This window comes from Eschrichtius robustus, chromosome 16 (genome assembly GCF_028021215.1).
Source record: "Eschrichtius robustus isolate mEscRob2 chromosome 16, mEscRob2.pri, whole genome shotgun sequence".
NCBI classification, from domain to species: domain Eukaryota; kingdom Metazoa; phylum Chordata; class Mammalia; order Artiodactyla; family Eschrichtiidae; genus Eschrichtius; species Eschrichtius robustus.
The window spans coordinates 1,406,713-1,474,701 of NC_090839.1; the positions used below are offsets into that span (position 1 = coordinate 1,406,713).

The window sequence follows — 67,989 nt, forward strand, 5'->3', positions numbered from 1 at the left end:
TCCCACAGCCTTCTCTTTCCTTTCTCTACCTGCTCGTGGATTTGGGAACGGCTGCCTCTGTGGGGTCTGAGGCTCCCCCCGGGGCCAGATTGGGCAGGAATGAAGGAATCCAACCTCACAGCATGATGGACACACAGGCCAAGCCAGGAGGTGGGACCAAACTATTTCCCCTGCGCTTTTGACACAGCCTGCTCGGTGCCAGGACTCAGGGTCCTGCCGTACCCGCCGGAGGAGTCAGTGTCATGAAATCGCCTGGAGCATTTTCCTGCAAAGCAAACCGTTTCTCCCAGGCTTGAGTAAGGAACAGACCCGAATATTCAGCCCATCTGAGCACAAACCTTCCGGTGACCCCTGGACTGAGCCTGTGTCACAGCTGGACCCTGGGGGTCACGAAGGTCCTTTCCAGGAAAGGCTCGCGGGGATGGCCACCCGAGCAGGTGAGCACCGGCGGCCCCGGCACCAGCAGCGGGACGAAGGGGCCGGCGAGAGCTGGGTCCCAGCTGGGGCCCTAACTGGGCAGGAGTGTGTGGCCGTGTCCTGCCCCTGCTGTCCCCTCGCTGCTCACTATGCTGTCCCAGGCCCGTCCTGCCCTCCAGCCATCAGTAGCACCATCCGGAGCGCCGCGGAGAGCAGGGCCTTTTTTTTTTTTGGGAGTATGGCGCTGTCCCCTCCTTGCAGACAGGGAGCCAGAGCCCCTGTCCCGCCTCCCTCACGGCCCCCGACTCAGATCCAGGATACCACCAGCTCAGGACGAAGCAGGTGACAGTCACACAGCACCCAGCATCAGGCGGCCCCTGCGGGGAGGGCCCCGGGGCGGCTGGGATGGTGGCCATGTGTCGACACAGCCTCTGCAGGGCCCACAGGAGAGGGTTAACTCAGGGCTCACGAGCAGGTTGACCTGCACAGCACGTGCACCAGACAGCGTGCAAGGATACTTACTGCAAAAGTTTCTTAACAGCAAAAGACCAAACAGAATGTAGGTTTGCACGCACAGGGAGCTGGTAAGTGTGCTGCAGCAAAGCGCGCAGGGGGACGCTATCAATTCTCTGATTCCCCAGCGACAGCCGCAATAAATGACCACAGTGTAGCAGCACCAGACAGCACAATTTACCGCTTGACATTCTGCAGGGCAGACAGCTGCAAGGCTCAGCTGGGCCCTCTGCTTGGTCCGCAGGCTGAAATCACAGTGTCACCCACTGAGCTCCAACCGGGAGGCTCCAGGACGGAGCCGCTGCCCATTTGTCCAGGCCGGGCTCACGCGGCCACAGTGGGCCCACCTGGGAACCCAGGAGGCTCTCCCCACACCTTAATCACATCTGCCAAGTCCCTCTGCCCGTGACGTGGCTCCAGGGGCGAGGCAGATCTGTATCTGAGCCGGACATGGAAGGATCCATAGCTGGTCAGAGGCGGAGGGCTGGGTGCTCAAGAAGGGCCACTCGGTCACCCACTTCCCTGCGGGGGTTGCCTCTGGGGAGGACCAGAGGGGCGGTGTGGGAGGGACGGGATGGTGATGTTTCTCGGCATCAGCTCTGCACCTCTTTTCGTGCTGCACGGTGTGTATATATCATCTATTTGAAAAATTGTATCTATATGTATGAAAAAGGTATATTTTAAAAACAAACAGTGGGGCTTCCTGGTGGTGCAGTGGTTAAGAATCTGCCTGCCAATGCAGGGGACACGGGTTCGAGCCCTGGTCCGGGAAGATCCCACATGCCGCGGAGCAACTAAGCCTGTGCACCACAACTACTGAAGCCTGCGCGCCTAGAGCCCGTGCTCCACAACAAGAGAAGCCACTGCAATGAGAAGCCCGCGCGCCGCAGCGAAGAGTAGCCCCTGCTCCCCATAACTAGAGAAAGCCCACACGTAGCAACAAAGACCCAACGCAGCCAAAAATAAATAAATAAAATAGATACAACATTAAAGAAATAAAAAATGTTTTAAAAAATAAAAATAAAATAAAAAACAATGAAAAGACGAGATGTAGAATCAGGTCTCGGTCAGGGCTCACCCTGAGGCTTGCACATTGGGGAGTTATTTTGGGCTCCCCGGCAGGTAATTGGTGGAAAGTCATTCAAAGTCACCGACAGGCGCTTGCCTTTACAGAACCCCGAGCTCAGCCTGGTGTTTTCGGGGGCCAGCAGCAAGGCTGTCCTTGAATTACGTGTGGGGTTGGCTTTCTGGATGGATGGGAAAGCGGTTACATGCCCGCTCAGCCGGCTGGCACCTCCCTCTGCCCGGGAGGCGGCAGGCAGGGCATCTGGGGAGCCGAGTTGAGTGCCTCCTGGGTGGGTGGGAGCCTGGCGGGTTTGCCTTTTCTTTTCAGGAGCGCCAGTATCTCTGTACCGCACATTCCACTCTCAGGGCACGTGGCTCCTTTTCAAGAAGCTGCATCTATGGGCATATGAAAGAGTCAAGCAGCTTCAAACGGAAAACCGCTAGGTAATGTGAGGGGGACATCACGCCAGGCACTTGGTGGCACTCCAAGTCACACGGGGTTGGGGTTCCGGGGAAATAGAACTAGGAGTGAAACCTGCCAATCGGGAAACCTCTCCCCAGAGGTAGAGGAGAAAGAAAAGAGTCTCGTTACCGAAAGAGCATAAAGCAGAATGTGACGTGCGTCACAGGTCACCTGCTGAGAGGTGCGATCACGCCTCTTCTAGAGCCAAGAAGACACACCCGCTGACCACACGTGTTCTAGGTGAACAGCTGCTGGTCCTCAAGTCGCAGGGCTTGACAGCACCATCGTCACATACAGTTCATCCTAAATCCACCTGGTAATGGGGGTGACCGTCTGTGTGAGCTAATAGGCTTTATCCAAAGGAAAAGTAAGCCTCTCACGTCTCTATGACAGGAGGTAGTTTGGGGTCAGGCTCCTGCTCCTGCTCCCGCAGGGGCTGGGAGAGGGGCGCCATCTCCTTCATGACTGCATGTCAGGGAGAGATGGCTGCCAGCCCCCTGAGAAACACAGGCCTGGGCTGGAAGCTGGCACGAGGCTTATTTAGCTTTTAAGGAGATGTATTTTTCTCTCAAAGGGAGGTGCTATCAAAAGCTCTCTAAAATAAACACTTGAAGAAAAAGGGGAGGGGACTTTTTGCACCAGGAAGAATTCTTTTCTTCTTTTTCAATGTCTGTTTACCCATACAGGGGCCAGCAGGGAGGTGTCCAGCCAGCCCTGCTGTTGCACCCACGGGCCTGCGCTGAGCACACGGGGGCGCTCGGGGCACACGGGGTCCTGGCTCCGGGCCCCAGCCTGCCACTTCTCCAGGCCGGGTGATCCCAGCCAGACTGTCTGATGCCCTGGAGGCTTGGTGCCCTGTGAAATGGCTGTGCTGACAGTTCCTTCATCTGGAGCCGCAGCAAGGACGAAATTGCAGGGCGCGCTGGAGATTCCAACCATTGGTCTCACTGCTGTGGTCGTGAGCAGGGCCTAGGACACACTTAAGGGCAAGTGGGGCACATGGGGGCTGCAGACAGGCTGCCACTCAGAGGGGGAGTGGATGGGGCGGGTGCCACGGCAGGTTTTGGAAACAGGGCATCCTAGGCCAGGCAGGGACAGGCCTCGGATGGGAAGGAGGTGGGCAGGGCCCGTCACATTCACCCTCCTGGCCACAGATGCCACCTCGCCATGTAGGAATCTGCCTCTCTGGCTTCTTGGGGCCCCGAGGGCTGAGGCCAGGGCTGCTCTGGCTGGGGTTGGGGTGGGGGAAGGGGGTTCAGGACCCCAGGGACCCCTGGGTGGAAGGTGGGCCTTAAAATTCCTTCCCTACTCATCTCCACTGAAGCTGGATTCCCACACCAGCAGTGGGCAGGGGCTGGGGGACATGCTGCTCAGGGACACAGGCCTTTCCCCAGGCCCTTCCCCCGTCAGTAAACTAGGGACAATGCAGGGGCATCTCCTGGCGCTTCTGGGAGGCTCAGAAGGGGCCAGTCCATCCTAGGCCGGACCCCATAACTTCTGGGTAAATGCAGCTTCCCAGGCTCCCTACTGGAGCCCCAGTACAGGGGGTCCAAGAACCAGACAGCCTGGTGCTGGAGGGGGGGGGGTGCTGCCCTGAGAGGGGCCTGAACTGAGGCCAAGGAGGCCTCCCACCCCGAACCCCCGACGAGCTGCCCCCTCCCGGCTGGGTGCATACAGTAGGTGTTCATTAAATGTGTCGAGTGATGGAAACAGGTGCAGACTGGTGGGCTGGGCTGTGGGGACCGGTGGGAACCCCAGGGGACCGTCGTCGGACGTGGGGGGACTGTGTGGGCAGCTCCAGGCCCCTTCAGCCCTGGGGTCACCTCAGGTAGGGGTCCGTGCCATCAGACAGGAGGCGGGGCTCTGCCTCCTGAGGTCCTTCTGGAAGCGTCCCTTTCTAATGCAGACGAATGATGAGGAGCCTGACTGCCGGAGAAGGAACTGAGTGATTAAGGGTAATCTGGGCCCAAGAGAAGTGACTAATGTGGACAGACAGCCTGCAGTGCTGGCTGCCCTGCTGGCCCGGCTCTCTGTGGACACCAGGGTCCCATCGCTGGGCTGGGCCAACTCCTGTAATATCTGTAATGCCACCCCCTACCCGCGTGTCCTCAAGGAGCTCAGAATAAAGCCAGCCCTGCCATCCAGCCCTGCCCACCTGTCCCCCTTCTACCCTTGGCTCTCCTGCTCTGGCCACACAGGTGTCACCATCCCAGCCCCCGAGGGAGCATGCCCCTCCCAGCCACTCTCTCTGTTTGCTCCCTGAGAACCCACCCCACGATTCTCACCTCCTTGTCTGTTTTCCTCATTCTCATCTGTGCCCCCGCTGCCCAGGCCCAGGGTCCTGCCCTGCTCACCACTGGGTCCCCGAACAGCCCGGGCCTGGCACTCAGGAGGGGCTCAGGTAAATCTGCCCACGGGAATCTCCAGCCACTCGGTGGGCTCTGGGGGAGTGTAGCCAGGGCTGCCCCCCTTGCAGCCTCCTCCAAGCAGCCTCGCTGGATTAGAGCTACCATGGGCCTGGGGGGGGGGGGCGGGGATGCCCCAAGTACCTGGGAGGGTGGGGGAGGGCAATTTGATGGTCTCTCGGGCACCCCCTCCCTGTTCCTGCTGAGGCACCAAGGGTGGCGCAGGTGGTTTTGAAATGAGGTTTCACGTGTCCATCAGGCTCCTCAGACGACGCTGGGTGGCAGAGGCTGTAACCTGTGTGCTCATTAGCTGTCCAGGAACAGCGCATTTGGAGGAATAGGGGACAGTGCGGTGACCCCTGGTGTGGGGCAGGTGGACTGATGAGGGCGGAGCTGCTGCCCGGGGGCTGTGGACCTGCGGCCAGAGGCGGGGTGGGGAGAGGCTGTCCCGGTGGAGGGAGGGCCCGGCCGGAGCTGGGAGACCTGAGTGCCCTCTGCCTTGCTGTGGACCCCAGGTGACATGGGCAGAGACCCTCTCTGAGCCTCAGTTTCCTCATCAGTTAAAGGAACCACCCCCCTCCCTGTGGAACAGACACGGAAACCAAGGCATGGAGGGGCCCAGCGACTCCTGCGAGGTCGCACAACCCGAGAGAGGGCAGCCGGGTGTTTCGTGTCCCTTCCCTGCCGTTCCCCACTTCCTGTCCCCCTTTCCTGTCCCTGCCCTCATTGCTGTCCCCTCAGCCTCCCCTGGGCTGCATCCAGTGACAGTCCGATAAGGAAAGGGGGGAGGGGTATAAAGCGCTCCCCGTCCCATCCCCCAAGACACCCCTGAAGGGCCATCCCCATCTCTGGGCTCCCATGGGGTCAGATGAGGCCTGTTGGGACATGGCATGTCCTCTGCTTGGACACTCGGGGACCTCTCACTTGCACAGGAAAATTTGCTTTTGGAAACATCTGAATGTCAGAAATTTATTTTAACTTTGTGTCTAAAAAATGGCTTTTTGGGTGCACACAAAGGAAGGGGGGAGCGCTGTGTGCACTGATATGGCTGCAGCCGTGTGTGTGTGTGTGCACGTGCATGTGTGTATGTATGTGCATGCATGCATGTGTGCGTGTGCACGCATGCGTGTGCACGTGTGCATGCATGTATTGTGCATGTGTGTGCATGCGTGTGGGTGCGTGTATGTGCATATGTGAGTGTGCATGTGTGCGTGTGCACGTGCATGTGTGTGCATGTATGTGTATGCGTGTGCGCATGTGTGTGCATGTGTGTATGTGAGTGCGTGTGTGTGTGTGTGTGCGCGCGCGCGCACGTGGCAGTGTGCGCTCCATTCAAGGACTGGCACTTTTGTCCGCAGCGGCTGGCAGTGCCCACAGCCCCGGGCGTTGTGCTCGCCCATCTGCCAGCCTGATTACCTCCAGGTGGCACTAAGCAGAGACTTCACTCTGTACTTTGTCCTCTTTCATGTTATTTCAGTTTTTCACAAGAGAATGAATTGCTTTTATCATAAAAGATAAAGGTTTTGCATCTTGAAAGTTAATGTGCGCACAGCAAGCTAGACAGGCGGGGGCTCCGGGTGGGGGGACTGGGTCCAGCCCAGCCCGCCCCTCGGGCCTCACTCCCGCTCTATCCGGGTCCAGTTCTCTCCCTGGAGGCTGAGCTCACATTCCTCGAGGAGTGAAGAGGTGGGTAGGGAGACATGTAGGCGAGCCGGGAGTTCTGGAGCTGTGGCGCCACTGGAGCCCGCGCAGGTGCCGGGAGCTGGCTGGACGCGCGCTCCCACTTCCTCCCGGGGCGTCCTTGGCTGTGGCAGGCGACTCCCTCGAAGTTCCCTTCTAGCTTCGCTGGGGGTCCCCGGGGGTTCCGAGAGCAAGAGGAGGGGAGGTGGGATGGGGGCCCAGATGGTCAGGAGGGCAGCGTCCAGGCATTAGCCACCCCCACCCCCAAGCTGCACCGCAGGCTGAGAACTGGCAACCTCAGAGCCGAGGAATGAGGCCTGGGGGTGGGAGGCCAGTGCACACTGGGCGTGTGTGCGAGCACGTGTGTGCATGGTGCGGGTGCACGCGTGTGTGCTGGGGGGACCCTCCCGGGTGGAGGGACAGCCCCTCAAGGCCCCTCGTTCTGCCTCTCCTCCTTCCCCAACTGGCTCCTGGCCTTCCCCTTGTCCCATTCTCTCCTTCATCAGTTCAGCCTGGGTGGGGTTTCCATGGTGTTCTGATAAAAATTGGAATTCAAATCATAATTGCGGGAAGCAGTGGGGGGCAAGTGGGAGGCAGGAGGGGGTGGGAGGGAGGGTGGAGGCGGGGGAGGAGTTGGATGGGGGGCAGCTATCCCCATACTCAGGCCCCTGCAGCCAGCCACTGGCTGTTTTTTTTCTTTCTTCAAATGTATTTAAAATGTATGGAATTCTCTCCCAAGCCCTCCTCCTGTTGCCTAGCGACAGCGATGGGGCCAGCGGTGCCTTCCTATAGGAGAGTGGATTCCTCTCTTGTCCCTGTGCTGGAACAGGGACCGGAGCTCAGCAAACCTGCAGGAGGTGGGGAGGGGCTCGTCCAGAGCTCTGGCCCCATGGGACAGTGGCATTGAGGTGCAGCTAGGGTTTGGGACTGCCTGCCATTGTCCCCAAAATGTCTCTCTCCATGGCTGGCCTGAAATTCACTGTTGGAGTTTCATTCCTTTGGCTATTCTTATAAAATGTCAGCGCACCTATTGGAGCTTGCCAGTGAATCCTTTACTCCTCAGAGTCAGTGGGAGTTCTGAGACTTCCCTGCTGATAGGGCGGGTGAGTCAAAAGCACAGAGGCCTTGAGCAGCCCTGTGCCAATCAGAATGGGGTGGCTTTGAGGAAGCCAGGCCTCGAGGGGCACCTGGCAGGTGAATGAATGAATGAAGGGGAGCGTGGGGAAGACTGCCGAGGAGACTCAAGGGGGAGGCCAGAGGGCCTGCAATCTGGAAAGATGCTTTCCGTCTCGTCCCCCAGGCTGCGGGCCTCCGGGGATCCTGCTGCGGGGAGATGAAGGCAGAGCAGGGGAAGAGGAAAGGGGAGGAGGGGGACACCCCGCTGCAGAAGGTCCCCCTGCTGCTGGGGGGCTCCAGACAGGGTGGCTGTGCCTGCAGGCAGGCTGAGCGCCCCCCCTGTCCTGGCTCCCCACCCGCCGGCCCCCAGGGAGGGGCTGCTTTGTCCCCTCGGTTCCCCGGGCTGGTCGGAAGGGCCGTGGAGACCAGGGGCAAACAGTCACAGGACCCCACGCCGCGCTTCGTCGGGCCTCACCTGTGCCCCGGCCACAGATCAGGACACTGAGGGGCAGGGCGTCGCCACACAGCCACCGTGGACCCAGGTCTCCCGACTCCGGGCTCTCAGAGACCAAGCGCACGTGTTTTCAGTAAAAGGGCCCCGTCGGGGGCCATCTGCCGCGTCAGTGACCTTCTCATGAATGAGCGAGCGAGCCAGCGGCTGCTTCCCGCCGGCCCTTCCGCGTGGGAGTGCGTCACGGGTCCACAGCCTCCTTTATTCCTTTATCGAGGGAGTCGGGGGATGTCCCTGTCACTGCAGGACGTGTGGGGTGGTGGGGGTCAGCGCACACCACAGGGTTTCACCATCACTGTGCCCAGCCACGCGGGCACTTGGCTCTGAGAGCAGACACACGCGGCACACAGAGCTGGCCTCTGGGGTCCCACGGTGACGGGCCGGGAGCTGGGGCGGTCAGGAGGGGTGTCTGGCAGGGCACGGACACGGGGCCCCACCAACGTGAAGTGGGCAGACAGTAAAGTGGACTCGGGCTCAGCGGCAGACCCTGCCCGTCTGCCCCCAGCAGGGTCTGGGCGGTGGGCATCTCATCCCGCGTCCACTCTGCCCCCACCTCAGGGGACCGTCCCTTCTGTCCACTCTGGGCTGGGTCCTCCAGGGCCATCACATCCAGCCCTGGCCGAGGGGGTGGGACGACCACGCCCACTTCTCAGATGGGGAACCCGGGGCTCGGGGGAATCGTGGCGTGTCTGGGGCCCAGGGAGGCCAGGGAGGGTCTGAGGACGTGTCACAAAGAGTCCAGGTCCTCGTCCTGAAGCCGACGCCTGAGCCCAGACTCAGTCTTTGCTGAACTCTGATGCCCACTCGCTAAGCAGGGCTGGGGGCTGCGCTGACCTCGGGCCCATCTGCTGGACTCCCGTGCCCCCTGCCCAGAGCAGATGCCCGTGTGGGAGCTCCGGGCTGGCCTCGTCCCCTGCACCGGTGGCCACTGGGTCACGGGAGGGCTGCCTGGCCTGGGGACTAGCTGTGGGCCTGCCCCCAGGCCTGTTCTTGGTGAACAGCTTGGGGGAGGATTTTGTGGGGCTCAAGTATATAATACCCCGATTCATAGCAGAGCCCAGATCTGAAGTGGCCGTGGATGTCGTAGTATCCGACTCGTCGTTTTTGAGGATGGGGAGACTGAGTCCCGGCTAACTCCAGACCAGGAGCAGGTCTCCTGATCCTGAGTCAGTGCCGCCCAGGCAGGCGGTCTGCCTGTCAGTCTGTCTGTCTGACTGTCTCTGTTCTGGGCAGATGTGCTCCCAGGCCCAGGGAGGACCTGCTTTAAAAGGCCTGTGCTTCACTTCTGGGCCCCTGGCCACTCGTGGTCCCGGCTGGTCCAGGGCAGCTCCCCTGGGACCCGCCTTCCCCTGGCTCAGGGCACCTTCCTGGGGCCGGGCCATCCTGTCTGGAGACCGGATCCCAGAGTCCAAGGAGGCGCTTGCCTTTCTGGGCGCCTGAGCTGGGGCCAGGCCTGCCTGCTGGCCGTGACAAACAAGTCTGGGCCTCCGCCTGGCTGCCAGCCAGTGGGCTGCCTGTACCCACGGCTCCTCCTCCTCACCTGTGGCCCAGACCCCAGCGCTGCCCTCTTTCGGAGACCTGGCCGACTCCCCTCTGCCTTGGGGCGTCCACCCTGAAGCAGCTTGGAGCTGGGCTGCAGGAGCTCAGCTGGACAGCGAGAGTGAGAGCGTGTGAAGACGTCCCTATCCTGGGACCCTGCTGACCTGGCCTTGTGTCCGCAGAGCCAGGATGGAGAACTGCGAGGCTGAGCTGCCCTGTGGTGTCCCTGCAGAGCTTTGCCACCTTGGCCTGGGGAGGACAGGCGGGGGGGGGGGGGGGCGGTGCCAGGGCTGAGGGATGCCAGGCTGATCCCTTCATTGACCTCTTGTGACATCAAAGTTTCCTGGGATTCACCCTTGGAAAGGTGGTGGGTCGGATGCCTGCTGCACAAGGGGCCGACCGGGTCCTGAGCTGCCCGGAGGCCCTCTCGGCGGTGCCAGGACAGCGGTGGTCCTGCCAGCTGGGCTCCTCCCAGCGCCAGCTCTCGGGGTCACCACCCTCCGGCCCCAACCTACTCCCTTCATGTCTTTCTCCCTCAACATCCATTAGTCTGAGAACAAAAAAGACCACCTTTCACCCAACACTAATTTCTCCTCATTAAAGGCCCTTTTTGGATCTGGGAGAGGATCAGTCTCTCTTTCTGGCTTTCAAAGAGGAGGGGGGCGGTGGGGAGGGTGAGAGAGGAGAAGCCGAAAAGAAATGGAGCCTCTGGGTGTGGGTGCTGGGTCCTGGGCCTCGGATGCCACGGAGCGGGCCCAGGGCCGACCCCCGTCCAGCTCCCAGGCGCTGGGTGCACAGGGGTGGAGGCCGAGTGGCAGCCCCTCCGTGACCCCTCCCGGCCCCCCGCCTGGCCCCGCCCGGGCCTAGTACAGCGTCTCCCGGGTGACATTGCTGGAGAAGGTGTGGCTGCCAGACACGCTGCTGGCCTTCCTCGAGAAGGCCGGCCTCCTCCTCCGGTGCCCCCACAGGGGACAGAGGCAGGCCAGCGTGGCCAGGAAGGTCTGGCGGAAGTTGGCAGAGACGAGGTTGTACAGGACGGGGTTGACGGTGGAGCTGACGTAGAAGAGGGCGTTGGTCAGCATGTAGAAGTAGTGGTAGAAGTCATACAGGAACCTGGGGTGGGAGAGGACGCTCAGGCTGGCGGGCCAGACACAGGCCGCACGGGGCAGCCCGTGGCTGACGCGGGGGCCTGGGACAGTCATTACAGACTACTTGGACATCTTTCGAAGTGGGGATATTTCATAATAAATTCCAGGGCTCTGGTTTCTCTTGAGAGGTTGGAAGTTCTGAGCACACTCCCGCCTGGCACCGGTCAGCTGAACTGCCGAGCTGAGCTGCGGCCGCCCTCCCGAGGCCAGCTGTGCAGTCCCCCTTGGCCGCAGTCTCCACCTCTCCCTGCAGCCCAGCTGGCCTGCCCTTCCCTGTGCAGAATCCCAGCCCCACCCAGGGCCGCAGGACGTGGCCGGGGCCTGGCCTCAATGGAACAGCCAGGCCAGGAACCCCCTCCGCACCTCCCAGACAGCTGTGCACCTCACCTCGACTTGCTTGCCTCCGTGCACAGGGATCTCACTCCCTCATCTGGCAGCTCATTCACCACCAGGCAGCCCTGAGTTTCAGAAACCCTTTACTTTGGGTTGTGTTCCACTCCCTGTACCTTCTCCTCATCCTTTCTAGATTTGCCCTCCCTAGTGGCTCCCCGTCACTTGGAAGAGCCCACGACCCTGGGACCTGGCAGCCCTGCTATGCAGAGGAGCTCACGCAGCGGGGCTGAGGCTACCGTCGCAGGGAGGTCTGCTGGCCAGGCCGGCGTCCATACGTCGCAGTGCGGGTGTGATGCTCTCGGAGTCCCAGGGGTCCTCCTGGCAACTCCTCCAGGCTGGGGGTGGTCTGGGGGCCCCGACGGTCGCCATCGCTCCTCCCACAGCCGGCAGCGCCAGCCCTTCCTGTCGCTCTCCAGACGCCCCCAAAACTGTCTTGTACTGACTGTCTTAGGACTTGCTTTCCTTTTATGAAGCGGCTTCCAGGGTGTCTGTCCCTCTATGGCCTCTGCCTTCCCTGCCCTATCACAGCCACACCTGAGGGCCTTTTGGGGGATGCTGACACCCCCCCCCCCGCCTGCCCTGAGCTGCCCCTCTCAGTGCCCCCAACCCCTACACCCAACTGTTTTGGGGAGCATGCCCCCAGCCCAAGCCTCACCCTCTCGGCCCCAGCCTCCCGTACTCACGGGGTCCACTGCTCGTCCGAAATGTAGCAGAACATGAGGCGTCGCACATGGTAGGGCAGCCAGCAGACCACGAAGGCGATGACCACGGCACCTGAGACACGGAGGGATAAGGGACTCAGGGGGGTGGAGGGAGATGTCCCGTGTTCGTGGACTGAAACAGCTAATAGTGTTAAGATGACAGAGCTGCCCAAAGTGATCTAGAGATTCAGTGGAATTTCTGTGGAAATCCTGATGACATTTTTTGCAGAAATAGAAGAATTCATTGGGAACCTCAAGGGATGCTGGACAGCCAAGACGACCTCGAGAAAGAAGAGCAAAGCTGGAGGACTCACCCTTCCTGACTTCAAAACCTACCACAAAGCTACAGTCATCCAAACAGAGTGGTATCGGCATGAGGACAGATGTATAGACCCATGGACTAGAACAGAGGACCCAGAAATAAGCCCTCCCATATATGGTCAAATGACTTTCTACAGGGCACCAAGATCAAAGGGAAAAGGGCTGTTTTTTCAACAAATGTTCTGGGAAAACTGGATCCCCACATGCAAAAGAATGAAGTTGTCCCCTTACCTCACAACATCTGCAAAAATTAACTCAAAATGGATCAAAGATCTAAACATAAAAGCTAAGGTATAAACTTCTTAGAAGAAAATATAGGACAAAAATTTCACAACATTGAATTTGAAAAGACAACAAAGGAAAAAATAAATAATTTGGACTATATAAAAATAAATAACTGTGTATTAAAGGTCACAATTGACAGAGTGAAAAGGCAACCTACAGAATGGGAGAACATATTTGCATCACACATCTGTTAAGGAATTAATATCCTGGGTATACAGAAAACTCAACAACAAAAATCAAACAACCCAATACAAAAGGATGCAGAGGACTTGAATAGACATTTCTCTGAAGAAGAGATGCAAATGGCCAATAAGTACATGAAAAGATGCTTAACATCACTGATCACTAGGGAAATGCAAATCAAAACTGCAATAGGATACCACCTCATACCCAATAGGATAGCTACCATAAAAGAAAAACACAGAAAAGAGTAATTTGGGGGAGGATATGGAGAAACTGGAACATTTGTACACTGTTGGTGGGAATGTAAAATGGTGCAGCCACTTTAGAGAACAGTTTGGCTGTTTAAAAATATTTTTTAATTCAATAAATTAAAATTCTACTCCTGGGTATATGCCCCCAAATAATTGGAAGCAGGAGCTCAAACAGATACCGGTAGCTCATAGCAGCACTACTATTCAGAGTAGCTGAAATCAATGGATGACAGATAAACAAAATGTGGTCCATCCATACAACAGAATATTATTCAGCCCTAGAAAGGAAGGACATTCTGACACAGGCTACAACATAGATGAACCTTGAAGACATTACACCATATGAATAAACCAATCACAAAAAACCCCAATACTGTATGATTCCACCTAAAGGAGGTCCCTGGAGGAGTCAAATTCACAGAGACAGAAAGTAGAAGGTGGTTGCCAGGGGCTGGGGGAGGGGGTGGGGACTTGGTGTTTAATGGGAAGAGTTTCAGTTTTACAAGGTGGGGGGGTTGGTGGTGATAGCCCCACAGCAACATGGGCATCTACACTGCTGCTCAACTGTGCACTTAGAAATGGTCAAGATGGTAAATTTTATGCTCTGTATATTCTACCACAACGAAAAAGAAAGCACCCAACCACTTGGGAAAACTTAGGGCCAAATGTGCTGTCCCGGGGCAGAGAGAAGGGTGGTCCCCGAGATGTGCGTCATCTTCTTGGGGACATGGGGGGATCCGTGGGAGGTCCTGGGTTTGGGGTCCCCGCTCCAGGGCTGCTGCCCTGACCCCATGGGCCCAGGAGACCCATCCTGGGGGGGCTTGTGGAGACCCTGGGCCGGGGAGGTCCCAACGAAGGCGCTGCCTGCTGGCAGCAGGGGTTGGTGGCACCGGGCTGTTCCAGAAAGCCTGCCCGCACACAGCAGAAGCAGATGCTGCGGCCCTGCCCACTGGACACTGCCTGTCGGTCACTTGACCTGCGTCTGTGGGGAGCCGAGCCGGCCCAAGTGCGGAGCACACCCGAGTCACTCTCCCGTCAATCACATGATGCGGACGGATGCAGACATGATACTATTTTGGAAATACTGGAGTAATAAATGATCCAAATGAATCTTACCTGTTTCTTTTGACTGTTCAAAAAAGTGGTTACTGGACCATTTAACACCCCATGTGGGGCCTGTATCACGTTCCTTTTGGACAGAGCTGCGGGGACCTTCTCCTTCCAAGACCAGTGGCTGCAGAAGGTGAGGGGCAGGCAGCCCGGGGCAGGGGGGAGATGGAGGGTGGATGCTGGGGTGGTGGGAAGCACAGGGTAGGTGCTCTGGGGGACCAGGGGGGGCCGGGGCTGCCTCAGGAGAGCAGGGAGGGGGCAGGTTGTTTTGAGGACCCCTCCTCATGATGCACCTGCAGGCCCAGGCCAGGCCCGGGGACACACAGAGGGAGGATGGACCCTCACAACCCACAGAAACGTAGGGTCCATCCCACACGATCCTTCAGGCCTTCAGGATCCCCTACTAGAATCTGTGCAGAGGGACTGCACCTCCGGCCTCTCCAGCTGGCACCCGACCGCCCGGCACGCACGGGGACCCCAACCCCGCGGCCCTGGCTTTGTGAGCAAACTGTCCGACTCAGAGCCGGTGCCAGGAGGCTTGCTGAATCAGTGGATGGATGGATGGATGAGTGAGGGAGTGAAGAGAAGCCCCGACCCCGGGGGGAGCCGGCACTCCGAGCCTCGGCCCGGACGCACTCCGTTCCCCGGGTCTCTAAACCTTCTGTTTGTGGTACCGAGCTCGCTGCTTTGCTGGCCCCTGGTGGCCGCCCGCCGCCCACCCCTCGCAGGGCCCAGCGGTTACGTACGTAAGACCCGGACGCCGTGGCGCAGGGCCTGGACCCGGCCGGGCTCGATGGACATGCTGAACGAGCTATGCTGGTCCCCAACTGTGCACACCTGGCCCTGCTCGGCCGCCTGGCGGACCATCACGGTCAGCTTGTTGGCAATGACGGTGTTCAGGACGGAGATGACCACCATGGGGAACACGAAAGACATGAAGGTGTTGATCTGCGAGAGATGGAGAGGGGCGGCCCGTGAGACCGGGGCAGGGGACGCGCCCTGGTGCCCGCCCCGCCCACTGGCCCAGGTTTAGGGGTTGGAGCGTGGGCGGTGCTCGGTCTGTCCGTTCCCAGACTGACTCTCCGCCCGCTCCCACACCCCTGGCTCGGGGGAGGTTTGCAGACTCTCCGTCAGCTTGGGGAGCCCCCAGCCTGTACACAGTGTGGAGTAAAACCCTGGGGCATCCCGGCTGCGGTGAGGGGCCGGGGCTCTGCGTTCCCAGGTCTGGACAAGGAAGCGGTCCCTCCTGACTCCTCTCCAGGAGGGCTCACCCAGCGTCCCTCGTCCTGCACACGGGCAGTTCACGTTAGGACACGAAGGGAAGACCCGCCCCCCGCCCCACTGCCTCTCAGCGCGTTGAAAAGCGCTTCTCGTTGGCACCTCCACCTTCCACGTTTCTCTGCCTCTGGGGAAGCCGAGTCTCCGGGTGCCGAGGGGCTTGCCAAAGTCACCAGCTCAGAAGTGGCTGGACCTGGACTTGAGCTGGAGCCCGGCCCCTCAGCGACACCAGGCTGAGACCCGCCTTCACGGGCACCTGCTCAGCCCGAGCAGCTGTGGCCTCCCTGAGCTGCCACTGCCGTTCCTGACAGGGACGCAAACCTGCCAGCGGACGCGTGTGGCCCTGACCAGCGACGGGGAACAGGCCTCCCACCGAGCTGGTCCTGAATCCGGCATCACCTCCCAGGGCCCTGGAATAACAGCCTCTGGGGTAAAAACGCGTTTGGCGCTGTCTTTTGAGCACGCGGGTCCTGACGTCATGTTCCAACGCCCGAGCCTCTAAGTGTGAACTCGCGAGCCCTGGTGAGGGGGCGGTGCCTCTTCTCCATCCCCCCCACCCAACCGCCGCGGCCCCCAATGCTCACATGGACTTCAGAGTCCAAGAGCAAACGGCTGCACCTGGAGAGACACCTGCACTGGCCCCACCTGGTTCCCGGGGTCTGCACGGGGGTGCCCCGGGCTCCGGGCTGCCCCCTCCGTCTCCTCACTCGGGTTTGCCCACAGCCCTGAGAGCAGAGCCGAGGGTACCGCGTGGAGGCCTCCTCGATGGTAGACAAGGACGGTCTCAGCAGGGGGAGGACCGTCCAGCTCTGTCCTGCGAATGCGGCCGCGGCCGGCAGGAAGCCAAGAGGTGCTGGAGGCTCTAGAACGTCGACGGGTTCGCCTCCTGGGCCTCCTGGATGCCAGGCGTCTGTCCCGAGCAGGGCAGCTCACACGCCCCTCTCTTCGGGGCATTGGCCGACGCCTCCGCAGGTCCTGCCCGCCCCACGGTGCTCCGGGTCCCGCTTGGGAGGACTCTAGGCATCCAGGAGATGGTGGCTGAGGTCACCTCTGGCTCCTTCTGAAAAAGACTCCCCTAAACTAGAGGACAAACACATCGGACAGGGGCCGCGTGGGCCCTCGGCAGGCGGCCTTTCCACACTTGCCAGCCTTTCCACACTTGCCAGCCCTGCGCCCGTCACTAGTCACCCACTGGGTGCTTGGGAGTGGCCTCCCCCGGGCACCCTTCTCTCCTGCGCCCACTGAGCTCAAGTGGGGGTCTGGAGGCCCTCCCGCAGGACGATGAGGGGCTGGTGCGGCCGAGGGGCAGCTCTGGGCCGGGGGCTGGGCTGGGGTGCACGGGGATGCTGGGCCTGGGCCCAGGAGACAAACCAATTCCCGTGAGTCACCACAGCCGGGCATAATTTAAACAAAACAAATGTATTCAACACAGATTTTAAATGTCAAAACATTTGAAATACCATACTTCGATGAGCACAGACAGCAAAAGCAGCCACCTCTGGGGGCCGCGAGCGGTGGACCAGGGCCCAGGTCCCCAGTGGATCCCCCAGCTGGGAGAAGTCCAGGCCCTGATCCTGAGGTTCTGGAGTGGGGAGAGGGGCCCCGGCACTGCAGGCGCCCCCAAGAGAGGCCTGGGGCCGAGGCTCGGGCCGGCGTGGGCTTCCGGAGGGGTGTGTCTTCTCTCGGCCTCCCCCGCCCCTCCAGCCTGGAGACTGAGACCGAACCCGGATTGTGGGGTACCAGGGCAACGCCTGACTCCCGGGGTCTGCCTTCTCTTGCCGAGGCTCACAGCACGGATGGGAGCTCAGCCTGTACCCCTTTCCTGCACTGCACCCCCAACTTCTGGGAACAGGGGAGCAGCCCACCCCCGGCAACAAGCAAAGAGAAGGGAGTCTGCTAAGCCCTGTGCAGGACGCCCAGGAAGCACTGCAAGTGTAGCCACAGGAAGGACAGAGGGGAAGGAGGGGCAAGCAGGGCCCTTCCAGACAGAGGCACGCGGACGCGGAGGGATGCGCCTCGTCTATGCATTTGTCCCAATAAAATGTCAGACCACTTGGGGATAGACAGCCTGACTCTAAAATTCAAATGGAAAAAAAGATAATCTAAGAGTAGCCAGGAAAGTTCTGGAAAGGAAGGTGACAGGTCAGTAGGGGACGGGAGGCCTCACCCACTATGGGAGGGCGCTAAAAAGAGATTGCATGAGAATAGTTTGGCGCGAATAAATCAGGGGAGCAGGAGAGAGGCCAGGGGCAGTTCCCGATGAGGCAAACGTGGCGTGTGGTAAAGGCAGCGCCTGAACCAGTGGGAGGAGGTGGGTGACGGGCTGCAGAGCTGGGGGCTGGACGCTCAGGGCCTGCTGCTTCCACTGCCCCTTCCCAGGACCTCCGTCCGCTCCCCTGGAAACACCCACCCCGCTCCATTCCTGGCCAGTGGGCACATTCCAAAAGGCCCGGCTGAGTCCTCACTGGACACGCACAGGCCGCGTGTTCACCTCTCCACCAATCACGTTTGTCCTATGAGAACCAGCCCCAGGCCTGCTGTTCAGAAGAGAGACCCCACCTTTGTGGGGGGCCTGCTGAGCAGAAAACTGCTTTTGCGGCCATTGGTTCTGTTCTCCCACCTTGTGTGGGAGACCTGCCTAAGAATGGGCCCTCACAGGTGAAAGGAGAGCATCCTGGAGGGCCTCGTCTCTACCCTCCAGCATTTGTAATTTTGTGAGGGACAGGGAGTGAAATGGTTAAGCAATAAGAAGAAAGTGGAACAGGACACAGGTCTGTCTGGGAGGAAGGGCTGCCCCCGGCCTGCCTGCAAACAGGTGCGGGGCGCCAATGGGAGGCACATAGCCTGGCCTGCAGTCAGGGGGTCCTCACGCCTCTCCCTCCTCCTTCAAGGCTGTCGTCCCGTCTACCCTTCCTCTGAGGGGCAACAGCTTGTCTTGTACCGGCCTGTTTCTCTCTGACTGATCCCACTGTGTTTAGGTAAAGAGACAGCCCCTGGACTACTGAGCTTCCCGGCTCAACACCAGCCTGCGGTGAGTGGGGAGGTGCAAAATACCGCTCAGGGGCTTCCCTGGTGGCGCAGTGGTTAAGAATCCGCCTGCCAATGCAGGGGACACAGGTTCGAGCCCTGGTCCGGGAAGATCCCACATGCCGCAGAGCAACAAAGCCCGTGCGCCACAAGTACTGAGCCTGCGCTCTAGAACCCACGAGCCACAACTACTGAACCCACGTGCCACAACTACTGAGCCCGTGTTCCGCAACAAGAGAAGCCACCGCACTGAGAAGCCCGCGCATCTCAACGAAGAGTAGACCACCCCCACTCGCCACAACTAGAGAAAGCCCGCACTCAGCAACAAAGACCCAACGCAGCCAAAAATAAATAAATAAAAAAATAAAATTATCGCTCAGGGTGTTTGCAAAACTCAGCAGCTTGTACAACAGCTTCTGAGGGGAGAGGTGGAGAGAAGGGGCTCCCTGTCAAACCCTCCAGTGTAGATGGCCTCGCTGGCCTGGCAGGGGCCACCCCCAGCAGATGACCAGTCCAGCCAGGCCCAGGCTTTAGGGACCACCTCCTCCTAACCTCCTCATCCAGCACATGCTGAGAGCCCCCTCCCTCTCGGCCACCACCAAGGGCAGAACAATGATGCGAGTCACTCCAGAGTCCCTGTTTGTCACTGTCACTCAGCGCAGCCTTGCTCGAAAAGCAAAACCCCAGAACAAGTTCAATGCCACTCGGGCTGGTTGATAAGTTACGGCGCATCCACACCACGGGGTGCTGTCGACGCTGAGAATGACCGACAGGGAGGGCCAAGGTCACGGTTTAGTGAAAAGAGCAAGCAGAGAGCAGCTGGTGCCTCCGTAACGTAAGGAGCCGCCTCTACGCCCAGGATGGCTCCCGGGAGAGAAGCCTAACGGAGGCTGACCCAGGCCGACTCAGGGAAACGGCAGGGAGCTGGGGGGCTCCGGGCACGCCCTCTTGACCTTAAGGCACCTGAGTGGAATGAACGTGTGTCCTGTGACAGGTGCCCGGGCCCCTGCGTCCCCAGTGACACGAGAACCACACACCCCACCGTGCCGCCCTGGGACGGGGGTGTTGGAGGTGGAGGGGACCAGATCTCAGGGCATCCACCCTCGCTTCATAGGCGGGACACCAGGGCCGGGAGGGCAGAAACTGCCCTTCAAGGTGACACAGCCCAGAATCTCCCGGGCTGATATTGTCCGAGTAACTCTGCCCTCCAACATCCCTCATCTCATGAGCACCCAGACCCTCCGGACGCTGCTGGGATCCCACCCAGAAGGGCACACGCGGTCCACGGCAGACAAGCATCTGGGAAAGAAGACAGACCAGCGTCGAGGGCCCGCTGCTCTGTGGGTCAGAGCACTGACCGCAGGCCTGAGTGTCTGAGGAGAAGCCCAGCGTGTGCCTGCAGGGGAGGGACCCCGAACCTCCCCAAGAACTGCCTGCACTGCTGAGGCACCAAGTGAGTCACCTTAGGGCCAGAAAGGCCACCTCGGGGAGGGGAGGGGGCTCCACGGACTGTGTGCAGCTCCGGGCTTAGCTTGGCCCCTCCGGCCACCAGTCCCAGCTCCTCACAATGCAGTTCCACCCACCATTAGGTGGCTCTAGTACCAGATTTTGGCTCAGTATGAAGGACTTCCACTTTCTGGTTGATACACACTCTTTAGCTAACTCTTTTTTTTTTTTTTAATAAATTTTTAAAATTTATTTATTTTTGTCTGCATTGGGTCTTTGTTGCTGAGCACGGGCTTTCTCTAGTTGCGGTGCACAGGCTTCTCATTGCAGCTTCTCTTGTTGAGGAGCACGGGCTCTAGGTGCGCAGGCTTCAGTAGTTGTGGCACACGGGCTCAGTAGTTGTGGCTGGCAGGCTCAGTAGTTGTGGCTCACTGGCTTAGCTGCTCCGCGGCATGTGGGATTTTCCCGGACCAGGGCTCGAACCCTGCAATGTGTCCCCTGCATTGGAAGGCAGATTCTTAACCACTGTGCCACCAGGGAAGCCCCCCCTTTAGCTAACTCTTAACAGAGTGCTTTCCATGAGCCAGACGCATGTTCAGTGACTTGCATGTGTCACCTTGTGGAATATGCACACAGAAGCTATTGGTGCTCTCACTTTATAGAAGAAAAAGCCCAGACACAAGTCTGACCCACAGCCCAGTGCTTGCTTCCGTGCCCTGGGGCCTGTGACACGCAGAGAGCAGACGAACGGAGAACCCCCTGGTCGGGGGCAAGTGTCGGGGGACCTCACTTCGGTGGATGCATGCCCCACCCCCAGCTTCCCAGAGGGGACACTTTGGGTAACTGCAAAAATTTGAGAACAACTTCTAGTCCAAAGGCCACGGCTCCACGGTGATCTCTCAGGACTGAACTTCTGTCCATTACTCTCCCCTTTCTTTGATCTCCCTTCTGTTCCACGCTGGTCCCCGTGCCCCTCTTCAGGTTTGGACTTTCTGGGAGAGGACTGACCAGAGTCACCAGCGACTTCGAGTGGAGAGAATGCTCGCGCCCCAGGGCGCCTCAGGGTTCAGGACCATGGACAGCGCCCATCGCTGTGGAGGGGCTGCCCCGGTGGGCAGGAGCACCGGGCTGGGAGGAACTGTGGTTGGGAAGCCTGGGTGGGGAGGGACTGGGGAGTGGGAGCCCCGAGCCAGCTGGGGGCGGGGATCAACAGGGACACCCCACCGTGTCCCCAGACCCTTCCCGTCCGCTGATGAAGGGCAGGCGAGCAGCCTGTAACCTCTGCAAGAGGCCCCCACCAAGTCCCCGCTGCCCGCGCAGCCAGCAGCCCTGTACGTGGGAGTCTTTACCCTCCTGGAGTGCTGGAGCCACAGAGGACCCCTCCACCCTGCAGCCGCATCCTGCCTGGTCCCGGCTGTGCTGCAGCGCTGGCACCAGCCAGGCTGCCGGGAGACCCTCAATCGGATTAGGGAAATGGCCTTCCCACACGCCTGTCCCTCCACCTGTACCAGGGTCGCCGTCCTCGAGGAGAGACAGGATGGGATCCTGCCCTCAGCAGCACACAGGGCAGGTGCTGGGGGCCTGGCCTTGGCTGTGCGTTGGTGGGGGGCTCGTTAATCACCCTGGGTGTGGAAGCTGGGGTGGTGAGTTGCGTTCCGGTCATGCCATCCCATCTCAAAACTGCATCGAGACCATCTGTAGACTGAAGTCCCGTTTGCCGTGTTTTCAGATATCTGTTGGCTAAAAAGCCCATGAGAACGTTCAAATCAGTGGGACATCTGCTAATTAGCAACCCACGGGGCTGTAAAAATCCTTGACAAGGACAGGCACAGGGCAGGGGGTGGAAGTCTGACCCCGGGCCCGGCCCCCCCTCTGTGTCTCATGGAATGTGGGCAGGGAGGCACCTTAGTGGTCACCTGGTCACCTACCAAGAAACCACGTCCCACAGCAGGTGCGCCCCAGCTCTCACCCCCACCGGCACCTCACACCACGACGATGACCATCTTCTTGCTTGTGACAAGTTCTGTCTTGCAGGGTGGCTCCCGGTCCAAACATGAGCCCCCATGTTCGGTTGCCAAGCTTTCTGTGTGTGCCTTTGTCCCGTGTAGGGCCACCTTGATTCAGGAGTAAAAGTGGTGCCGGTTCCACACAGAGTGTTCTGCATGCACCCTTGAAGGAAGTCAAGCCATCGAAGAACGTTCTCTGCTCCATGCCAGGAAATCTTGGGGCCCTGGTCTTAATCAAGAGCCCCTGGTGGCTGATGGACGTTGGGAGTGGATTTCTGGGGAACTTTGCGAATCCCCCAGCCATGCCTGGGAGTGAGTCCTGCAGGACCGGGCACCGCCGTGCTTTGGGGACCGGGTCCAAGCTGGTGTCACGTGCATTTCAGAAAGCGCTTAGGAAGGAGTGGTGCTGCAGACGCAGCACGAAACCTGGGCTCAACCCGGGGCCTGTCCTCCACCTCTAGGGGTGGGCGGGGAAGCGGCCCTACTGCGTGTTCGCTGGCAGCTGAATCTCCAATTCTGTGATTCAGTTGTGGGATTGAATCTCCAATCCCACGATTTTCAGTGTTTTCTTGCCATGTCATTGTGTGGGCAGCTCAGCAAATATCCTGTTCCTTCCCAATTTTGAATTACCATCCACTGGCAGAGTGGTAACTGTGATCCCCGTGGACATCTGGCCCTGTACCCGGTGTCTCGGCTCCTTTCAATAGAATTAGCTCTCCGTCCCTGCTTGTGGGGAATCTGATTACGGTGGACCCGGAGCCGAGCGGCCAGTGTGAGGGAGGGGGGCTGGGAGCGGCCACCCACGTCCCCCCAGGCTCCACTGGACCAGCGTTTGGCTCTAGTTTTTTTCCCAAGCTGACCAGCCCCTGGGCGTGGAGGGGACCTTGTGCTCCGGGCTTAGCCCCGGGAAGTGACACTTTTGCTCCTTCAGCCACGCCTCCTGGGGCTTCCACCCCGAATGGCTGTGATTAGGAGCGGGGCCGCCTTAGAAATGATGGTGGGGTCCTGCGCCCTGCCCCCACTTGGTCCCCACCAGTGCCGGCGGGCCCGGCTGTGCTCCTCTCCAGGACAAAAGTCAATCAGTAAAGGAAGAGGGAACGCCAGTGGGTGCCGGCCAGCTGCCCAGCGCCATTCCAAAGCTCGTTCCCCCGACGACCGTATCTGTTAAAGACTGTTATTCCTTCGTCCCCGAGAGACCACAGGCCTCCATGGGGCTGCGTGACCACATGGCGTTCCACTACGCTGTCCTCCTTCACGGCTGCACAGGGCCCCTCTGCAACAGCGAACAGGCTTGGCCTTTGCATCATGTGAACGGCCCAGGGCACACGAGACTCACTGCTCTCCACACGCGTGTGAGAGGCGGGCCTGCGGGGTGACTTCTGTTTCTAGAACTGGAGTGACGAGCAGAGCAGCCCAGGCTGGGGTCTTGCCACGCCCCCTGGGCACGTCCCCTTCTCACGCTGGGCCTGTCCCCTGCCTATGAAGATGGGGGTGGCTGGTCCACCTTGAAGGCCAGGGGACTGAGGACAGCCCAGGCTGGCTCCCAGCCCAGTTCCTGCCCTCCCCGCACCCCTGCAGAAGGACCCCCGCCTGACCCAAGCCCTGGGCGCCAGGAGCACTGTTGACGGTCTGAGCTCGAGGGCTAGGGGGGAGGGGCCGGGGGGGCTGCTGATTGGCACCCAGGGAAGCCTCCCTCTCTTGAGAGCCAGGCCAGCGGCTTGCAGGGACCGCCAAGAGGCCTTCCTGATGTTCCACTCAAGGCTCATCAGCCCTTCTTTTCCTCGTGATGCGATTTCAGGAAACGAGGCTGTGCTGCTCAGGCCTCCTGGGACTCAGGCGATAACCTGGAGACAGGCCCAGGGCAGCCGCTTCCTCCCAGCCCAGGAGCCGCGGACTTGAACAGGGACAGGCTCTGCGTCTCTTCTGGAATGTTCCAGCACCCTCCCTTCTGTTTACCCGCAGCCTCCCCACCCCCTCCCCTCCCCACCGCAGGCCCACCAGCCTGTGCTCCATGCTCCATCCTCCATCCTCTGAATGCACCGTGCACCCAAGCCCACCTTGTCTAAACGGCACAAACACTTATTGAGCACCTGCTGTATGCGAGGCACCCTGCACATAGGCTGAGGTGAGAGTGGAGGACAGGTGGACAAACATGGCATGGAGGTGAGCACGAGGCCCAGCCTGGGGGGAAAGGGACCATTTTCTGGAGGAGGGACCTCCATACGGAGACCTGAGGGATGAGGGGCACCCATGGGCCTGAGAAGGAGGGGAGCACGTGAGATCTCGGGAGCCCGGGGGGCCGGGTGGCGTCAGATCCCAGACAGTGGGCCATTTCCTCCTGGTCATGGAAGACGGGGCAGGGTGAAGGGGGCAGGGGCGAAGCAGGAGACTGCAGGTGCAGCGGCGTTTGCATTTCGGGAGAGTTCTGCACGCAGGGTGGGTAGGGCCTGGGGGCAGAGGGCCCAGGGAGGGGCCCAGGCCCAGGAGGGAGGTGATGCATCTGTGTTAGGGCGGTGCCTGTGGGGATGGACACATGGAAGTTTGGGAGGGACTGGGGGGCTGAGGCAGGCCCCGGGGTGGGTGGACATGGGGGCAGCGAGGGTGATGCCGAGAGGAGGTCCCCCTACACCCTCAGCCTCTCAGGGCCCCTGGAGCCGCGCACTTGGCGGTGCAGGAGGCTCCAGGGCAGAGCATGTCTCCTTCTGCACAGGTGTCTTTGCTGCTGCTGACCTCCCAGGTCAGAGGTTCCTTCTTACGTTTTTCCTCCAACAATTTGAGTCTCCTTCCCATGGAAGTGCCCTGAGCAGAGATGCTTTCCCGAGTCTTCCAACAAGTCCATCTTCCGGGAGGCGCCCTGAGCTGCCAGGGCCCCTCCTCCCCCAGAATGACTCACTGAGTTCGTGAATTGGGGTTTTTCCCCCTCGGTAGAATCGCAGGGTAAACTGCAGCGTGGGGGCATCTTGGAGCTGCCTTCCCAGCCAAGCCTGGGTACCTGCAACCTGCAGACACATGGGGAGACATGGGGGAGGGGCAGGAACTCGGGGCATCGGTTTGCCCTCGAGGTGGGTGCACGAGCCCCCACAGGCTGGGGTCCCCCGTCCTCTGCTCCTGGTGTTGCTGGCCCACGTCTCCCGCCATCGACCTGGGCGCTAACTGCAGCCTCTGGCAACTGTTCCAGGTGCACTTGCTGGGGCTCATTCAGGGCAACCTTGTGCCCCTCCCCCCTTCAATTAGCACCGGCCCCTCCTGGGCCAGGGAGGCCACTCGAGGCACTCCCGGGCCTTGGCCTCCCTCCTTGTATGGGCCTGGTCCCTGTACTGGGCCGGGCCTGGGCTGAGCTGGTAGGCAAGCCCGCCACTTGAGGGCACTGACGCGGTCGGTTGCATAACGGTCAGCGCCGTGAGGTCTCTGCCTCTTCTGGTCGGTCTGTCGTCGTCCCCATGGACTAACCGCAGATTCTCACCAACGCAGAGCTACAGGGTAAAACCCACAGCGACGCCGGGCCTGAGCACTTCTATGATGGGAGAAACAACTTCAAGGTCACCCGTTGGGCGGGGAGACAGCCGATCACGGTGGCTGCTTTCCCCTGAGGCCCAGGCACGGCTCTAGCCCCGTATGTCCAGGTGTCTCTGGAATGGCCGCCACCGGCCCCCACACCACCAAGTGGCACGCTTGCCCAGGGGCAGTACTGTGCCTGCCCGCATCCTTACAATCACCAGGACCCCCCAGGGGCCGTGCGGTGGCACCTAGGCTCCCCTAGTCATCCCAGATGGTGAGGCAGCTCCTCACAAGCTCTCCTGGACCAGACTGTGCCATGAACTTGCCACCCTGTGGCCCGTGGCAGATGGCCCTTAGGACGGCCGAGAGTGGCTCCCACCCTGGACGCCCACCTCTTGCAACGTGACTTGGCCACTCCTCACAGAGACGTAGGGTCTGTGGCCCACCCCTCGACTGGGCTGGCTCTGACCAGCGAAATGCAGTGGCCGTGTTGGCCTGTGCCTTCCCAGCCAGGCCTCACACTCTCTTGCTGGCTCTCTCAGAATGTGGCGGCCACCATGTGAACAGACCCTGATTTGCCTCTCACCCTGGGACAGAGGCCCAGGTGAGAGCCAGCACCAGCCTCCAGACAGATGAATGAGGCTGTCTCAGACCCATCCAGGCCCAGTGCAGCCACAAGATGACCGAGGCCACGTGAGTGACTCCAGCTGAGACTGGCTGAGCCAGCTCAACTTGCCATCCAACGGATCACAAGCAAATAAATAGCTAGTGTTTTAAGCCAATAAGTTTGGGGCTCTTTTGTTATGCAGCAGAGGTTAGGTGAGACACTGCCTTACAAAGTGCTGTGTTTTTAATTTATCTGTCCCACCACTGAATTTTCTCCTTGGGGGGAAACCTTGCTTAAATAAAATACAATCCCCCCCACCCCCTGCCCCAAGCACTGACAACAGGTCCTGTGAAGGCAGGGGGATGCGGTGGGAGCGGTGGGCAGGGGTCATTTGTGTGGCTGACTGGGCTATCTGACCCCAGAGTTTAGGGACTATTTTTTTCTCTCTTTATAGACTCTGGTTCTAGGGACAGGTTGCCAGCAGCCAGCTGGCCAGGTGGGCACTGGTTTTATAAAGGTAACTGGGCACACCACCTGTGGTGTCCCACCCCTCCCGCCACACTGCAGAGTAGGGTAAGGAGCATGGTGGGGGTGGGGGCAGTGTCTTTTACTTTTATTTCCCGTGAAGAGAGGCTCATCAGCGAATCTGACCTGTGGGTCTGACTTTTTGAAAAACCAGCAGCATGTAATTAAAGCTTGAAAGAGAAGAGCTGGCTGCTGAATCAAACTCAAGTGAGGGTGAAATCAAACATGAGAGGGCCCTGGGCGGCTGAGCCCACCTTGAGACGAGTGACTGGCCTCCTTTAAGGGGTCTGTGCTTTGACGGTGTCTAAGTGGTCTTCCCTCAAGCTCCCAAACCTCGGTCCCGCTTACTGTGCATGCGTGTTTGTGTCTATGTGTGCACGTGTGTGTGAGCTGCGTGTGTGCACACTTGTCTCCCGTGTCTGGTCCTGTTTGCTCTTGGTGTAACCGAGCAGGGCCTCTGGGTCCTTCCCGGGACAGACCCTTCCCCCACGTCCTCTGCTGTAGCTCCTCTCTGAAGTACGCACAGTATCTGATGCACGCTTCCTGAGTTGTTTCATAGATGCTAAAACCCCCACCAAATGGAAGATGTTAAGTACTTGATGACCATAATCATGTAGCCCCCAGGCCTCCTGGAGTCTGAGGATTGATAATGTGAACCCCTGTGACCCCACCCTGTTACCTCACCGTCGGCCAATCAGAGAATTAATTGTGTATGAGCTGATCACATACCTTGCGACTTCCCCCCCAGACCCCCGACCCAACTGGGCCTTTAAAAATGCTCCCCTGAAACCCATTGGGGAGTTTGGGCTTTTTCAGCGCTAGCTGCCCTGGACTCCATGTTTGGCGCCAACAATAAACGCTGTATTTTCCTTCATCACAACCAGGTGACAGCAGATTGGCTTTACTGCGCGTGGGCGAGCGGACCTGAGTATGGTTGGGTGACACTGGCTCACGCAGAGCCCGGGTGGTCACTTCAACGAGGGAAATGCCTCATGACAGCTCGAGGCCTTGGCCTCCCTCCAAGTCGCCACTGAGAAGGCCATCAGGTTCCACGCCGTTGAGCTGCTGCACCCCTGATTCCGAGCAGACCCTGGGGCCCCCAGTCCATGCCACCACCGAGGGGACATGTTTCTGAACACACTTCCCCTCGGCCAACACCCCGGCTTATTATAATCACCGCACACTGGTTTCTGTTGAGGGATGAAAATTAGCAGATTTAGACGATAATTACCTGGCTCTGAAAATTAGACTCTAATGAAGAGGGTGCTTGAACCCGGAATCCAAATTTGATGTTCAGACTAGATGCCTTTGAAGAAAGCTCTCCGCCAGAAATAGGGGTCGGCCAGAGCCCCGGCTCTCTGGCCACTGCTTTGCCATTTGCCACCCGCCCCCCGAGTGGGGTCTGCAGGCCCAGCCTCACAGCCTCACAGACTACGTCCCTGGTGCCCCCCTCACCTGTGTATTTATTTTGTGTGTTACGTTTCTAACCCTCGCTCCAACCTCACATTACACAGAGGGGGCGACACCGCTGTGGACAGAAAGTGTGTCCTACGAAATTCACCTGTCGAATCCTATCCCCCAAGGTGATGTGTTAGGAGGTGGGGCCTCCCGGAGGTGACGAGGTCGTGAGGGTGGAGCCCCGTAATGGGGTCAGAGGCCCAGGGAGGCCCCTGCTCGCCCCCCAACGTGAGGACAGGGAGAAGACACGGTCAGTACCAGCGCCTGGATCCTGGTTGTCCAGCCCCAGGGCTGTGAGAAACACACGTGTTGTTAGAAGTCCCCAGCCTGGTCCGTCAGAGCAGCCTGAGCGGATGGAGAAGGCTCCCGGGGGTTACCTGCCCCCAGGGAGCGATGGGCAGGGTGGCACCTGGGGCGTGGCCACCAACCTGTCCTCCACCACGCGGAGGAGGCTGGGGGCTGCCCACCCCGTAGGGGCTGCCCCCTGCAGTGGGCATCTCATCCGGGGCCACTTCCTCTGCGTCCTCTCCCACCCACGCAAGGAACTCAGTCTCCCTCCTAACGCCGTGTTTGTCCCAAAGGCACAATCGGTTCATCTGTTAGACTGGGAGTGTGTCAAGCCACTGACGTTAGGTTTTTGATGCAGAAGCGCGATCCAGCTGAACCGGCCGCCTGTGCGGGGAGCAGACAGCCTTTCAGCCTCTCCTGTGGCCCCACCTCCCACCTGCAATTACGGCGATTTGCATGACTGTGAACGGGGCTGTTCAGAGCGCCAGGCGGGGGCAGGCCGTCCTCACGCCCCCAGCAGGCCAGGTGGGCAGTGGCGCAGCCGGGGAGGGTGGAGAGGCCGAGGGAGAGCGGTTCCCCCGGGTACTTGTGATGATGTGTGTCTCTTAGTTGCTGCCACCCCTCCCTGTGGATGCCTGGGGACAGAGCCTGGTGCCCTCCAGTCACCCACACACTGACCGTGTGAAGGAACAAATGAATGACTGCCCGCCCGGGCTGCCCTAACACAGTACCCTCAACTGAGCAGCTCATGAACGGCAGAATCTACTTCTCACAGCTCTGGAGGCTGGAGGGCTGAGACCAGGTGCCGGAGTGGACGGTCTCAGGTGAGGCTGCCTTCCGTGTCCTCATGTAGCAGAAAGAGGGCGAGGGGCTCTCTGGCCTCTTCTTATAAGGGCGCTAATTCATCATGGGGGCTGCACCCTCATGACCTCATCACCCCACAAATGCCCCGTCCCTTAATACCATGACTTTGGGGGTGGTGCTTCAAAACATGAATTTGGGGGGACACAAACATTCAGTCCAGAACAGCTGGCAAAGGAAGGGATGAGCTGTCTCCACATGGGGGGGCCCCTAACCTGGGGGAGGCTCTGGCACACACGGGAGCTTTGTGTGCACGGACAGGCAGCTTCCTTTCCCGGAGGCAGTGCCTGCGGCTGTACAGCCGGATAGAATAGTGCAGTTTGTGCCAGCCGTAAATGATTTACAGTTTTCTAGGGACTGCACTAAAAAAAGTAGATACAGGTGAAAATAATTTCATTAATAGATTTTATTTAACTCAATATATTCAAAATATTATTTCAACATGCAACCAGTATAAAAAGCGTTAGTGAGATCCTGTACATTTTCCCTTCATACAAGCTCTCTGGAATCACGGGTGTGTATTTTACACCGAAAGCTCCCCGGGATTCAGACTGGGCACCGCACCGCACACAGGGCAGCTCGGAGTTCTTACGAGAAGCCACGCAGAACGGTTTCCAGGTGGCATCCACCCCACAGCCCGTGGCGCCTGCACTCCCCTGGTCCCATCTCTGGTCAGCGGGGGAGACAGAGGTGCAGCCCCCGGACCCCCTGGTCACCCCCAAAACAGGATGCGTCAGCCTCTGCACAAGGTCAAGGATGAGTCATTCATTTAAAAGGAGCCATGAGCAAAGTTGCGCTAAAAAATGAAGCCCCCCCTATAGGACCAGTGGGCAAGCAGTCCCTCTGGAGGACACTACAGGAGCAGCAGGGACCCCAGGGCAGCCTGTGTTTGGGGCCATAGCTTCCAGAAACAAATCATGGCCTTCTCTGTACCCCACGAAGAATCCAGATGCACCAAGATTTCCCAGGGGGCAGAGGCCGCAGGGCGTGCTCCCGGGAAGGCATCCTCTTCTTTTGTCCTCTCACCCACCAAGCCTCAGAAATGAACCAGAGTTTTGTCAAGGAACTAAGCGCTGAGGACAGGACGCTGGGAGGGGCGGCGAGTCCCAGGATAAGAGTCAGAGCAAGCGGCTTCCCCACCTGAGCCTCAGTCTCCTCACCTATAAACAGGGACAGTCGGGAGAGCCCCGAGCCCCAAGGGTGGCCATGGGGATCAGAGTCGGCTCTCGAAACTATCATTAGTGATGCTGGGAGCAACCACGTCGGGGCTGTCACAGGGCTTGATGGGGACCGTACATTAATCACACCTTCGTCACGGACCCCTCATGTGAGGTCTGCTCACCCAGCTCAGAACCTTCCTTATCACCTGAGACCCAAGTCAAGAGCGGCCACCAGAGGGTGAGGGCCCCTCCCTCTCAAAGGCCGGACCACTGCGCCGTGCCCTCCCCGAGCTGACCCAGCGCATCACTGGGTGAGAGGCCCCAAGCCAGTCAATTGCAGCCACGATTTCTAGACCTTCTCCCAGTCCGGAACACTGGAAGGGACACAGACTGACTCCACACGGAGCCCTGAGTGTCCCTGACCGAGGGACACCACCGTCCCTGCGACAGTGCTCACAGCCCGCAGAGAGGAGTGTGGGCGGGCATGTCAGCCCGCAGCTCACGCTGGAACCCACCGCTTCCTTCTCTCCTTATTCTCGCTAACGTTCAGCCCCTGGAGCTGAGACTTTGAAGGATGGTCGCACAAAGGTGTCTCCAGGTGGCCTTGCGAGGATGCAGACAGAGACGTGGGTGCAGACACAGAGTCTGTTTCCCTGTTTCGACTGGTAATCAAGATTCATTTTCTCTGACAGCTCTTATTCCGAAAAGACATCCACACAGTTTATGACATGTAAATTACTTGGGATTTGCGAGTCAATTGCTTGCATGAATATTCATGGCTGCGTGATACCCATGCGGGTCTGCTTTCTGTGGCTCTCAGGACACAGACCGCCTGGGATCCCAGGCATCTCGCAGGGACGTGACAAGGCCGCCAGAGGCCCCTTTCACCCAGATGTCAGCAGGGTCCGCAGGCCGTGGCCGCCCCACGGTGATCCCGACCCGCAGGAGGAGACATGCTCACCGGGGAACGGGGAGGAGCAGGGCCACTCTCGCCCGGTTGATTGACCTACTTCTAAACCAAAGGTGGCCGCTTGGGGCTCTGGCCTAGACCCAGGGCTCCCTTGACCTTGGCCGGGCGGTGGGAGTGGGACGAAGCTGCGGGCCCCCCGGGACACACGCACACCTGGCTCCCCGTCCATCACCCGACATGGGGCGGGAAGCTCCGGGGTTCTGTTCCCCGTGGCCACGGGCACCCAAGGAAAGCTGCAGCAGCCCGTCTGTGAGCTGGACAGTCGGAGGGAGCCTGGGGTCCACCCAGGGGGAGACGCCTGGCCTTCTGTGGCAGCTGCATGGCCCGGCCGGCCCGCAGCTGACCCACCTGGTGATGGGCCCTGTGCCCCCTCCTGCTTGTGGGGTAAAAACACGTATGTGCGCCCAGTGGGTCAAAGGCCCAGGAACTTGGACATCAAAGATATTCCTCTTGAACCAAAGCAAAGTGGGTTTGGGTTGGGCCCAAGGCAGACTTCCTGTTTAAACTAACTGCTAAAGCCAGTCGTTGAAGGAAGTTTGGAAATGTCCTGCGTGAAGAGCAGAAGGCCAGTGGCCTTTATTTCCAAATCCTGACACAGGGGCTCCCCACCAGGTGCGGCTCTCAGTGACCTACAGATGAAAGCTCACTGCGTCCTCACCGCAGACCAGATGGGGAAACTGAGGCAACGGGAGGTTCCCGTCACCCCGAGAGCAAGTGCAGGGTGGAGACGTGCATCTAGGCCACCTGCCTGCCTCCCGCTTGCTGCTAGCACCAAAAAAAATGATATACATTAGGTATAAATCTAACAAAGTATGTACAGGATCTATAGAAGGAAAATCACAAAACTCTAATGAAAAAATCAAAGAATATCTAAATCAATGGAGAGAGAGTCCATGTTCATGGATAGGAAGACTCAATACTGTTAAGATTTCAATTCTCTTCAACTTCATCTATAGATTCAACTCAACCCCAATCAAAATCTCAACAAGTTATTTTGTGGATATTGATGAACTGATTCTGAAGTTCATATGGAGAGGAGGCAAAAGACCCAGGACAGCCAACACAACATTGAAGGAGAAAAACAAAGTCAGAGGACTGACTACCCAGCTTCAGGACTTACTATGAAGTCATCAATTCAGCATGGCACTGGGGAAAGAACAGACAAAGAGATCACTGGTAACAGAATAGAGAGCCCAGAACTACATCCTCACAAATATAGTCAACTGCCTTTCACAAAGGAGCAAATCAACTCAATGGAGAAAGGATAGTCTTTTCAACAAATGGTCCTGGAACAATTGGACAACCATATGTTAAAAAATGGGCCTTAAACCTTAAAAATTATCTCAAAATGGATCACAGACCTAAATGTAAAATGCAAAACAATAAAATTTCTAGATAATAACACAGGAGAAAAATCTAGGTGAGCTTGAGTTCGGCAACGTGTTTTTGGATGTAACAACAAAGGCATGATCCATGAAAGAAAAAAAACTAAGTTGTATTTATTACAATTAAAACTGCTCTGCAAAGACATCGTTAAGAGAATATGGCAAGCTACAGATTGGGAGGAAATATTTTCAAAACATATATCTGATAAAGGATTTGTTATTTCATGTCTGGTAAGGGAATAATATCCAGAATACATAGAGAATTCCTAAAACTCAACAACCAAAAAATAAAGAACCCAATTTAAAAATGGGCAAAGGATTTGAATAGACCTTCCAAAGAAGGTATACAAATGGCCAATGAACCCTTGAAAAGATGCTCACCATGACTAATCAGGAAAGTGGCAAATCAAAACCACAAAGAGATATCATCTTACACTGACTGGGATGGCTACTATTAAAAAAAGAAAAACAGAAAATAACAAGTGTTGGTGAGGATGTGGAGAAATTGGAACCCTCGTGTACTGTTGATGGGAAAGTAAAATGGTACAGCTGCTGTGGAAATGAGTTTAGCAGTTCCTCAAAAAAATTTAAAAATTGACCCAGCAATTCCACTTCTGGGTATATCCCCCAAAGAATTGAAAGCAGGGTCTCAAAGAGACATTTGCACACCCACGTGGCACAGCAGCATTATTCACAATAGCTGAGAGGTGGAAGCAACCAAGTATCCATCCACAAATGAACGGATAAACAAACTGTGGCATATCCATACAATGGAATAGTATTTAGCCTTAAAAAGGAAGGATATTGTGTCACCTGCTACAACATGAATGAACCTCAAAGACATTATGCTCTGTGAAATAAGCCAGTCACAAAAGGACAGATACTCTGATTCTACTTGTTTGAGGTCCCTAGTGTAGTCAAATTCAGAGACAAAAAGCACAACAGTGGTTGCCAGGTGCTGGTGGGGGGGGAATGGGGAGTGAGTGTTTAATGGGTATAGTTTCAGTTTTGCAAGATGAAAAGAGTTCTGGAGATAGATGGTGGTGACAGTTGCACAACAATGTGAATGTACATAGTACCATTGAACTGAACTCTGAAAAATGATTAAGGTGGTAAATTTTATGTGAATTTTACCACAATAAAAAAAATAGGAATGGACTTCCCTGGTGGTGCAGTGGTTAAGAATCCACCTGCCAATGCAGGGGACACGGGTTCGAGCCCTGGTCCGGGAAGATCCCACATGCCGCGGAGCAACTAAGCCTGTGCACCACACCAACTGAAGCCCGCGCGCCTAGAGCCTGTGCTTTGCGACAAGTGATGCCACCGCAATGAGAAGCCCGCGCACCACAATGAAGAGCAGCCCCCGCTCGCCGCAACTAGAGAAAAGCCTGTGCACAGCAACGAAGACCCAACGCAGCCAAAAAATAAATAAATAAAATAAAAGCTCTGCTCATTTAAAAAAAAAAAAAAACAAGGTGGAAGAATTTTTAACAAAATAAATAAAAGAGCGGGTTGAACATGAGTAAAGCATGAGCAGATTTGAAAAAACAAGCTAGGGACTTCCCTGGTGGCGCAGTGGTTAAGAATCCGCCTGCCAACGCAGGGGACATGGGTTCGAGCCCTGATCCGGGAAGATCCCACATGCCGCGGAGCAACTAAGCCCACGAGCCACAACTACTGAGCCCGCACGCCTAGAGCCCATGCTCCGCAACAAGAGAAGCCACCGCAATAAGAAGCCCGCGCACCGCAACGAAGAGTAGCCCCCGCTCGCCGCCACTAAAGAAAGCCTGCGTGCAGCAACGAAGACCCAATGCAGCCAAAAATTTAAAAAAAATTTATTTTTAAAAAAATAAATAAATTTATAAAAATAAATAAATAAATAATTTTAAAAAATAAATAAATAAAACGGGCACAAAATTAGAGGATTAAGCACTTAGCAAGGGGCCGCCAGGTCCGTCTATGTGAACAGGTGACCCTGCCTCAGCGCCCGCCCCCCCGCGCTTTGTCCCTCTGATGACCCTCCGTCTGTGACGTCCCCCTGGCTGAGGGGGCTCCTTCCCTGACTCCAGGCCCTAGCCCAGAGACAGATGGTGCAAGGCCAGATGTGTCTGAGCCGGTGGCTCCAGGGGCCCCTGAGGGGGACCAGCGGCCTCTGACAGAGCCGTGGGAGAGGTCAGCCCCTCCTGCCCTTGTAGGTGGCGGCCCCCAAGTCCTCCAGCTGGCTGCCAGGGAGCAAGAGGGCCCTGCTGTCTGTCCCCCATCCCCTGAGCCTCACCCTCAGCAGCTGCGTCCTGCCTGCCGCTGCCCCCACTGACTGACCCCCTGTGCCCGCCTGGAGCCTGCCTGGGCCAGCCAAGCTTAGGACCCAGACCTCTTGGAAAGATACCCACTGTTGGGGGAACAGAGGCCCCTGAGCCCCTGGGAGGAGGGCAGCGCTTTGATGGAGCCACAGCACCCGGCAGAGGCCACTGGGGGTGGGGAGCAGTGGGGCCTGGGCAGGCAGTGCCCCCCACCTGGGCACAGCGTCGCCGGGAGCCCTTGTCTGCGGCCCAAGGGCAGGGGCCTGATGTTGGGCCAGTCCAAGGGGTCTCAGCATTTGCCACCCAAGCCTCAAGCCCGTCCAGGACAGTGTTCCTCAACCAGCTAGACCTAAACCCTAACCTTCCTGGCCATGCCTCTGCCCTGCTCAACAAGCTCTCAGATGGGCACCAGGGGCCACTTCCCTCCGGCACTTGGGGGGGCCCAGCCCTGGTTTGCCTGCTCCTGACTCCTGGCTTTAGCACGGAAGTCCCACAGCCCAGGAAGCCCTCAGTCCCAAGCACACGGGGATTGGTCACCCTCCTCAGGGCCACGGGGGCTAAGCTCCTGCGGCCGCCTTCCCCCATGCATGGCCAAACTGGGCTGAACCTGGTGCCACAGAGGGGTCATGGGCTGGCCCTGCGCGGAGTCAGCTGCCCTCACCCCCAGCCACAGCGGTGGAGGTGGCAGGGGTGACGTCCCGGGTGAGCCCTCGGGCTCTGGCGCGCTTCCCTGTCGTTCAGAAGACCTCTCCTCCCCCACAAACTCCCCCGTCGTGGGTCCCACTGCCTTGCACCGGGGGCCGGAGGCCCAGGCGGGGTGGGCTCTGTCCCCACCCTACAGACGAGGAAACTGAGGCTTGAGAGCTCAGCTGCCTGGCTGAGGCCCAGGGCTGACGTCTGAGGCCTCGTGGGTGCTTGCCGGGGCCGAGGGCTGAGGCTCCTGGAATTTTCACGGCAACCCGGGACGCAGGTGCCATGCTTGTCCTTGCATCTGTGGGACCAGGGCACGGAGGGCTGGATGCTCGAGGTCTGCGGATGGGCAAGCTGGGGTGCCTGGTCCTCTGGGGCCAACGGCTCTGCCTGCGTGGTCCCCCCGAGGACATCACCACAGCTGCCCCCACCCCCGACTCTCTGCCAATGGCACGCCCGCCCCACCCATGCTGGATGCATGGCCGCCCATCTCCTGACTCATCACCCTGAACTCCACCCTGGCCGCTGGCAAGTGTCACAGACCCGCTGAACTCTGCTGCTCGTGGCTGTGCCTGGGCGGGGACCTTGGACAGAGGCCCAAGCCCCGGGTGGAGAGCACGTGTCCTCCGCTGGGCCGGGGCGGTCTTCTGGTGTCCCGCAGGCCCCCTGCGCTGTGACTGGCTGCAGGTGCTGGCCCTGCTGCAGGCCTGTGTGACCTGAGTCACTCCTGGCCCAGAGATGCCCGACGTGAGGGTGACAGCCCAGCCCCACCTCCGGGCAGGACAACCTCCGGGCAGCTCCCGCTCCAGGGCGCCAGCGGGAGGAGCTGAGGCTGGACGTCTCCTGAGCCCCTCGCCTGCCACCCCTGCTGCTGCAGACAGCTGCTCTCCCCGCCCCGGGCCCTCCCGGGGACTGCAGGCAGAGCAGAGAAGCTGACCTGGGTGAATCCATGGGCTGCAGGCTGGGAAAGGCGGCCGAGTGTGCGTCTAGGCACCGTCGACTCTCAGCATCGACTACCTGCCAGCCAAGAGCCCCCAGGCGTGGAAGGACGAGGGCCAGACAGTAGGACAGTATCTCTCTGACTGTTGTCGGGAGGGGCGGGGTCAGCAGGTGCCTCGGGGGCCCCTCTCCAACTCAGCACCCCAGGTTCCCTCGGGATAAAATGCACCCAAGACCCTTCTCTGCTGAGAGGCACCTCCATCCCGAGCCCAGGGCCCTGCTGAGGGGGGTTGCGGTGCAGCTGCCAGCGCCCGGCCCGAGCATCTGCTGGCCCGTCCAGGTGGGCCTGGTGGACGCCCGTCTATTTTGAACGAGGAGCAGGTGTTTGTCCCCAGAGAGACCGCCTTGCAATCTGCTTGGCAGAGAAGCCCAGCCTCCCCGTCAGCCTGCCCGCCCTTCACGGATGTTCCTTTTTTTCTTTCTCTTTTTGAGCAAGACGCGCACATAGAAATAAACTTCCAGTGTGCACACACTCTCTTCTGCAGAGCCCTGGTCCAGCCAGAGTGGAAACGGGCCCAGGGACTGGTCGGCAATTAAAACCACAAACGCCTTCAATTTTCACTGAAATAGAAACAGCTTTGTAGAGGGGATGTTGAGAAACGAGCCCTCTGCAGGTCTTAGAACCAAACATAACAACTTGCGGGAGCAAAGCTTCGGTCGAATGGAGGCTTTGCTCACTCCTGCGCTGAGCTGTCCGTCTGCCCCCCCTGCCCCCCCGCCAACCAAGCCAGATGCCGGGGAGTCAGAGCTGCCTCGCTTGCTCTGCCCACGTTCTTCAAGGAGGAAGTGGAGCCCGAGGATGGCTACGGGAGTTGTGGGGTGGAGGGATGGAGGGCTTCCTGGAGGGGGCAACCCGGGGCCCAGCTGAGCAGGTGGGAGAAGGTGAGAACATCAGGGCCAAGGAGCCCAAGCCTTCGTCCTACCGGGCCAAAGCTCAGATGCTCGGGGAACCTGGGGGACAGCAAACCACCCCCTTCCCCAGACTTGAAAGCCCCTCGGCCCCTCCTCCAGGAAGCCCTCCTTGCTTTAGGAAGCCTGACACTGCTCGTAGAGCAATCTCACTCTTCCTTGTCCTCATAGGGAGCCCTAGGAGGGGTGCAAAGAGCCGACTGGCCCTGTTTTGGCCAGGCCATGGGCTTTGGGCATGAGCCATGAGCCATGGGCTTTGGGCACTCCTGGGGTCGTGCCGGGCCTGGCACTGTCTGCTGTGACAAGGGGTGAGCAGCGCCAGGAGCTGGGAGCTGGGTTGACCCTGAATCGGTCACAGCACTGGGGGGCCCAGGGCACAGGATACAGATGCTCTGTCCCCCGGCCCGCTTTGCCGGCCCTTGCCCAGGAACCAGACTGGCCAGTCTGAGACAACATCTCCCCTCAGTCTCCCGGGAAGGACCGGGGGCACTGAGAAGAAACTCGGGGCAGCTTCTTGGGCAGCCACGCCCCCCGCCCTGGGCAGTGCCTCAGGTCCCTGCTGGCCCCCAGGAAGCTCCTGCAGACCGAGGCCCGCCCTGGCTGTTTGCCTGGATTCCCGGGGTCCAGGGGCCATCTGCCGTAAAAGCTTTCAGCTGGAGATTACGACTGGCCCAGGGTCCATCTCTTCCGGCCGGAGGGGCTTCCTCCAGCCACCCTGGACACACGTCCTTGCGGAAATCCACGTCCAGCTGTCCCGTCTGTGCTGCCTACTGTAGTCGCTTTGTTGCCAGCCAGGGGCTCAGAGCCACTGCCCAGCGGCCATCCGCAGGGACACCCAGAGCCACTTCTGCTGAATGCCAGCAGCTTTGTGGAGAGCAGAAGTTGGCTCCAGACCTGCCTGCTTGATGGGCCCTGTCACAGGGAAGGAAGCCACGGTTCTAGGCGGTGACAGCTTTGCTTATTTTCAGGGGCAGAGGCAAGCTGCTCATGCCTTGCCGCGCTCCGGCACCTGGACCCACCTGTTCATGGAAAACTCCGGGCTGGGACCTCCCTGTGATCCCCACGCCTTCCCAGCCCTTGCTGCTCCCTGACATGTGGAGATTCAGGGACTGTGCCCATGGGTTCAGGAGCCGTGCTGGGAGGGCAGAGGGCAGAGGTAGCTGCAGAGAGAGGGAGCCCACGGTGACAAGTCTGTGGGGCCATGTGTGCACGGAGGCCCCACGTCTGACCCTGGGCCGAGGGGGCCTGCACGAGCTCCCATGGGGGGCTCGATATGACCTGACCTGGCTTCACGAGGTAACGCCTCCCAATGCACTAGATGGTCTCTCCGGCAACTCCAGGAGCACTGGAGCCTTTGGGACCAATGAACACAGGTGACACCAAAACCCTCTCCATCCTGCCAGGCACGCCTGACAAATACCAGCGCCCGAACCTCCAGCCCCGTTAATGGAGCCAGTTTCCCGACTGGACTCAGAGGGTCGGATGCACGCACGGCATCTGGTTTCCAAAGCAACCCCAAAGGTGACGGTGTGACACCCAACGCTGGCAGAGATGCACGAGGGTCACAAGCATCGTTCAGCATCTGTCACCTCCTTTGGTAGCAAGGGACAAGCAGACATCCCGGCTTGGCACCGTGGGTGCTCCCGTTATTTGTGGAGATGGAACTACTTGACCCCCAAGTCTGTAAAGTGACAAAGCCCCTGACATTTGTGAAGTGTTTCCGTGTTCCAGGGGCCACACTGCATGGAAGAGTCAGAGTCTCCTGGGACCCGCATGCGGGTGGCCAGGGATGCCGGCTCCATCTCCCGGGGGGGGCACAGAGTGCAGAGAAAGGGGTCATAAGGGGCCTGTGCAGCCCCAGCCCCTCTGGGGTGGGGGTCCTTCATCAAGAGTCCTCCCTCCTGGGCTCCACGCTCTGACAGCAGTCGTTTCTCCAGGGCAGGAGAAACAAAAACAAATTTAATTTATTGGCAATAGAAGTGGAAGTTCCCAGGCAGCTGTGGCCTGAGCTGTCGGCTCCTGGAGACCAGAGCCTCCCTGGAGATCCGTTTCTGCCTGAGTTCTGGCACGTTGGTACTTGGGTTCCGACTGTAGTTCCTGCACCTCTCCCCACTGGGAGAGTGGTGGGGAGTCAACCCAGGGGTGTCCCATCTCTTTTTCGAGCTAGTTAAAAAGGTCAGGGAAGGAGTCCGTTAAAACTCAGCAGGAGGTCCCCCAGAAAGGGCTGGAATTAGCTCTAAATGCTATAAATGTCAACCAGACGCTCCCCATCAGGCTGCCGCGGGGCTGCCATTGACCCCAGCCCCTGGGTCGCTGTCTGGCAGCTCCTTTCAATCCTTGTCAGGGGCAGGACAGGGAGGGGAGCTTTTGGCTCTTTTGAGAACCACCGGGGCCCCAGGGGATGGAGCAGGGATCTGGGGGCTTGAGGCAGAGCCACCAGGGGCCCCCTGTGCCCAGGCCAGGGAGCCCAGTGGGTTGGGAGGGTGCCCATGTGCTGGGCTGGAGGGCGCCAGGGAACTGCCCGCAGCCTGGCCTCACTGCCGCCGCCCCCTTTCCAGCTCACCCTTGGGCCAGTGCAGTCTCCTGACGGGGTCCCAGTGTCCATGCCTGTGCCCAGGCTGCCCCAAACAGCAGAGCCATCTCACGTGCTGGGGCCCAGGTGGAAGCCCAGGCCTGTTCTGCACACACGTCCCCTGGGTCTTCACATGGCTGCTCAGAGATGCCTTCGCAGACCCTGACCCAGGCTCAGAGACCTCACAGGGTCGCTAAAGGTTTCAAGCTCGGAGCAGAAAGGATGGCCCCTGGAGCCCCAGACCTCACCACACCCTTCTTGCCGTGGCTGGTTCTCCCCATTTGATCCCCTCCGCTGTCACAGGCACCTGTCCCACCACAGCAGGCTCGCGTGTGGTCATCAAGTCCACCTGAGCTCAAGTGTGGCTCATCACAGTGTCGGACAGGACCCGGCAGGGAGCAGCCAGCACACTCCGGGAGGCAACGTGAACAGCTGCAGCCAAGGGGTAGCTGACAAGGTGTGAACAGGTGGGTCTGCCTGACAAGGTGTGAACAGGTGGGACTCCTGACAAGGTGTGAACAGGTGGGTCTGCCTGACAAGGTGTGAACAGGTGGGTCTACCTGACAAGGTGTGAACAGGTGGGACTCCTGACAAGGTGTGAACAGGTGGGTCTGCCTGACAAGGTGTGAACAGGTGGGACTCCTGACAAGGTGTGAACAGGTGGGTCTGCCTGACAAGGTGTGAACAGGTGGGTCTGCCTGACAAAGAGTGAACAGGTGGGTCTACCTGACAAGGTGTGAACGGGTGGGTCTGCCTGACAAGGTGTGAACAGGTGGGTCTGCCTGACAAGGTGTGAACAGGTGGGTCTGCCTGACAAGGTGTGAACAGGTGGGTCTGCCTGACAAAGAGTAAACAGGTGGGTCTACCTGACAAGGTGTGAACAGGTGGGACTCCTGACAAGGTGTGAACAGGTGGGACTCCTGACAAGGTGTGAACAGGTGGGTCTGCCTGACAAGGGTGGGCAGGTAGGACGACTGGCCAGGCCTGGTGCAGGATCCTGAGGCTCGCCTGGGAAGCCCTTTCCACCCCAGGCCCAAGGGCCAGTGACGGAACCCACGGCCGTGGTGGGAGACGGCGCCCACTGCACAGCAGGGAGGAGACGGGGCAACACAGGCCCCAAGCTCACCTGCCGTCTCCCCCTTCTCCCCCTGCGCCGCCCACGGGCCTTGCCTGGCTGGGGCCGGGCCAGCGATCCGGACTGCTGGGCTCTGTGTGTCCAGGCCCTGGCGGGACAGAGGAGGTGGAGGGGCCTGGGAGAGGCGACAGGAGGACACTGCTGGCATGCTGCCTGCGGCACCTCTTCGTCTGGGTGGTAAGATGGGTTCATAGTCCCAGCCTCACAGGGTCACCACGGGGGTCAAAGGAGAGTATGTATGAAAGGTGATTCTTGGCCTGCCTGACCTGCATCCCTCTTCCTCCCCCAGCCCCCACCCCTACCAGGGCTGTGTCCTCACAGGGAGGCCAGAAGGCATCTCCTCTGCTGGAGACATCCAAGGCCCCGTCTTGGCTGTCCTGGGACTGTCCTGGGCACGCTCAGTGGAGGCCTGTGAGGTCTGCGTGCAGCCCCCTCCCGCTCCTGCATTTACCAAGGGGCCCCACGCGGGCCTGGGGCTGAGATGGCCCGGGCAGGCAGCCCACAGGGGCCAGCCCTCTGTCCGCGAGAGCTGTCCCTGCCCCGCATTCTGTCCCTGCCCTTGGAGTGTGCTCTAGTGGGGTTACTGGTGGCCCCCAAAAGATACGTCCAGTCCTAAAAGATACCCCCAGAACCTGTGAACGTGACCTTGTTTGGAAAAAGGGTCTCTGTGGAGGCAATTAAGGATCTCAAGATGAGGTCATCCTGGAGTGGGGGGGCCCTAAATCCAGTGACAAGTGTCCTCAGGAGGAGCCAGAGAGGAGAGACACAGACACCGGGGAGAAGCCACGTGAAGACGGAGGCAGAAACGGGAGGGACGCAGTCACAAGCCCAGGGACGCCTGGGCCACCAGAAGCTGGAAGAGGCAGGGAGGACCCTCCCCTGGAGCCCCCAGAGGGAGCCTGGCCCTGCCCACACCCTGATTTTGGAATCTGGCCTCCAGATTAGATTTCTATTGTTCTGAGAGGCCTGGTCTGTTGTCCTTTGCTGCTGTGGCCCCAGGACAATCAGCTCTTGAGACCAAGGAGTTTCCCATGGTCCCCGTGAGGGACAGAAGCACAAAAGGTGTTTGGGGTTAGAGCTTTTTCAAAACATGAAGATCTGCCCCTGGCGGCTTTAACTGGAAGCTTTCTGAGCGTCTTCTAGCTGCTCTCCAGATCCGACACAAAAGTAGGTATTTTTAATACATGAGACGGGCATCTCTTAAAACAAGCTGTCAGGAAAATGAATTGCAGGAAGTTTAACTGGTGTTAACCCTGTCTTAGTGCCTTGCAATTATCCACCTCGAGAGTCTGCAGGCAAGTTTGACAGGGTGGGGGCCTCAGAGGCGCCTTGCTGTTCCAGAAAAGCTTCCCTTGGCTGGGATACGCTGTCTGTTCGCCAGCTCGCCGTGGCCGGCTGGTGTTTTTCCCCATCTTCTGGGCCTCTGAGCGTGCAAAGAGCCCACTGTCCTCAGGGCCCCATGAGATCGGCGCCCCCCCAAGCCCCGGGCCTGCGTGCGGCAACTGCCCTCACATGCCTCCTCCTCCTCAAACCCCGTGCAGCCCCGGGCAGAGCAGATGTCCCCAGGTGGGGCTCAGGTCCACCTCAGCAGAATGGGACTTGGGGCTGGGCGGAATCTGGTGTGCCCAGGCGTTGTGCCAGCCTGTGGGGACAGAGGGGCCTTCGGGCCGGCCGCTCTCCCTCCTGCCTCCTGCGAAAGCCACGTGGGCATCGCCGCAGGCGTCAGCACAGGACCTGCCACGACGCAGCTGCCTGACCCCTTGCTCGCGGGGTTCTCCGTCCTGCCTCCTGCCCTGGACGCTGGTGCCTGCGCTCCTGACCAGCTGTCCCGGGGAGACGGGCAGACCACTGGGGGACCACCGGAGGGTGCTCTGCCACAGCTTGGCCCTGCCTCCCCCAGGCCCATCCCTGGGGTGGGGAGAACAAAGGGGCGATGTCACGGGGCTCCCCACACTGAAGACAGTCCGGAGGGGGGTCTCCGGACTATGGGTCCAGCAGGGTCCCTGGGATGGAGAGATCCGTGCCCCCACCCGGTGCACCTTCTTCTGAAGGGTCCCCAGGAGGGGCTGGCAGCAATGGGAGCGGCCGGTGAGCCCAGATCAGGAGCGCCCGGGCGACAGGTCAGCACAGAGGTAACTGCTTCTCCCCCATCCCCGGGCAATAAATAGTGACCCTGGACGGTGCTCTGACCATGCACATCCTGTCGGGCACAGAGCCCAAAAGGGACCGGTTCACAAATGAGTGAGTCTTTGATTTTGGCTCCGGACCAGCATGTCCTGGATGGCTCAACAGACGGGGCTCCCAAGTGACACGACCCAGATGTGCTTTCACTCCCTCCTGACCCTCGGGAGCTGGAGGTTTGGGGTCCTGCCAAACAACTGGGAAATTATGCTCTGGACAACAGTATCCCACGGCCTGCTGTGAGCAGTCGCAACTTAATAATTCCTAAACAGGGATGATTCCCAAACAACCCCAGGATTCTCTGAACTTCAGGAGGTTGGAAGTGGTGTGTTTTTTTAAACAGAGGAATCCTTTTTGAATTACTCACTGAAGAATGCTCTTAACCTTTAAATATGTCCAGAGAGAGTTATTGAAATTTACAATAAATCCACCTTTTAACAGACAAGGAGCTAAAAATGTTTAAGTCCAAATAATGTTGCACTTTTTCATAAGCCTCAGTATAAGATTTACTCAAATGCAGTGGCTGTCTTCAACTTTATGTTTCTAGGATGACTGTTTCTTTTTATGTATTATTTTGCAACGTTGTTTTAATAATTCCTTTGAACCAGGTCTTTTATCATAAGCTGCCTCAGATATTTTTGAAAGTAGGCAGTGTTTAAAATCCACAGATGACTTCCACGTGGGGTACTGCACAAGCTCTCCTGTCATAAACTATACAATTGTACGCAATTTATCAGGCTATTGTTTTCAGACACAGGACAAGCCACAGTGCACGACTGTGGCCCCTGAGAGCAGGGAAATCACAAGATGGGCCCCACTGTCACCCAGTTCTCTTCCTGGGGACACTTTTCTGGTTGTGGCTTTAGGAGCTGGGGTTTGGGTGGAGCATGGCTACTCCAGCTGAGGAGGTGGAAACCGTAGCTTGGGGCTGCAGGAGGGGCTTCAATCTGCAGATTAAGGCACTGAAGAGGGGGACATGCATGCCCATGGTAGGGTCCTCGGAAGCCTGTGGGGGGCTTTCCTATGGGTCTGGGCTGGCTGGGGTGTGTGCACAGACTGAAACCTTGAAGGGCTTATGGGAGGGCGGCTGGCATTCTGGCAGAGCTGGAGGGGAGAGGAGTGCCGTCCCTAACACACCGAGTATGCTGCTGAGATGCCAGCAAGTCCACACCTTAGTAGTAAGGACCATGCCCTAGAGGAAGGCCAAGTCTAGACCCACCCTAACTAAGCCTAAAAGCAAAGGACAATATCACCAGTGGAGACTGAGCCCAGACTTGAATCCTCCCAGGATAGGAGGGCTGGGCTTTCCACAGAGCTGCACTAATGAGGCGTAAGCCGAGCCTCCACAAGTTCACGATAATCAGTCCGCAAATGAGCGGCCTGCTAAAGCAAGAGCCAACACTCTTCAAAGGAAGATAACAGAATCCAGAGTCTTCAATGTGTTATCTACAATGTCCAGTGTAAGTAAAAAATTACTAGGTATGCAAAGAAATCGGACAATGTGACCCACTAATAAGAGAAACAGAAGTCCATGAAAACAGACCTCCAGGTGAAGAGTGAGCATGAGAAGTGTCAGGTGTGAAGGGGTACAATATGAGCGCTCATCAAACTTTGATAACTTAAGGGTGCATGTTGATAGCCCGAGAGCAGCCATTACAAGAACAGATTCAGAGAGGTATACCTCAAAAAGTCAGTAGAGGACCTAAACGGGATATTCTGGCTTCCCAGCCTGAGGACTAAGAAAGTGGAGCATGTGGGGAGGGAATCTCAGCAGGTGAGAGCTGGAAAAGGGGATCCCCTAATTCTGTGTATTAACTGACACCAATCCTGGGGTTACCATTGACCTGCACATGTATGGAACACACCCAAAGAACCAGAGTAAAGCTTCCGAAATCTGAACTGTGATATAAACCACCTCCAAGATCCAAGACTACACCCTGAATGGTGCACGTATGGGGAAGAACTGAATAGCACAGTCAAGGACCTGAAAACAGAACTGACGTCGGAACCACCACCAACAGAGAGTAAGACAGAACTTCAGTTCTAGCTGGGCTGATGGCTCAAAGAAAAGAATCAACAAGAAACATCAACCTTCTCCAGAGGATTTTAACATAACCCAAAATACCACAACGGTATTCAAAATGTTTGGGAAGTGATCCAAAATCACTGGACATTGAAAGAACCAGAAAAATATGGTTAACTCTCAAGGAAAAGACAATTCATACATGCCACCCTCGAGAAGGCTCAGATGATGGAATTGCCAAAGACTTGACAGAAGGTATCGTAAGCATGCTCCTTGAGGTAAAGGCAACTCTCCTGAAATGATTGAAAAGATAAAAGTTCTAAAAAGACAAAAAGAAACCATGTTAAAAAGAACCGATGGAAACTTTAGAACTAAATAGTACAACATTATCAACCACATTGACCCTTATGGAATAATATACCCAACAATAGCAGAATACATATTCTGCAAGTGTGCGTGTATCACTCACCAACACAGACCATGATCTGGGACCATAATACAAACATTAACACCGTTAAAGAACTGATATCATGCAAGTATGTTCTCTGAATATATGGAATTAAATGAGAAATCAATAACAAAATGTTATCTGGAAAATCGCCGAACATTTGGAAGTTAAACAACACACTTCTAAAAAGGAAGCTCTTTCTAAAGAGAAATAAGAAAATATTTTGAGCTGAATTAGAACACAGCATTTCAAGGATTTTGAGATGCTACTAAAGCAGTATTTAGGAGAAAGTTTTTATCATTACATGTCTATATTATAAAAGAACTGAAAGAAATCCCAGGTCTTGAGTTAATTATCTAAGCTTCCACCTTAAGGAATCTAGGAAAATAAGAACAAATTAAACCCAAAGCAAGCAGAAAAAGGAAATGCAGATAGGAGCAGAAATGAAATTGAAAACAGAAAGGCAATTTGAAAAATCAATGAAATCAAAAGCTTGTTCTTTACAAAGAACAATAATATTGATAAACTCCTAGCCATACTCTGACCAAAGAAAAAAGAGAGAAGACACAGATTTCCAATATTAGGAATGAAAAAGGAGATATCACTACAGACCCCACAGACATTATAGGGATGATAAATGAATACTACAAACAACCCTATGCCAACTTAGTTAAAATGGACCAATTCCTTGAAAGATACAAGTTGCCAAAACTTACTCAAGAATAAATGCATAACCTGAATATCCCTATTAAAGGAACTGAATTAGAAACCGTCCCACAAAACTTCAGGCCCAGATGGTTTCACTGGAGTAGTCTACCAAACCTTTAAAGAAGAAATAATACCAATTCCACTCACTCTCTTTCAGAAAACAGAAGAGGTGCAAACACTTCCCAACTCATTTCCTAAGGCCAGAATTATCTTGATACCAAAACCAGATAAAAACATTACAAGAAAAGAAAATTATAGACCAATATCTCTCATGAACACAGACCCAAAATTCTCAATAAAATATTAGGAAATCAAATCCTGCAACATATAAAAAGGATAATACATGACCAAGTGGAGTTTGTCCTAGGACTGTGAGACTGGTTCAACATTAAATTAATCAATGTTTTCCACCAAAATGAGGTACCTAGTATACTCAAATTCACCGAGACAGAAAGTAAAGTGGCAGTTTCCAGGGGCTGGAGGATGGGTGAATGGGGAGCAGTTGTTTAAAGGGTTTCTGTTTGGGAAGATGAAGAAAATTCTGGAGATGGATAATGGTGATGATTGCACAACAATGTAAATGTACTTAATGTCACTGAACTGTGCATTTGAAAATGCTAAAATGGTAAATTTTATGTTATGTATATTTTACCACAATAAAAAATTAATATCATTCACCATATTAGCTGACTAATGAAGAAAAACCACATGATCATACCAATAGATGCAGAAAAAGCATTGGACAAAATTCAACAACCATTCATGATAAACACTCTTAGCAAACAAGGCATAGAAACTTTAGGGAACTTTCTTCACCTGATAAAAAACATCTACTAAAAACTTAAACTAAAACCCTCATACTTAATTGTAAAGACTAAAGACTTTCTCCCTAAGATCAGTAACAAGGCAAGGAAGTTTTCTCTTCCACCCCTATTAAATATCGTACTAGAAGTTGTAGCTAGGCCAGTAAGGCAAGAAAAGGAAATTAAAGATTTGGAAGGGATGAAATAAAACTTTCTCTATTCACAGACACCATCACTGTCTACATAGAAAATCCCAGGGAACCTACAAAGGAATTTCTAGAATTAATAAGTGTATCTATCATGGTTGTAAGATACAACATCAATAACTAAAAATCAATCACATTTATATATACTGGCCATGAAAAATTGGAAATAGAAAAAAATTTTAAGTACATATATAATAATTCCCAAAACATGAATATTTAGATATAAATGTAACAAAATATGTGTAGGATCTGTGTGCTGAAAACTATTACTGTTGAAAAAATCAAAGAAGACCTAAATAAATGGAGAGATGTAGTATAATCATGCATTGGAAGGCTCAATGTTAGGATGCCAAGTCTCCCCACATTGATCTATAGATTAACACATTCCCAATCAAAATCCCTGCAGGCGTTTTTGTAGATACTGAAAATCTGATTCTAAAATTTATGTAGAGAGCAAAGGAACTAGAGTAGCCAAAACAATTTTGGAAAAGAACAAAGTTGGAGGACTCATGCTACTTGAAAGACTTCCTATAAAGCTACAGTGGTCAAGACTGTGGGGCTGGGGACAGTACAGACACATAGATTAAAGGAACAGATGACAGTCTGGATAGAACCCCACACGTGAGGTCAGGTGATTTTTTAATTAAGGTGCAAAAAAACTCCAAAGGAGAAAAGATCATCTTTTCACAAGCGGTATTGGTCATGGATATGTATATACAAAAAAAGTACCTACATCTCACACCCTATAGAAAAATTAACTCAGAATGGATCATAAACTTAAGTATAAAACATAGAACTATAAAGATTCCAGAAGAGAAGAGAGAAAAAAACTTAGTGACCTTGGATTAGGTACAATACCAAAAGCATGATCCATTAAATTTTTTGATAAGTTGGGTTTTGTCAAAATTCCTACTTTTTGCTCTGTGACATGCAATGTTAGCAAATACAAAGATAAACCACAGAAGGGGAGAAAATATTTGCAAATCACGTATCTGGCAAAGGACTTAGATGCAGAATATATTTTTAAAACTCTCAAAAGTCAACAATAAGAAAACAACCCAATTTTAAAGATAGGCAAACTACGGGAACAGACACTTTGCCAAAGGAGATATACAGATTTCAAGTAAGCACCTGAAAAGATGTTTAATGTCATGAGTCATTAAGGAAATGCACATTAAAACCTCAACAAGATACCACTACACTCCTACTGGAATGGATAAATGAAAACAAAAAAACCAAACCAGACACTGACCATACCAGGTGCTGGCCGGGATGCAGAGAACTGTCTTTCCACATTGCTGGTGGACATTCAAGATGGCAAATCCACTTTTGGAAAGCTCTGGCAATTTCCTGTAAAGTTAGATACACTTCCTGTATGAGCCAGAAATCTGACTCCTAAGTGTTAACTCGAGAGAAATGAAAGCATATGTTCACACACTGTCCTGTACATGAATATTTACAGCAGCTTTATTCATAATTGCTCAAAACTGGAAACGACCCAAATGCCCTTCGACCAGTGAATGGGTGAACAAATGGTGGAACATCTGTACAATGGAATCCTACTCTACGCACAAAAGGAACAGGCTATTGACACAGGTGACAACATGGGTGAATCTTAAGGCATTACATAATCGAAGGAAGCCAGACTCAGAGATTCCATGTACCTGGCGTCGGAGTCAGGCCCAAGGCCGTCGGAGGGGTGGGGCAGGGTGGGTGAGGGGATGGGGGCGTGCAGAGACTCCATGGGCGACAGGACCGGGCTCTATCTTTGGAGGTGGGGGTTACAGGGCTCTATGTATTTGTCAAAACGCATAGATGTAAACAAAAGGAAAATGATTTTTACTGGATGTAAACTTAAACCTAAGAAAACAGAAAAACCTGGATCTGGTATCTTATCATTTTTCCACCTTTTCCGCAACCAGCCTGGTCTGGGTGATCACACACTCAGAACTCCGCAGCCGCTTCCTAACCGTCCTCCCTGACCCCCACTGAGTTCTCAACAAGGCAGACAGAATGGTCCCCTGAAATGTATGTCACATGGCTCCTTGCTCAGAGTCTCCCGTGGGGCCCATTTTTCCCGGATAAGGGACACTGCGTGCTCTACATGATCACCTGTTCCGTCTTGTCCTGCCCTGGGCGCACCTGCTTGGCCACGTCACCGCAGCCACGTGCCGGCGGCCACGGTCCTGTACCTGCTCCTCCCTCTCCTGGAACCTTCTTCCCCAGATGCTGTCACACCTGCCCTTACCTGCCTCTGTGAGGCCCCTCCTGTTCACCTTTTCTCTGCTGCCCTCCTTGCTATCTACCATTTGTAGGTTGTACTTATTTATTTTGCTAATTGTCTGTCTTCTCCGCCGGGATGCGGACTTCATGGGGCGGAAATCTTTGCCAGTTTTGCTCCCTGCGGGACCCGTGGTGCCCCACACACGATGCTCGTCGAGTAGGAGTGGAAGGCGGTGAGGGAGGCGGGTGTCATCACAGGTGACAGAAGGGGATTCTTCATGCACACGGGGCTGCAGAGACCTGGCTCAGGCCCTCAGGCAGCGAATGCTTCTCAGAGGAGCTGGACGGATGCTGAGGGTGGCCCTGACTCTACAGGTATGGGAACAATGCCAGGCCCAGGGGTTTCCTGCAGGACCTGACGCGTGCACGCAGACCCCCAGAGCGGGACTGAGCACGGACCACAGGATCAGCTCCGGCAGGCAGAGCTTTCTAGGGAGGAGACGGCTCTTATTATCGTAAAACGACGAATCAGAGGGCCCGTCTCTCCTGACGCTGCGTTTTGTTGTGTGTGGGCCCCTGAGCCCTTCCTCAGCTCCTGGACCAGCTGGCAGGTGAGCAAGGTGAGCCACAGGAGGTCACACCGCTTGCCCAGGCCCTGCAGCTGGCCCGTGGAGAAGCTGGGATTTGACCTCGGGTCCTGGGCTGCCACAGGCGAGAAAACCCAAAGGGCCCCTTTCCGAGTGGCTTGGGCGCACTGGCCTGGCTCCATCCAGCTCCCTGGCCCCCCTCCCCCTCCTGCACCAGCCCCGGGGGACGAAGGTGCCCCCACAGGTGCACATGTGTGAAGTCCCCAAAGGGGGCAGGGATTGCAGCAGGTGGGTGGCTCCACCTGGGCCCCTTGCGGGAACAGCAGGACGGGGCCGGTGCTGGGCCTGGCTTGGATGCCCCCACCCTCTCTGGGCCTCAGTTTCCCCTTCCTCTCGGGGCCAGGCTTTCACCGGGGACAGCAGGGGCCAGGTCCGATGCCAGGGCGTTGCCGGGTCGGAGCAGGGGTCTTGGGGACCAGGCAGCCGCCACAGCTTGGCACCACCACTCCCCCCCACCCCCAGGTGCCGAGCACCTGCCCGCTTCCTGGCGGTGATGGAGCGGGCGTGGGGCGAGCGGCTGCCTGGGGCCTTCGACCTCCCCAGGAACGTTCCTAGGACCCTTTGGTTCTTTCCTGCCCAAAGGCACCCCACCCCCGGGGGAGGACCCGGCACCCAAACAGCCTTCGCAGGACGAGGCCTTGGACTCTGATCTTTCATCTCCGACTCACTCATGGAGACACGGTGTACATTCACCGAAACCACCCCTCTATCTAAGTTCCATGAGTTTTGATACGTGCGCCGGCAGCACGGGCAAGACGCACAACATTTACCACCCACTGCCGACCCCACCCCCCACCCCCCCCAGCCTGTGCCCAGGTCACGTGATTGGAGTCGTACAGTCGGGGGCCTTTTGAGGCTGGCTTCCGTTCCCCCGGCACGGTGCACGCACTCCTGACCACTGCATCTTAGAGACCAAAGAAAGGCTTGAAATCCCTTCTGACGAGGGCCTGGAGCAGCCAAACCCTAGACGGACAGTCCGGGCTGGGAGGGGAGGGGCAGCTGGTGTCCAGTGGGGACACAGTCTCCCTGGGGAGCAATGGGAGAGTTCTGGAGATGGGCGGTAAAACTTTATGTTATGTATATTTCACTATAACAGAAAAAAAGAGCAAAAGGCTTGCGATTCCTCTCCCCTCGAAACACAGACACTCGATAACCCGACGGGAAGTTTGGCTCTCCCTGCTGGAGGGGACGGAGGGCTCCAGCACCACCCGGCCCGGCCTCACTGCCCTGCTGGTGCCCGTAGGAGAGCGTCCTGTGCTGGCACCAAAGCTCACGGCCAGAGTCCCGGTCCTCCTGCAGCTGAGACCCCAGACGCGGGGGACGGGCTGCCGGCCCTAAGCTTGAGGGCGTCCCCGGGGACGGCTGCTCACGGGGGTCCCTGCCCTACTCACTGCCCGCGGAGCCTCAGGACAGACTCTGTCCTCGTGCAGAAGCACAGCAGGATTGCCAAATCGAGAAGTCCCGCTGCACATCAGTACAACACCACGAGCGAACCACGGACCTCATTCAGCCACTGTCTCAACAACATCCTTTCTGGACCAGGGTCTGATGGGAAGCCATGCCTTGCGCTCAGGGGCTGTGTCTTTAACCCCCTTTAATACAGAACAGCCCCTCGGCCTGTCTTGGACTTTCATGACCTGGGCCATTGTGAGCACAGGGCAGCTGCTTTTAGAACATCCCTCAATTTCGGGGACAAAGGGGTGCGTGGAGGGTCCGCTTTCTGGGCAGGGGTGCTGTGTCCTCAGTGCACATACAGCAGGAGGCCCACGATGGCCCCAGTCTTGGGGGCGCTCACTCTGGCGTCTGCCCGTTTCCCCAACATAACGTTACTCTCGGGGGGCCCTGTGACTCGCCAAGCTTCAGCCCTGAGTGTCAGCGTCACTGAGGTCGAGTCGGCTACAGGGGAAGCAACGGAGGATCAATGAACGGGGCACGAACAGGTGGCTGGATGGGGGAGGAGGTCACCGGGCGCAGTTGGTGGCACAGGACAGAAACAGAGAAAATGATCGATGCCCTGATTTTATTGGAACCAATTTTCTTCCACTTTGTGGAGACGGGTCTCGGCTGCCTCTGCCTCCGCGGAATCACGTCAGACTTTAACGGCCTTGGTGCTCAGGGCACCACCGGGGTCGATGTGCCCACGGACACGAGCTCCCCCTGCACGAGCCCCGCCCAGGGCCAGCCCCCCTTCTGCAGCCGGGCCCAAGCCCAGCGAGAAGCACTGTTGCCGGCGGCACTGAATGTGAAGGCAGATGATGAGGCCGGGCGCTCCCGGGGTGGCCCCCAGCTGTGCAGCTGCTGCCAGGGCCGCGGGGCCTGGAAAACGGCAATAACGAAGCGATGACCAAGAGCCCTCAGGCGCGCCGACGCAGGCCTGACGGGCTCCTGCCTGCGATGCCAGGAGAGGCTGCCTTAGGGCGGCCTCGCTGGGTGGGGGTGGGGGCCTCTCTAACGAGGGTGCAGATGCCCTGTGGTCACTAATTCACCCTTCCCGGGGCACGGCCACTGCAAAGGGGCTGCTCTGACCTGGGAGCCTCCTAGAGGTGCTGTGTCAGTCCGCCCTGGCAGGGCACTGTGCTCCCAGGGGGAGGACATCTACCCCCCGGCTGAGCGTCATGAGGACTGGATTTACGCAGCGGGGGGAAAACGCTGCCCCAGGGACGCTTGCTAGTGACTGCACAAGGCCACCACTGGGCACTCACCACCACGGGGCACTCACCACCACTGGGCACTCACCACCACTGGCCACTAACCACCACTGGGTACTAGCCACCAGGGGCGCTGATCTCCACTGTGCACTCACCATCACGGGGCGCTAACCACCAGGGGCGCTGATCTCCACCGGGCAGTATCAAACATGAGTCCTGGACGGGGCGCTGGGCGCTCTGCCTGCAGGTGCCCATCAGCATCGAGGGCTGGAGGTGACCTTACTCCTGGGGCGTCTCTGGCTGTAGCCCGAGGTCTGGACCCTGAGCTCCCTTGCCCACCCACTGCAGGTGTGGCCCCCCAGATCCTGCCCCCCGAGAGGCACAGATGACTCTGTACTTTGGAGGGAAAGGATCCCCTTCTAGTAACTGAGCCCTGGAGACAGCCAGTGACGGGGACAGGAGGGCGTGAGTGACCACAGTCAAGCACACGCTCAGCCCCCAGGTCTCTGCCGCTAAGGCCTCCTCGGCTCTCTGCCCTCCCGGCCACCTGCCCGGTCAGTGCCCAGTACACGCTCACAGGGCGGATGGACACGGGCCCCACCAGACCCACAGCTGCGACACAGAGCCTGTGATGGCAGCACCTCATCACGCTGAGGTCAGAGCACGAGGCCAGGCCTGAAACGCAGTGGACCAGACACGACCAGGGCCAGCCCACCTGTGTGGGGACGGCTGCCTGCCCTGGGAGATGCCTGAGTGAGCGGGGGCAGCACAGGGAGACCCCACCACCCCTGGCACGTGCTGTCTTCCACTCCCGAAGGCTGCCCTGGGGCCAGCAGTCTGTTTAGGAGGATTGAATCCAGTTCCCTCTGGGGTCCAGGGAGGGGCCGGACCGTCCTAGGGCAACGCGGCAGGCCCTGCGCCTCTCCTCCCAGACTCCCCCCGTTGACCTGGGGCCCAGGGTCTGGGGCCTTTGCTGGTCTGCGAGGCCCTGACCTCACTGTAAGCTCCTCTCGCCCCGTCCACCCCCAGCCCCTGGCTACACGCCCAGAAAATGCCCAGCTGCGTCCAGCAATGACAATTCCAAGTGGCTCAGAAATCTAATCACTAAACCACCTTGTTTCTAAACACGAATTCTGTTTGCAAGTGTCCAGGATGGAATCTCACAGGTGTGGAGGGCTGGCAGGCCTTGTGGGAGACACTTGGGCTGGGAGGGGCCCCCGTTTTGGAAAGAAGGGTCATTTTGATTGGCCAACGTCCAAATGTGGTCCATGAGAGGCAGACACACGGAGGCAGGCACCCAGCCCCTCTTTGGACAGGTGTCACGGTTTAAAAACTGTGGACGTTGGCCCAGAGCTGCCAGGTGGCCCAGAAGCCCGTGTCGGGGAACGTAAAATCCCCTGGGGAAACCTCTACTGGGATGGCGGATGGCGGTGCAGAAGGGACGCGGTGGGGAGCAAGGCCAGGGCCGAGCTCCCCCGTGAGGAATGTTCTCTCAGGCACAGGAAGCAGCCCGCATGCAGAAGCCCAAGAAGCCACGCGGGAGCGGTCAGCGTCAGAGGGAAGGGCACCTTTTACAACCGGCCCGTCGGTCTCTCCCAAGCGCATGGCCAAGGCCTTTAAAAAAAAATGGAAACTCTGATCTCCGAGGGCGCCAGGAAGCCAGCGAGTATTGAGTAAACTCTCGGCAGCGCCACAGCTGCGGGCGTAAGAGCGGGTCCTTCCGCAGCACGTGCTCAACAGACACCTGCCTAGCGGACGAATGAGCAGGACAGGCCCCGGGCCACATCAGCACCACAGCCTCCGACCGAAAGGATTCCTGGGAGTGGCCCTCCGGGAGGCGATGCCATGTCACTGAGGTGTCTGGTTCCACGACCAAGAGGGAGTGAGGATGCTTTAAGGGGGAGGCCGTGCTCCCTCTGCTGTTGTTGTTTTTTCCGGATAATCCAAACCCCGGCTGCTCCTGGCTGAGCCCCAGGGGCCAGAGCGGGCAGGGGTCTGAGGGGAGCATCCCCTTGGCGGGCAGTGGGCACTGCTGACCCCGAGCCGCTGACCTGAGCCTGACACGTCCAACCTTCATAGGCAGGTGTCATGGCTGCTGTCCCCCGACCCCCCAACCCTGGGCACAGCCCATCGAGACCTCACAGGAAGCCGGAAGGTCATTCCCACTCTGTTCACTGCATACGCCCTGCTTGCCACTGTTTCCGGCACAGGAGAGGCAGCCGCCTCTGACTCATCTCCCCGCCACACGCGGCTGCCGGGGCCACGCCACGCACGGACACCCGGAGCCACGCGTTTTCAGCACAGGCGAGGGGGGGCCTGAAGCTTAATTCTGCCCGCTGGGTCCACCTCGGTGGTGGCCTGTGGAGGGTCAGCCGCAGCCCGGGGACGGACATGCAGACGACACCTCCTGCCCCCCAGCACGCCAGCTCCCCTACCCTGGCACACCCGCCACACTCAGAGGCAACGGCATCAATTCCGCTGGGAAGCTGCGGATGGCTCGGGCGTGAAACGACAGCCAGACGGGACAGCCCAGAGCCCCCCCGACCCCCACTCAGCCCAGATCCTCCTTTCCCATCCCACCCTGAGATGGAGGACACCCCCGCCCCTTCATGGCTACCCACATTCTCAGGCCACGATGCCGCTGGAAGCGGTGTCTCTGCCAGGACTTGCTCCCATGGACGCCCTCCTCCCACTTCAGGGCCCTGCCTGGAATGTCCCTGCCTGAGAAGCCTCTCCCCAGGGCCGGAATCCCCCTTCCTGGCCAGGCCGCCTCGTCCAAGCCAATTCCCCGGGGACGGCTGCCCCCTGGGTTCCCACACACTTCGCCCAGACCCTCAGAGGACCACTGGTCACCCGGCTCCAGTGTTATCCACCTTACATGGGCCCCCCGCCTGCCACCACGCCCAGTACCTTAGGATTTTCCAGTAGAAACAGCGTCGACACCACCACCACCAGTAAGAGTGCTTCCGAGAGCTTCTACACGCCAGGAGCCAAACAAGCACTTCCCACACCTTCTCCCTTGAATTTCTGCCTTCCGAGGTGGGGGCTGTGATTGCCCCATTTCACAGATGGGAAAACTGAGGCTAAATTAAGGAACTGGCCCAAGACAGCATCAGGCCAGGAGGCACAGGGGGAGCAGTCCGGGCGGGGGCGGTTCTGCTGCAGAGGAGACGGACCACAGGGCCTTTTGAGAAACTGATGGAAGGGACTCTCCCCAGAAAGAGGCCGGCACCAGCACACACAAGTTTACCTTACATCTCAGGGAATCTGGAGACAGCTGAGGCCCATCCACGGACGCCCCTCCCCTAGAGAGGTCACTGATCTAGGGTTCCAGCCCCCTTTGATGGAAGGAGGGGATGAGATAAGGGGGGCTGAGACCTGGCAGCCCTGGAGCGAAAGGTGGGAAGAAGTGGGGGTCAGGCTGCTCTCAAGCCCCACCCCTCCTGCCCCACCCCCCCACCCCTTCCCAGCTTCCCAGGAGTAAATTTCCTTTGGGACATTTCTCCCACTTCCTGTACCCAGAGGGTTCACAGACCAGAAACTACTGTTGGGGTGAGGGAAAGAGACGCACTGAGGCTTCCCTGAGGGTGTGCCTTGGACCCTTGCCCCCAGGGGAGACCCTGGCCTGGTGCCCTCCGACTCCTGCTCCCCTGAAGAGGCTGCTCACCTGGATGACGACCTTGACCTTGGCGGTGCCCACCGTGGGCGTGCACACCAGGCCACCGGGGTGCTGGCCGTCGGCGCTGCGGTTCTGCTGGCCCATGGTGAAGAGCATGGGCACGGCCAGCAGGCCAGAGGCCAGCCAGATAGCGCTGATGAACTTCTTGGTGCGGCTGCGGGACATGAGGGTCTTGGCCTTGAAGGGGTGGCAGATGGCCAGGTAGCGTTCCACACTCAGGCTGGCCACGTTGAGGGCCGTGGCATAGGTGCAGGCGTCGCGCAGGAAGTAGTAGCCGCGGCACACGGCATCGCCGAAGGCCCAGGGGTGGTGCACCCAGATGAAGTTGTACAGCTCCACGGGCATGGCCAGCAGGAGGATGAGCAGGTCAGACAGCGCCAGGCTGCCCAGGTGGTAGTGCACGGTGCTCTGCAGGTTCTGCAGGGACTTCTTGCGCGCCAGCGTGAACGCCGTCACAGAGTTGCCCACCGTGCCCACCACAAAGAGCGCCAGGTACACGATGGTCACCAGCACCTTGGAGTAAATGTCCGTGTTCACGTCCAGGTCGCTGCTGGGCACCGCTGGGACGGGCTCTGACAGGTTGCCAGAGCCGTTGCCGAAGTCCAGGGCCAGGAGCGCCGCCTCCAGCCCCGATGGCGGTAGCAAGAAGGGGTCGCCAGCCTGGGAGACCCGGGGGCCGGGCGCCGAGCTGTTGAGGTCCATGTCCCGCGCGCGGGGCGGGGTGCCGCGCTCCCCGGGGTCCGCGGCTGGAAGCCGGGGCGAGAGTGGGCGCGTCTCTGGCAGGGACAGAGTAGAGGGAGCCCCCGAGGGGTGGGCGTGAAAGGCAGAGGGGGCGCGCCGTCCAGCCGGGAAGCGCCGACCCGGTCCGTGCCAGCCTAGAGCGCTCGGGGCTTGCACTCACGGGGGGCTGCGCGCTTTCCCGGCTTCCTCCGAATACCAGACCCCACGGTTCCTCGGGCCCCCGGGGCGGCAGCGCCGGCTCCAACGGAGAGCGCCTGGCTGGCTGGGGCTCGGGCTGCGCGGGGCGAGCCTGTGGCGCCGAGCGGAGCGCACGCCTGGCTGTCCGGAGCGCTCTCTCCTCGCTCGCGCTCCCCGCGCACCCCGCTCCGCGCACCTCCAGCCGCGCCAGCACCCTCCCGGGCTCCGCGCCTCCCCTGAGCCGGCGGCGACTGGCGCGCCCAGCCGTGGGGGGCGCTGGAGGGGAGAGGAGGCGGCCCCAGCCACTGTCTCCGCCCCGCAAGGGGGCAGGGCTGGCTGGTCGCCCCCGCGCCCTCGCAGGGGCCATCCGGGCTGGGGGGAGCGCCCCAGGGAACTGGGATTCCAGCGGGGTGCGCAGGGAGTATTGGCTCTTTCCAGGCACCCTCCTCAGGCAGCTCGCCCTCCTGCCCCAGGTCTTCCCAGCTTCTTATGCCCCGCCTCCCCAAGGGAACTGCCCCCCCCCGGGTCGCCTCCAAATCGCTCGGTGGGGGAGAGGAGGTGAGGGGGTGGGGGTCCCAAGGAGGAGGCTTCCTGCTGGGATGGCTGGGCTGCCCCTCCTTCCTGGGGTGCCCACAGGGTGCCAGAAGCTGGGTGCCCAGGGGAGCTCTGGCACAACTAAGTGGGGGGCGGGGGCGGGGGGGAGCTGAATGAGGGGAGCAGAAAGCAGAGAACAAAGCGGCACTGGTCCCCGAGCAGGCTGGGCTCCTGCGCCTGGCACCCTGTGGGTGGCCTTGTGCCACTGTGGGTGCAGGTGGTACGGTCCAGGACTGTCATCACAACCTAGACGTGGTCATCAGATGTCACGCTCAGGGCCCAGCCTTGGACCTGGCTGGCTGCACCTGCTGGGCTGGGAATCAGAAACTGCAGTGGGTGGAGGGAGAGAGGTGCTGAGGAAAGGGGGCGAGGCCAAGGAGCCCTGCCCAGACCCCAGGCACAGCCAAGGGAGCAGTTCAGGCTCAGCACTTACTTTTCTGTTCGCAACTGGCTCTGGGCTTGCCTGCTCCACTGAACCCTGATGTTATCACCACGGAGTCTTAGCACATAAAATCCGTGCTTAAAAGTGTAGCCTCCACAGGAAACACAAACGTCCCTTTGCTGGAGGCCAGCACAGTGAGCTCTGAGGCGACAGAAGTGGTTTCAACCTGCTACTCAATATTTGGGCAAGTGTTTTAGCTTCTCTGTGCCTCGATTTAGTCGTCTGTGAAATGGGCATACAGGTGAATGCATGCTCCTGGGGGCCCAGCTGTTCCGGATGCCGTCAGCCCTGCAAACAGCAGGCACTCAGTGGCCACCTGTGGAGTGAACGCCCTTGTGCGGATCGTGTGGGGACTTCAGAGGGTGAGAGTGACGTGCCCAGGGCAACAAAGCTTGCTTTCAATCCACCAAATTAGCCCAGGTTTGCTCTCTGGAAGACAGGCCACCGGTTCAGCGAGCAGGTCCTGGGATTGGGAGCTGAGTGTCCGTGTCACCGGAGTGATGTGGCAGACTGTGTCGGGCTCATCACTGCAGCCAGGGGAACGCCGGGGTCTCACCATGGACCGTGCCATCCGTCGCCTCTCTCGGGAGCCCCCCAAGGGGAAGGCAGCAGCCCGTGGCCACTGGGACCTGTCCCTTTGCCAGGCGGTAGCTGTCGCCGCTCAGGATGTCCCCAGTGGAAACGTGCTCTGGCTGGGCTGCTTAAGCTCACTGTTTGGTTTTCACACCCCTGACCTTTCCGCTAAGCTGACCTTCTTTTCAAAGATTTCTTTTCCAGCCAGCCTAGGAGCTTAAAGAATCATAAAAGGCAACGTAGCACAAATATTATGACAAGGCATTTGCTTGAAACCACACAGGAAATGTCACCTGGAAGGCTTTGCTGTACCGTGTGGGCGGCAGGCCCTTGTCTGGGGTCCCCGGCCACTTTGAATCCTTCTGTGAACCGGGGAGCCCGGACGGCCCGGCAGCCGGAACCTTCCGACTCCAAGCTGTTTTCCCTTTCTCTTGCGATTTCCCCAGGCACGAGTGCTTCTTGAACAGCTGAGACCCTTTAGAGAAATCTTCGGTGGGGTGCTCGGGGAGGGCGGGGCTAGTCCGCTGTGTCCTTCAGTGACCGATCACACCCTTGACCCCCTGAGCACTGCGCGGGAGAGCCTGGGGCCCTGCTGCCCTGCCCCTGCCACTCCAAGCTCTGCGTGTCGGTGAGGAGCTGGCCTGTCCGTGTCGGCAAGGACTAAGATCCGTAAATGAGGGGTCTGTGTTTCTTGGAGAAGTAGGCATGTCACCTGAGGGGGCAGCAGGCACCTGAGTGGCTCCAGGTTCCTGGGTTCCCGGCATGATGTAGGCAGGGTGGGGTCCTGGCTGCTGAGCTGGGTGATCACCTGGGCCCTGGAGCGAAGATCAAGTCTGGGACACTGGAGGAAAGATGCCTGGATGGCCACTGCCATGGCGGGGGTCCTGGTTTGTTTGGCTTGCTAACTTCTCCCAAGCCCCTGCGAGGCTACTGTATACAGTGGGTGCTCAGTGGACTTCTGCTGAACTAGTGGAAGGGATAAGACAATGGACAGCGAGATTAGGGCTTTGCTTTCCTGGCTACGAGAATTTAGTCCTTGGAGTCCCAGTGTCAAGGGGCCCCTCCCCCTCAGAAGTGTGTCCTTAAGGCACTGTCCCTCTCTTTCCTCTGGTCCCCACGCCACCGTTGGGCAACTCTTGTTAACAAGAAGGCTTCTTCCTAAATTTAAAAAAAATAAGCTCGCAGCAATACCTGTATCAGTTATCTGTTTACCTCCTGCTGCATAACAAAGGACCCCAAACTCAGTGACTTAGTGGCAAAACAAACGTTTTATTGTTATTAATATTATTGCTAGATTTCCTATGAAGCTACAGGTGGGTGGGGAGTAGTGTACGTTTATTTAGAGACACTAAGGATATGTAATACGTGTAATTTGTAGAGTTTAGCTGTTGATTTCCCACCCACGGCATGGGATTGCCCATGTCAGAATGCACAGCATTCCAAGGAGGATTTTAAAAATAGAGCAACACGTGTGAAAGTGTTAGCGGGCGGTCCTGGGGGGGGGGCTGTGGACGTCCTTCCAGCCTGGGCACCAGCCTCCGTTCTCACATCCTCGTCCCTCTCGCTTCCCGCTTGCGCCTTGGCCCTTGGCCAGCTTTCTGGAAAAGCGAGCTGTGGTAAAAGGAAGAGCCAGAAGAGGGGGAGGGCGTGGCTGCAGGGAGGGCATCCTGCTGCCTGGGTGTCGGGCTGCCTAGGAAGTGGTTTGGAGTCCTGGGTCCACCTGCCCTGACCTTGGTAAATAAACTGACCAAGCCTCAGTGGACCCCAAGTCACTAGGTTGCTACAAGCACCAGGTGACGGGTGCACAGCTACACACCACGTGGAGGTCACCGCTCTATAGACTCCGGCTTTATCGCCCGTGGGCTCACCCCGTCCGGAGCTGGAGAGGCTGGACGAGGAAGAGGAGGGGCTCAGCTCCTGGGACCCCCCGCCCACCCCAGCGAGTGCGGGCGTGGGGTTTCCTTCCCGTGAGTGGCAGTGAAACCGTGTACCTCAGATGGGGACTTGAACCCCCGTGTGGGGACTCAAACCCAGCCAAAACCCACAGTCTTTTTTTTTTTTTAACATCTTTATTGGAGTATAATTGCTTTACAACGGTGTGTTAGTTTCTGCTTTATAACAAAGTGAATCGGTTATACGTATACATATATCCCCATATCCCCTCCCTCTTGCGTCTCCCTCCCTCCCACCCTGCCTATCCCCCACGGTCTTTTAACTGAGATCACACACCTGGTTTCAGGACTTAGTGAAGCTCAGGTTCTTGATGTCTCATCGCAGAAGGAATTCAGTGAGAGACAAAGTGATAGGTAAGAAGTGGATTTATTTAGAGAGAAACACACCCCACAGACAGAGTGAGGGCCATCTCAGAAGGCGAGAAAGGCACCAGGGTAAGGGGTTGTCAGTTTTTATAGGGGTGGGTAATTTCATAGGCTAATGAGTGGGAGGAATATTCCAGCTAATTTGGGGAAAGGGCAGAGATTTCCAGGAATTGGGCCACCGCCTACTTTTTGACCCTTATGGTCAGCCTTGGAACTGTCAAGGCGCCTGTAGGTGTGTCATTTAGCTGATGTGTTACAAAGAGCGTATGCTGAGGCTTAAGGTCTAGTGGAAGTGGACTCCTCCGTCATCTTGGACCTATTTGGTTCTAATTAGTTTATGTCGTGTCCTCGGGCTATGTCATTCTTTTAAAGGTTGTGCCCTGCCCCCTTCCCTCCTGTTTCAACAGGGAGGAGGTTGCATGAGGAAGCCTGTGTTCCAGGCTGCAGGTCAGGGCTGGTCCCTCTGGGGCTCCACCCTCTGAAGCAGGCAGGGAGATGGCCAGGGGCGGGGGGGGGGGGGCAGAAGTCAGGCCATGGGGACCTCACTGTCACAATTGTCATTTCACTGCCCCCCACCCCCCCGCCAAAGCACGGCCCCTTCTCCTAAGTAATCTAAACCATCTCGCCGTGCACTTTTCCAGATTTATGGAGCAGAACCACTTGTAAGAGCGCCAGCCACTGATACTCCCACCAGAGAAGGGCTTGGTGGGGCCTGGCAACCGTGGACTCCGCCTGGGGCACTGAAGACTTCAGCAGAGAGACATGTCGGGGAAAATGATGTTTTGGAGGAAACAAGGCATGTTAGATCATCTTCTAAGGAAAAAGAGAAAATCCGATCTCCAAAACATGGTTTGATGCAGCCCAGTTTCCTAAAAATTACTGTTGGGAAGGCTTTGCCGTGGCATTCATTTCAGGCTGATCAACACAAAGGATGCTTTTTAGAATTTTCTTTGAAGTTGCACCCTGACTTCTGGGGACCAGGTTTGAAACTGATGGAATAATCCCCCCCACGTGAGGCCACCACCTTCCCCCCTCATTCCCCTCCCCCTCCACACCTAGGTCAGGCTGCAAGGAGGGTCCCTAATTACTGGCCCAGGAAAGGCATTTTCTTTTTGAGATTTGCTCTTGGGCAAAAGACGACAGCACATCCAATGCAGAAGGACAAACAATTCCATCTGTTCAATTTGCAAAGAAAAGCAGTATTTTGTCAGCTCTCACCCGGGGAAGCTGAGAGTTTATGCCTCTTATAAATTTACCAATTTCTGGTTAAATTTCCCAGAGGTGCTTGTGAACGCACTTGAGACTTAAGCTGAAAGAGTCACATTCAGCTAATACGAGTCTCCTGGCAGCTGCTGGGACCCCGTCGCACACGCTTGTGCCCCTGGCCTTCCTCCGGGGGCTTTGCCAGGCGGTCCCTCTGGTTGAGGCGGGAAGGGCAGCTGTGTGTCCGCGTCCCTTTCCTCTGCCTTGAACATTCTCTTCTCCTGGAGGGGGGGGTGGCATTTGCATAAACACGACTCCTGCCGGTTCCAGCTCATCCTCCAGGGATCCGAAGCCTGTGCCCTTTGTCTATAATCAGGAGTTCTAGTTGCCTAGAGATATTTAAATAGAAAGACATGTCTCCCATTTCCTAATGACTTCATATGAGTTCCGAAATAAAACCTGAGCCATGAACCCTTAGTCATTCCTGCCGTGGAGCTTCGATGGCCCATTCAAGGGGCACCCTCGGAAACGAGCATGTGCCATAAGGGCTGAGAGCAGGTGACCCACTTGCCGGGGGTGGCCCCTGCTCCACGGGAGCCCTGGAGGGAGGAGGGGGTCCCGCAGAGGCGCCTGCAGCAGGCCTGGCGACCTGTGGATTCCGGGGTGCAGTCCCCATGGCAAGTTTGGGACTCTCTTGAGGGATGACGAGGCGGGGCGGGGCCAAGCATCTCTTCTCCCCTTCCCCCTGCAGGTCGGTGTGTCATGGGAATAAGTCCTGGCCAGCAGGTGTGCGGAGAGGGGGCGCCCCTCCTGTCAGGCCTGGGTCCTACTCTGGCTTCCACTGCCTGGCCCAGTGCTCACGGTGGCGGGAACCCAAGACAGAAGCTACGGGAGAGATGCCAGCGCCACTGACTGGCGCTGGACTCCCGCCTCCCTGGGAACCCAGCCTCCCTCACACCATTTCTGGAGTGAAGTGGAGGCTGCAGCTCCCGAGGACGTGGTCTGAGGCCCCGGACCAGCCCCGGCTGTTCCTGCAGGCGTTTTGGAACAATGAGCCCTTTGTGCCCTCCAGCTGGTTAGACTTGGGTCTTGGCCACTTGCCCCCAAAGTGACCTGAGAGGGTCATCTGTGAACTCACCAGATGCCTCCATCATTTAGTCACCTATGGGATGAGGAGGCCTGGAGGTCTGGGGTGGGGGGGACAGGGCCCGGTCTCCTCTCAGGGGGATCTGATCCAGCAGCAGAGGCTGGGCAGGGGCAGCTGTGGTGAGGGCTCCTTGCAGGGACCACAGACCATGGCCCCCGGCGGCTAGCTGTTCTGCCTCGGCTCTTGGGTCAGGAGTGCAGTGTGGGCTGGCCAAGGTGTCACCTGCTGGGCCCTTGATGGGGGCTCTGGGGAGAATCGCTTTGGCTCACCCTGGTCCTTGTGGCTGTCAGACGGAGGTCCCGTCCTGCTGGCTTTCAGCGGGGCTGCCCGGCCCCTGAGGCTTCCACGCTAAGCCAGCGCAGCACTTTGCAAACCTCTCGTGCTTCCATCCCTCTGCGTCCGGGCAAGTTCTCAGCTCTCAAGGACCCAGGACAGGACAGGCCCACCCATAATCCAGGATGAGCTCTCTTCCATAACCACATCTGCAAAGGCCCCTTTGCCAGGTCTCATTACAAACTCACGGTTCGGGGACCAGGGTCAGAACTTTAGAATTTCGGCTGAGACCTTCAAAGTTCTGTCCCTGGAGGTGCCCCAAGCCCAGAGCACCAGCCGGAAATGTCTCGGGTTTTCACTCCCCGGGGCAGATTTCATCCCATGACCCACTGGTGCCGTGGCCCTTCAGACAGGATACGCTCTGAGCTGTAAAAGACACTCCGGGCTCCCTGTGGGATCGGGGTGCCCCGCTTACACGGGGTCTGCTTCTGGAACTGGAGCTTAGACAGCAGCCCTTCAGAGACTGCCAGGCAGCCTTGCTCAGGGCGGGCGAGGCGCACCCTGGACGTTGGGGTGACAGTAGGATGGAGAGGGTGATGCTGTTTTGTTGAAATGAATCAAACCTCTGAAGAGGTGGAAGACTTGAAGGGCCCCTGGGCTGAGATAGACCGAAATGCAGACACTTCCCAGGTACACCCACCAGCGGAGGGGTGTGGAGGGCAGAGCTGGCCAGCACCCGGCCCAGGGGGCTCAGAGGGGCTTCCTCCGGACCTGCTGATCGTGGGTGGCTGAGGAGTCCCTCTTTGGGCCCCGTCAGGGTCCAGGGCTGCCATAACCAAGAACCGCAGCCTGGGGGGCTGCAATCTCTCAGTGGGTGAACACAGGGTGTGCACGGACCCCCCTTCTCCAGGGCCAGCAGTGATACACCGTCACTCTGCTCGCGGGCGTCCCTGTGGGCACTCGGAACACGACCCATCCAGCGAGGGCGAGGGCGGACCTCCTCTGGGGCCCAGTCCTGGGAGAGCCCTTTCCTGGGGCAGGGCTGAAGGCTCTGCAGACACACAGTCTGTCCCCCACGTGTGTAATTCTGGGGTAGCGCAACGCCCGCGCACGGAGGGCTGCTTGTTCTCCCCTCGGAAATCTCTTTCAGCCGGGCAGTACCGCGCTGCAATCTGGTTTTTAAAAATATCATCATTGGGGGAAAAAAGAGCATTAACATGTTTGAGGGAAATGTGTTCTAGTGTAAATGAGCAATTAAAATATAATCAGATTATGCATGCAGAACCAACGCAACCTGCTGAAATCACACCCTCTGTCGGGTCCATAAATACACGCGTGCTCGCCTGTGCACTTCCGCTGCCTCGTGGCCGTCATCGGAGCTGGGATCTGCTGCCTGCATTGTTCTTTCCATGCACCGTCTCCTTGAATCTGCTCCCTCCCTCCCCTCCCCCTACACACACACACACACACACACACACACACACACACACACACACACAGCCGTAGATCGTATATTAAACACACACCCGTATATCATGGTTTTGATGGCTAAGAGAGATGACATGTTATTCTATTTTTCCTTTAAAAAGGGCCGAGGCTGCTGGAAGCCGCCGAGTGAATAATCTTGCAGTCGGCAACCATCCCAGCCCTCGAATCTCAGAGTCTGGTTTCTATAATCTTTTTTTCAAATGCCATTTTGGTTGAAGAGGCTCGTCCTCTGGACGGGAAATCTGTTGCTCCTTTGTTAGTCTCCCAACAGGCCACACAGCACTGCTTTGCTGGTGACAGCTGGCGCTGACTCAGGAGGGGACATCTGTTGGTTTTGCTTGTCCAGACCCACAGTGCCCCCCGCCCCAGGCCGGCCCCCCTGCTGGGCCCCAGGGGTCTCTGTTCCTGAGAGCCCACCCTGCATGGCCTTATGTGCGGGCTGGTCCTCTCCTCCCCACGCCTGGGAATCAGAGTCGCCATTCCCACTGCCCCAGGGACACTAGGTGGATGCCCAGAATCCTTCCCGCTTTTTGGGAAGGGCAGGCCCCTGTCACTGGTTGCTAGGCTGGTTGCAGCAGAGCTGGGGATGGAAAGAGGCCCAGAGCCCTGATGACATTGCTCTAACCCTTGATCCTGCCGTACCTGAAGCTTGCCCTGCCCACCCCCGCTTTTTCTCAAGCTGGTTTGACTTGCGTTTCCATCTCCTGCACTCGAGCGTCATGACTGTGGGTGCTTGAGCAAAAATGGACACGCCGAGCCCTCCACGGGCCCTTCAGACATCACTCGCTGGTTCCAGATCCACTTGACTGCCGAATCCTTCATGTGTGAGGATGGAGAAAGGGCAGCAAAGCATTGAGAGAAAGCCCAAGCTCTCATTTTTCTGTAATCAGTTGGAGAATGATGACGGTGCCACGCATGAATAGATTCCCGTCTTCTCTGTAAATTTCAAGGCTGGGTAATGAAGACATTAGTTCCTGGGATGCTTCGGTCTGATGGGAGCCGAGTGAAGATAATTTGCTCCTTCCCGTGACAGCTAATGATTAGCTTTGTGACAGCATGTCGCTGTCTCAGACTGATTGGCCTACACAGTCAGCTACTTACAAAAAACAAGTTTTTGAGAAAACATAGTTCTAGGGCCCTAGCGATGCTTCTTTCAAAATATTCCAGAAGCTCCACCTGGCATCTTCCTGGTCTGAACATTCCCAAGCAGCTGGAGTCCGCTTCCTTCCCGCCTTGTCGGCAGTGGGTTCCCAGCTTTATCATCCAGGTTTAGGGGGGCCGCGAGGGGGCCGTCGGCTTCTCTGCAGATCTCCTTTGCCTTTTTTAAAAAAAATTTATTTATTTATATTTGGCTGCGTTGGGTCTTCTTGCTGCATGCGGGCTTTCTCTAGTTGCGGCAGGCGGAGGCTACTCTTCATTGCGGTGGCTTCTCTCGTTGTGGAGCACGGGCTCTAGGCGCGCGGGCTTCAGTAGTTGTGGCGTGTAGGCTCAGTAGTTGTGGCACACGGGCTCAGTTGCTCTGCGGCATATGGGATCTTCCCGGACCAGGGCTTGACCTGTGTCCCCTGCATTGGCAGGCGGATTCTTAACCACTGCGCCATCAGGGAAGTCCCTCCTTTGCCTTTAAAATAAGAGCCATCAGGGAAATTACCCTGATGCCAACATTTCACTCCATCCTTCACCCTCCGATGGATGGATGAGGGGTCTTTGACTTTGTCAAATCATGTTAAAATAATAATAATTTAGTGGAGACGCCAGGTTGACAGTGGACGAAACCGGATTGTCTGTGAGCCCGGATGGTGGAAGCGGGGGATGACCGCACCATTCTCTCTCCATTTCTGTACGTTTGGCAGTTTCACAACAAAGTTAACAAAACCAAGTCTGGATTAAATAAAAATGTGTGTATCGAGTCGCAAGTCTCTGCTTGCAAAGTCTCTGAGCTGGAAATCAGTAGGCTGAGAATAAATCTCAGAGTTAGTCCATTGAGGTATCTTGCCGCCCTTCCCGTTCCTCTCGCTGGGAAACGAGTGGAAGCGTTTATATTACAGACGCGGAGCCAAGTGCGCTAAGGCACGCTGTCCTGTGTGGCTGTCTGACCTTTAGCCGTCTCTATAACCTTTGGAGCATCGTGAGGCTGAGCCACGCCCGGCCCAAATTAGGACGTGAAATGAAGACATTTTTCTTCAGAGGTCCCGAGGTCCTGTTTGGGGTACTTTTCTTGCAGGTGGCACCCTCTCCATCTGCCTTTTCTC

General features: G+C 57.5%; 1 protein-coding gene across 1 annotated transcript; it reads right to left on the reverse strand.

Moving 5' to 3' along the window:
• Positions 1-10,572: 10,572 nt before the first annotated feature.
• NTSR1 (neurotensin receptor 1) lies at positions 10,573-57,483 on the reverse strand. Its single transcript, XM_068524936.1, has 4 exons — positions 56,770-57,483; positions 14,848-15,049; positions 11,934-12,024; positions 10,573-10,822 (listed from the first exon to the last, which is right to left on the reverse strand). Exons 1-4 carry the CDS (start codon positions 57,481-57,483, stop codon positions 10,573-10,575), a joined length of 1,257 nt encoding a protein of 418 aa, XP_068381037.1.
• Positions 57,484-67,989: the final 10,506 nt, after the last annotated feature.

Excerpts from the sequence above, each read along its gene's own strand:
- NTSR1 (XM_068524936.1), bottom strand. The coding sequence starts at position 57,483 with ATGGACCTCAACAGCTCGGCGCCCGGCCCCCGGGTCTCCCAGGCTGGC. Across the intron at positions 15,050-56,769 it reads AGGTCAAGGTCGTCATCCAG|ATCAACACCTTCATGTCTTT; the intron begins GTGAGCAGCCTC and ends CATCTCTCGCAG. Across the intron at positions 10,823-11,933 it reads TCGGACGAGCAGTGGACCCC|GTTCCTGTATGACTTCTACC; the intron begins GTGAGTACGGGA and ends CTCCCACCCCAG.